The 72,089-nt window shown below is 37.6% G+C and overlaps 4 protein-coding genes across 4 annotated transcripts in view; all 4 read right to left on the bottom strand.

The window, feature by feature from the left end:
• The window catches only part of LOC134570185 (keratin, type II cytoskeletal cochleal-like), a 17,069-nt gene extending 2,001 nt beyond the window's left edge, over positions 1–15,068 (bottom strand). The window contains exons 1-7 of the mRNA XM_063428488.1: positions 14,540–15,068; positions 13,929–14,146; positions 10,466–10,526; positions 6,014–6,109; positions 4,940–5,104; positions 3,981–4,106; positions 240–460 (exon numbers count right to left, since the gene is read on the bottom strand). Of these exons, the coding sequence (XP_063284558.1) occupies positions 240–460; positions 3,981–4,106; positions 4,940–5,104; positions 6,014–6,109; positions 10,466–10,526; positions 13,929–14,146; positions 14,540–14,980 (1,328 nt within the window). The 5' untranslated portion in view covers positions 14,981–15,068. The remainder of the gene's footprint in view (positions 1–239; positions 461–3,980; positions 4,107–4,939; positions 5,105–6,013; positions 6,110–10,465; positions 10,527–13,928; positions 14,147–14,539) is intronic.
• A 3,651-nt stretch (positions 15,069–18,719) lies between these two features.
• Positions 18,720–32,903, bottom strand: LOC134570169 (keratin, type II cytoskeletal 4-like). The gene is made up of 9 exons (XM_063428487.1): positions 32,172–32,903; positions 31,838–32,058; positions 30,664–30,724; positions 29,552–29,647; positions 28,897–29,061; positions 26,479–26,604; positions 22,733–22,953; positions 21,051–21,085; positions 18,720–20,908 (listed from the first exon to the last, which is right to left on the bottom strand). Exons 1-9 carry the CDS (start codon positions 32,823–32,825, stop codon positions 20,490–20,492), a joined length of 1,998 nt encoding a protein of 665 aa, XP_063284557.1. The 5' UTR covers positions 32,826–32,903; the 3' UTR covers positions 18,720–20,489.
• Positions 32,904–47,176: 14,273 nt separating this feature from the next.
• On the bottom strand, positions 47,177–54,067 carry LOC134570137 (keratin, type II cytoskeletal I-like). The gene is made up of 10 exons (XM_063428485.1): positions 53,783–54,067; positions 53,346–53,749; positions 52,817–53,037; positions 52,547–52,607; positions 51,673–51,768; positions 50,241–50,405; positions 49,561–49,686; positions 49,098–49,318; positions 48,245–48,279; positions 47,177–48,155 (listed from the first exon to the last, which is right to left on the bottom strand). The coding sequence occupies exons 1-10, from the start codon at positions 53,985–53,987 to the stop codon at positions 47,779–47,781; spliced, it is 1,911 nt and encodes a 636-aa protein (XP_063284555.1). The 5' UTR covers positions 53,988–54,067; the 3' UTR covers positions 47,177–47,778.
• Positions 54,068–64,347: 10,280 nt separating this feature from the next.
• Positions 64,348–71,039, bottom strand: LOC134570153 (keratin, type II cytoskeletal I-like). The gene is made up of 10 exons (XM_063428486.1): positions 70,731–71,039; positions 70,294–70,697; positions 69,765–69,985; positions 69,497–69,557; positions 68,642–68,737; positions 67,110–67,274; positions 66,451–66,576; positions 66,006–66,226; positions 65,388–65,422; positions 64,348–65,301 (listed from the first exon to the last, which is right to left on the bottom strand). The coding sequence occupies exons 1-10, from the start codon at positions 70,933–70,935 to the stop codon at positions 64,979–64,981; spliced, it is 1,857 nt and encodes a 618-aa protein (XP_063284556.1). The 5' UTR covers positions 70,936–71,039; the 3' UTR covers positions 64,348–64,978.
• Positions 71,040–72,089: the final 1,050 nt, after the last annotated feature.

Raw genomic sequence — 72,089 nt, 5'->3', positions numbered from 1 at the left:
TTATTTTTTTCAAGTTTAGCCAAAATATTTAATCAAGGCCAATGTTAGGATAAAAAAAAAAATATATTTATTAACAGTACCCTGTTATAAATGATGAAGATATATAAAAAAAATAGATATAAATAATCAGAATATTAAAGTCGTCAGATTTATACCAATATTAAACATATTAAAATTAGATTTATGCTCATCAACAAAAACTATGCACATTTGAAAGACTTTTCTGCAAGACCACAAACCTGCTTTCTTCTCCTTCCAGCAGTTTCCTATAGGTGGCGATCTCAATATCCAGAGCCAGTTTCACGTTCAGCAGTTCCTGGTATTCTCGCAGTTGGCGAGCTATTTCTTGCTTGGCATTCTGCAGAGCAGCTTCCAATTCAGCCAACTTTTCTCGGGCATCTTTTAAAGCAAACTCCCCACGTTGTTCAGCATCAACAATAGATGCTTCAAGACTGGCAATCTGAAAATAAGTAACATGATATCTCTATAACAATAATATTTGTATATATACTTTATGCAAATGTAAGCACGGGAATTTGTCTAATTAATCAGCCAATCTATGGTTGTAAGAAATACTTAAAGAAGCACTTATACCGGCGAAACGCATTGTATTTTTTTTACTATTCTATTTTTTAGCATTAAAGTATATTTGGCATCCACTTATTTGTGTGTTTGACCATTTATTTAACTTTTTATGCTTTTGTTATTTTTATTAATTTTATTATTTTCCTGACATACTAGCCTACATCTGCTCAACTAAATGTGAGTAAATTACTATGATTAATATGTAGCATTATATTTTACCACAGTGAGCACTTTTGTTTGTTTTCTTTATATTGTTTCCGGTATATTTATTTGCAAGCTGAGATATCGATCTATAAAGCTATATATCAGGGGGGATTATACCACTATATGCCATTTTACTTAGAGCTGGTTTATAGTTCCATCAAATGTGAGCGCTAGTTTTCATATCTGTGTTGTGAGCCCACACCTAGCACTAATATTGCACTATCATCATCTCTCTGTTTCATTTAATATATTGGATTAGAAACCGAAGTCTGGAGAGCCTTTAACTAAGAAGCACAAAAGCATTCTTTAACTATATTGGACTAAATTATTGGCGCAACCTATTTTTGCTAAATGCACTCATGTTCTGTTTTTTAGGTACTTTAATTTTGAAGTTATGTTCCAAGCATACACAAATATATTGAGCAACATGTAGGAACGTTTACAGTTAGTATTCTGGGTGGATATTTTAAAGATCTTAGTTTTTAATTAATTAGTTACGTAATTAGTTATGCTCACCCATTTTAAGCTCCAAAATATTGCTGTATCATGTCTGAGCATGTTAACCCCTTAACGCCGTTACGGCGTTCTATGCCGTCGCGGCTTTAAAGGGCTTTAAAGCCGTTACGGCGGCATAGAACGCCGTAACGGCTGAAGCCCCCAGGAGGTAAGCTATACTTACCTCCGCCGCGATCCTCTTCTGGGGGGCTGCCTGAGAGCCCAGGCAGCCCCCCTCCGGCAAATGAGGCCCCCGGGGGCCATGTGATCGCTCTCAAAGAGCGATCGCATGGCCCCCTATAGCTGGCTATGGATCTGCCAGCAGGGGGGTGTCTAAAATATTAGACAGTCCCCCTACTGGTAGGAAAGTATAAAAAAAAATTAAATACACATGTTAAAATAAAATAAAAGTATTTATATATATATATATAATATATGTATATATATTATACATATAATATATATACATATTATATATATGTAACGTCATACGTAATGTATTTTAATATTAATATTAGTATATATATTAGTATTAAAATACACTTAGAATGACGTTACATATATATAATATGTATATATATTATATATATAATAGATCTACATATATATATTATATATATATATACGTATAATTACAATAATAAATAAATTAAATAAATAAATAAATAAATAAATAAATAAAATATTGAAACAAAATTTAAAATAAATTATATATTCATATGTAATTTCATTCTAACTGTATTTTGTTATTAATATATATATATATTGGAAACAGAATACACTTAGAATGACATTTTATATATATCTATCTATATATAAAATACAAATAACCGCAAATTTATATATATATATATAGATAAATACATATAATTACATAAAAGATTACATTAGTATACACGTAGAATTTAAATACCTATAAATGCATATATATTAAAATTCTACGTGTATATTTAAGTATTTTTTTAACATAATTATGTCATTTGATTAATTAAAATTTGATTGACATGCCTGACAACACAGGGAGAAAGTGCAGAGAATTTAATTCGCAAGCACTATATTTGACCCTGTAACTCTCCAGGACACCATAAAACCTGTATATAGGGGGTACTGTTTTACTCGGGAGACTTCGCTGAACTCAAATATTAGTGTTTAAAACTGGTAAATTGTATTACAACGATGATATTTTAAGTAACAGTGACGTTTTTGCATTTTTTACAAACAAACGGCACTTTTATGGACTATATTATTGTTGTAATATGTTTTACTGTTTTAAAACACTAATATTTGTGTTTAGTGAAATCTCCCGAGAATAACAGTACCCCCCCATGTACAGGTTTTATGGTGTTTTGGAAAGTTAGAGAGTCACATATAAGGCTTGCATTTCATTTTTTTGACATTGAAATTTGCCAGATTAGTTATGTTGCCTTTGAGACCGTATGGTAGCCCAGGAATAATAATTACCCCCATGATGGCATACCATTTGCAAAAGTAGACAACCCAAGGTATTGCAAATGGGGTATGTCCAGTCATTTTTAGTAGCCACTTAGTCACAAACACTGGCCAAATATTAGTTTTTTTTGCTTTTTTCACACAAAAACAAATATGAACGCTAACTTTGGCCAGTGTTTGTGACTAAGTGGCTACTAAAAAAGACTAAACATACCCCACTTTCAATACCTTGGCTTGTCTACTTTTTCAAATGCTATGCCATTATGGGGGTAATTCTCATTCCTGGGCTACCACACCGTCTCAAAGGTAACATTACTAATCTGGAAAATTTCAATTTGAAAATGGAACGTTCTATATTTGACCCTGTAACTTTCCAAAACACCATAAAACATGTTAATGGGGGGTACTGTTGTACTCGTGAGACATCGCTGATTATAAATATGTGCATTTTGTTGCAGTAAAACCTAACAGTATTATGACATTTACAGCTAAAATGTGAGGCGGAACTACAAATAAAAAAAAAATTCAAATTTCTCACAGTTTTTTTTATTTTATTCATAATAAATTGTTTCATATATAAATATTTTGAAAGCCCTGTTTCTCCTGAACAAAATGATATATAATAAGTGTGGGTGCATTTAATATGAAAGAGGTGAATTACGGTTGAACAGACATATAGCGCAAATTCCAGTTTTTGTTTACGTTTTGTTTTGATCAGAACGTGCACTATTGACTCCGTCCTGAAGGGGTTAAATTAACTACCACATTCAGAAATCTTCTGTAAACAGTGGTCATGAACCTATGTTAAGGGATATGCTTAGCAGTGCTATAGAAAGCTAAGTGAAAATTAGCAGTACTTCTTGATTTGGTGTAAGCATATTGCAGATGCTTCAAAGATTTTGTAGCAAATGCAAGAACTTCAAATGTGAGTATCTTTTTATATTTTATTGTTTAACATATTATTTGTGTATATCTATTTCCAGTCATTAGCTATGCAGTAATAAAACCAGTGGATCAGTTACTGCATGGAATAGTCCTTTACACTCTTTAAAATCCATTATATATCCCTTAAGCACTTACAAGCAATAAGTAAAATATATAATCAGAAAACATATCATATATTGGATGACACACACAAAAAAAGTTGGATTATTTTTTAGTGACAAAAGAAAACCTCTTTTTCATTAGTTGAAATTTTCTAGAACAGTAAACTAAGCTGGAATGATTACGTGTCCTGAGCCTCTTACCTGTTTTTTCACATTCTCAATTTCAGCCTTCAGCTTCTGAATTGCTCGATTAAGTTGTGAAACTTCATTCTTTATATTTTTCAGGTCATCTCCTTGTTGGCCTGCAGCAGCCTCCAGCTGCTTGTACTGTTGTAATAATGAGAGAGAAAGGTTAAAAATAATTTCTTCCAATTTAAATTGACGTTTCATGACTAGTTTTTTTATGTTTTTTTTATTCTTTGAGAAAGTTAAAATATTGGACATTTTGACGCATTAATATTTTCTTTTTTTTACATTGATTTTTAGAAGCAAATGTTATATTCTATGGCATTATAGTATATTTGCACAGTCAGCCTTTATGTTTTTTTGGCATTACATTGTAATCCCATTGTACAGCGCTACGGAATCTGATGGCACTATATAAATAATAAAATAATAATAATTATCAGGGTTCCAAACCTAGCTGTGCTTTATGAATACAAACAATGCATTGCCTAAAGCGCACCATCAGTCATTTGATTTTGACTTAATTTTTTTTTTCCTTTTTTATCCATGTGTTTTCTTAATTATACTCAATAAAATATACACCAGCAAAGAAATGATATTATTTATATTTTATCATCTTTGATTATTTTGGGCACTTGAATTGTAAGAATTATAATTTTAAAGTCTGTCTTGACTTTAATATAGGTCTTCTTAATAATCAAGACATATCCAAAAGAAACACCTTCGAGGTACTTTTTCATTACAGAATACCAAATGAAGATACAATTAGCCTAAAGCTATTTCAGGTTAACTGCCTAGAAAGATTGAATATAGATGTAAGTTCACCAAATTCAAAGATCTAATCAAAAGTATAGCACATTTATTTGAGGGTCTACATATATATTCTGCTTAAATAATAAATATATTCACGTTGCTCTTCAGATAGAATGGGATAACAACACCCTGCATTTGGTTAACGTTCTGTTTTTTCGTACCTTATTTTGGAAATTTTCTTCTGCCTCAAGTCTGCTTTTATTGGCAAGATCTTCATACTGTGCTTTAACTTCAGCAATAATGTCATTGAGGTCCAGTGAACGGTTGTTGTCCATTGAGAGAATGACAGAAGTGTCAGATATTTGATCTTTAAGTTCTGAAAGTTCCTGCAGTTACATAAGGGAAAAATACTGATAACATTGCCTCCATATTTTTTTATTCTGATAAAGAGGGCCCATTTAAGAATCATTTCAATATGTATTTATAATTATAATATTGAGATTTTGAAGGAATGTAGGGAAAATCATTAGATTATGTTGGGAGAGTTCCAATTTTTGGTTCCTGACCCTTCCTCCTGGGTTTGTTGCCAAAAAGCATAGTGTGAGTGCATCACTAGACTCGCTCATGCTACTCTAAGGCTACAAGGACTCTGCAGAGAAAACTGAAACAGTGTTACCTGTGTGGTCTGCCCTCAGTGGGCTTACCTGTGTGATTGGTATGCAGCCTGGCATGCATTCATGCCCAGACTGACCTGCCAGTAATTTGGGTGGATCAGACCCCATTTCAGGTGAGTCCGCCCCCCTTTGGACAGCACCAGTGATGCAATTCGCATCACTAACCATCCTCCCCCTTTTATACGTCCACTCAAATTGATGTGAGATAATAGTACTCTTGCTAGTAGGCCTGTTGCCAATGCATTTTTATTGTCCTTCAAATAGTCCAGACATCTAGAATACTAGTCTCCAATACATGGAACTCAATTATTATTTTTTTTTAACTTAGTAATCAAAGAGCACAACTGATTCAACTCTTTTTCATAAAAAAATAGATATCCTTAAAATATTTAATTTTAATTTGCCTTTCCAAATGTTCTCAAATTCCACATTGACACACATGGTTAGACACAACCATCACAAGCACAAAACATTCTAAATGTTAAATTAGTCATTGGCATCACTTACAAATTATTAAATTAAAATTACTAGAAAAAAAAAGTAGAAATGTCCTATTCAATAATCAGTAGATCAAAAAACATTGATACTGAAACACAAAACTCCTGCAAGATGGATAATTACCTGTTGATAAAGATTTCTTAAGAAATTGAGCTCGTCATTCAGCCCATTCACTTTTGCTTCCAGTTCCACCTTCGCTAAGTATGCAGTGTCTACATCCTAAAGGGATTTTACATAAACAAATTATCACTTCTTGTATGCAAAATAATAAAGCGCAATAATAAAGCACAATACATTTGGTTACTGGTAAAAAAAAAAAATATGCTCCAATGAAATATGCATCCATTGACACTCAGAAATTGCATTTAATGCATGTAATTATTTAAATTTCCAAAGACACAAAAAACTCAAGTCTCTAACTGCATAGAGTAAGGAACAGAAGAGAGGAAATTCTCGTAGCAATTAAAGTACCATTTACTATTACTGGACACAAAATCCAAGTGTGCAATTATTAATGAGAATACCTAATAGGTAAGACACTAGGTGTGAGATAAAATTCCACTGATGTTAAGCCTACATGGTTATGGATATTTCCTTTATAAAGCTAGAGCATCAAAAGTGGTCTATTAACTAGATCTCTAAAAGGAAATGAAATATTCCCTATTGCTGGACATTATGCTAACTACAAATCACCAAACTAAGATACAAATTAAACATTAGTAATGCCCGACGTGCGTTTCGGCGCTAAAAGTAGTGCGCCTTCATCTGACTCTAGCCCCAGATGAAGGTGCACTACTTTTAGCGCCGAAATGGGCATCGGGCTTTACTATTTGTTTGGTCATTGGTAGTTAACATAACGCTAATGACGGTCATTGATTATGGGGACCTAGTGTATGCACCCGCACCGCAAACCCACCTTAATAAACCTAATACATTATATAATTAATTCTGCCACTTTGTACTAGAATGTAAGTACTTTACCCACCACTGTGACATGTTAAAAGAGCTAAACTGGCTGTCGCTGGAATCCCGACGCACTCTTCATCTTTCCAGCCTTGTGCATAAGAACATTTCTGGGAAGCTGATACAGTAAAATCTTCACTCAATCTAAAATCTTTTAAGAGATTTATGGCGAAATACCTCAGCACAGAATGCACCTGTCATGGTTGAATATATTTATTACCTGTTATGTATTAAATTTATATATGTGTGTGTATATATATATATATAGTTTGTATATTGTATTTTTGGAATAATGTATCCTATTGTAACAATGCAATGTTTTGTGGACAAAGACCCAGGACATACTTGAAAACAAAAGAGAACTCTCAATGTATCCATCCTGGTAAAATATTTTATAAATAAATAAGTTAGTCTGATTATTATTATTATTTTTATTTTTCCTTTAATTTTGGGGAGCACAAGGGTATGGGTTTTTGTTTGCTGGAAAGAGGTTCAGAGATCGAGATTGTATCTATGATGCAGGGTTAGGATTGATAGTGAGGAGATTGGAGCCCTATACTTAAATTTTTAGTTATTTATCCTATTTAAGTGGTATGTAAGGATCTTTTATCATAGAAACATAGAAACATAGAAACATAGAATGTGACGGCAGATAAGAACCATCTAGTCTGCCCACTTTTTTTTAAATACTTTCATTAGTCCCTGGCCTTATCTTATACTTAGGATAGCCTTATGCATATCCCATGCATGCTTAAACTCCTTTACTGTTTTAACCTCTACCACTTCAGCTGGAAGGCTATTCCATGCATCCACTACCCTCTCAGTAAAGTTATACTTATTTTTAAGCCTTTGCCCCTCTAATTTAAGACTATGATCTCTTGTTGTGGTAGTTTTTCTTCTTTTAAATACAGTCTCCTCCTTTACTGTGTTGATTCGATTTATGTATTTAAATTTTTCTATCATATCCCCCCTTTCTTGTCTTTCCTCCAAGCTATACATGTTAAGTTCCTTTAACCTTTCCTTGTAAATTTTATCCTGCAATCCATGAACCAGTTTATTAGCCCTTCTCTGAACACTCTCTAAAGTAGCAATATCCTTCTGGAGATACAGTCTCCAGTACTGCGTACAAGTGAGGTCTCACCAGTGTTCTGTTCAATGGAATGAGCACTTCCCTCTTTCTACTGCTAATACCTCTCCCTATACAACCAAGCATTCTGCTAGCATTTCCTGCTGCTCTATTACATTGTCTGCCTACCTTTAAGTCATCAGAAATAATCACCCCTAATCACCCCTAAATCCCTTTCCTCATCTGTTGAGGTTAGAACTCTACTCTGTACTTTGCCCTTTTTACATCCAAGATGTATTATCTTGCACTTATCCACATTACATATCAGTTGCCACAACTCTGATCATTTTTCTAGTTTACCTAAATCATTTGCCATTTGGCTTACCCCTCCTAGAAAATCAACTCTGTTACACATCTTAGTATCATCAACAAAAAGACACACCTAACAATCAAGACCTTCTGTAATATCACTAATAAAAACATTAAAGAGAATGGTCCAAGTACAGATCCCTGAGGTACCCCACTGGTGACAAGCCCATGTTTCGAATATACTCCATTGACTACAACCCTCTGTTGCCTGTCACTCAGCCACTGCCTTACCCATTCAACACTATTGGAATCCAAACTTCAAGATTGCAGTTTATTGATAAACCTTCTTTGTGCAAGAGTGTCAAAAGCCTTACTGAAATCTAGGTAAGCTATGTCTACTGCACCACCATGGTCCATTATTTTAGTTACCCAATCAAAAAAATCAATAGGAATTTTGACAGTTGAAATAGAACCTCTTCCTCTGTAAACTCACATGTAACAAAAGACTAATTTGTCCTTTTTCCTAACTGAGGCCCCTTTCCTTCATTTTCATCTGTAAATACTGAGCAAAAATATTAATTGAGGCAGTCAGCTAGACCTTTATCGTCTTCTACATACGTTCCTTTTTTTGTTTTTAATCTAACTAATCCTTGTTTTACTTTCCTTTTCTCATTTATGTATCTAAAAAATGTTTTGTCCCCTTTTTTACTGACTGTGCTATTTTCTCTTCTGTGTGTGATTTGTAAGCTCTTATAACTTGCTTAGCCTCTTTCTGCCTAATCGTATTGATCATTCTGACTTCCTCACTTTTATAATTACTAAATGCTAACTTTTTGTTTTATACTATTTTGGCCACATCTGCGGAGCACCATAGTGGTTTCTTGAATTTTTTTTTGCTTTTACTGACAAGCCTAATGCAATTTTCTGTTGCCTTCAGCAGTGCAACTTTTAAATAATCCCATTTCTCTTCGACTCCATTTATATTGCTGCAGTCTGATAATGACTCCTTTACACATATTCTTATTTTAGAAAAGTTTGTTTTTCTAAAGTCTAAAACTTTTGTTTTTGTGTGGTGTGACTCAGTCACTGTTCTTATATTAAACCACACTGACTGATGATCACTGGATCCTCAACTTTTACCTACAGTTATATCTGATACCAAATCTCCATTTGTTAAAACTAAATTTAGTATGGCCTCCTTACGAGTTGGCTCCTCAACGACTTGTTTTAGAGACAATCCCAGTAGGGAGTTTAGAATATGTCTGTTATCCCGAGGTATTAGGTGAATACATTTGTATCTAAATTATCCAGTACTTAGTTACCTCGAGGACCTTATTCCTCTAATAACTTTGTCACACTTTTTGTTGCTTCTCTTGTAGATGAGAGAGGAGGAAAAAGGAGGGGGTCTTTTGTATAATATAATATATTTTAACAAAGTTTTTCAGTTTCTTATTACATTGAGGACCTCCGACACTCTAATTACTCCGCTACTCCATTTGCAACATTGTGATAGGCTACCGAGTTTTTTACTTTCCCTGCCATTAACTACTACCCTTTGATGATAAGGGGCTCTCGATCCCCACCCTGTAATATACTCGAATCTTTACTGTCTGCATGTTTCCTATTTCCCTATCCTGTTTTCTCTTAGTAGAGATTTAGTTAATAGACCACTTTTCTGATGCCCATACTCAGAATCCTAGAGGCTTAACATAAGTGGAACTTTATCTTACATCTCTTACCTATTTGGTACTGTCTATCCCAAATTAAACACTTCAGACTTTTGTCCAGCAAAAGGGAATATTTCATTTCATTTTAGAGATTCAGTTAATAGACCACTTTTGATTCCCTAGCCTAATAAAGGAAATATCCATAACCATAGAGGCTTAACATCAGCGGAATTTTATCTCACACCTAATCTCTTACCTATTAGGTATTCTCATTAATAATTGCACACTTGGATTTTGTGTCCAGTAATAATAAATTGTACTTTAATTGCTACGAGAATTTCCTCTCTTTTGTTCCTTATTCTATGCAGTTAGAGACTGGAGTGTTTTGTTTCTTTGGCTATATATATTGGATTATGCCCCAATTTGGAAATTCAAGAGAGACCTTCTTTCCTCTTCTTTTTGCACGTTAATAATAAAAGTTTCAGCAGCTCACCCAACAGGGTGCACATTTGATGTCAGTAATTAACCCCCTTGTTGCATTACTTTGTAATGTTAGTTATAAGATTCTACCTTTTTTAGTACAACAAAGTCATTTTCAGCTCCAGCACGTGCATTTATTTCATCTTCATACCTGTACAAAGATATTGTATATAAAGTGAGAAAATGACACCCTGTTGCAATGTTTATTAAATCATCATTTTATTTTTGCAGTATCACGCTATCATATAGAGAGCAGTTACTAGTGCAATTCTACTGCTATCAGAACAGATACTGCTATCATATTATTATATCACCAACATGTTTTATGTCAGACAAATATTAGGCTATGTCACTTTGTTGCTAATAAAAGTGTTAGCACAGGGATAAATAAAAAAGTATTTTTTCTCATTAGTTTTTGAATACCTTAGTGTTTGCTGCTATGCTATGGGTATGAATAATAAAAAAAATATGGGGAACATGGTCAGCTGAGTTTGCAGTCAATACGGCCCTTCCATCTAAATTTGTTCAATTTCTAGATGCCATTTTGGATATTGTAGAAGCGGACTTCAGGTACAGATTTATTTTAAGTTTTACATTAGCTTAAGATTTTACCAGCATATTGTATAGGTTAAACTAATGCTTACCTGGATGTGGACTTGTTAACCAAATGCCAACATATTAATTTACATCATTTTAATATTACATTTCTCTTAAAATTCTTCTGGATGACTTCATTCAGTTGACCTTTCATCAAACTCTATAAACAGAGAGCTGCAATGTGTAAGTAGCCACTGAGGGCATCAGGAGATAATGATTGGCTAAGGCAGTATTTGGCACCACCCTCACCCTCTCTCCTTGGCTGATATCCTCAGAATTGACAATCTCACCCAGTCCAATGGGAAATTGGCTGAGATTGGCTGAGATAATTAATTCTAATGATGTGAGCCAAGGAGGCGGACCCGTGCAGCACTGGAAAAAAGGTGAGTTTTTAAATTTTTTTAAGGGGAGCATGTGTTTCTAACACTATAGGGTCAGGAATACATGTTTTTATTCCTGACCCTATAGTGTTCCTTTAAATATCTTTAATCTGTTGTGCAATCTGTTACTGTGTTTCTTAAAAATGGTAGAATTGTTTACCCCTGGACAAATGGGGGAAGGCATAGCATAACTAATACCCATGGATTCAGTGCTGGTGTTAAATATTGCAACAATGTTGCAGAAAATGGAGGAGTTTTAAGTAGAGTAGAGGGGAGGGGACTTACCAGTCAGCAGGATCAGTTGAGGGACCCTTACGGAATTTCCAACCCTCCCTCCCTGGATTTGGTGTGTTTGTGTGGTCTTTCTTTGCTTTTCTCTATTATCACAGCTGGTGGGATTCCTGGACAGCACAGTCAAGGGAAGGAGTAAGACAAGTTGTCACCTTGGGGAATCTACAGTGTGCACATGGCTGATGGCTAGTGACAGCTGTGTTGGGCTCTTGGAGAGAAGGTTGGAGAACTGCTCCAACAGCTGATAGGGTTTAAGAATATTGTATTATAGTTTAATAAAGCTGTGTGCCCTTATCCACTTAAAACGATGGGTTTGAGATATGGGTCCGCAGTCAAGTTATACATGTGCTGTTTGAAATTCTACAAGGTGCCATGTTCTGAAGTGTGACTGATAGGTGTTGTTGAAATTACATTCGATAAGATAAAGCCTGAGTTCATACTTGCCTAACAGTTTGTCCTTTTTAGTTTATTTTACATTAATACCAGTTACCTATTATCATTACATTACACTTTGTTTGTTGACAATGATGACAAATAGACACTGAAGCCCATATAATGTTACAACATGCAGACAGTTACTATCTGACTTGCTACCAAACTGGTTATGTCAGTGTTTACGGTCAAAAGATAAAATGATAGTGTATCGGGGAATTTTGCAATTGTTTTGAGAAACCACACCCTGTGCATAAAAATACTAATACCAATGCCACATTAGTACTACTAGTACTACATAGGACTCTTAAAGGTAATCGTTAGTAGTTATGGTGACTGACATGCTTGCATATTATTTGTAATGATCGATTAATACTGTGAATCTTTCTGTAGGATTTTTTATACATTAAATAGGAATTCTTGGCTCTATTTAGTGATTACTTGGACATATCCTTTAGCAGGGCACTTGTATTCAGGTAAGAAACACAGATATGACATAACGAGGGGATTTAATTATAATCCAATTAGTGTAGAACAGAGGTAGGCAACCTTCGGCACTCCAGATGTTTCAGAGTACACCTCGCATGATGCTTTACCAGCATTATGGCTGTACAAGCATTATGGGACATGTAGTCCACAACATCTGGAGTGCTGAAGGTTGCCTACCCGTACGAAGGAGAATCTAAGGCCATGAAAATTCCCCAATTATCATAATACATGGACAAATGTGTAAAATGATCATTATAATGCATTCATCTTTCTAAAATACTCCACAAACTCTTGGGCACATGTAAAATGAATTGAAGTAAAATAATAAAATTGGCTAATATTTCTGTCACTAAGAAAAGGAAGCAATTGATTGGCTTCCAAAATAAACAAATGACAACGAGGAATACACAATCATCATTTGCATGTTAAAGAAAACCACAGTACCACTTAATATACTCAATCACTTAACAATTACCTTATTTTGTTATCAATGCAACCTTAACAAATTACACTACAATTCTAACATTCTATGAACTTGACAATAATCTTGTAAACTGTACTAGGCCCCTAGAAACCATAAGTTGTAAGTTATGGTTTCCAGGGGCCTAAGTTGATAAGTTGTTGACATTAAAGGCAAACTTGTCATCTAGCACAATATGTGGGGCAGTAAGACAATAAACACAACTATATAACAGAGTTGAGCAAAGGTGTAAAAACTGAGCAATTATAACAGAAAACAATAGAATGTTCCCAATGAATGTTCCAATACAAATATAAAATGCTTTTGAGACATGTATTCCAAGTCAGGTGTGTAATGTCATGAGCAGTGTACAACTCTAACTTCTCATAGTGTGATGTGGTGTCTGCTAATATGCATAGTATGGTTCACTGGGGGATCACTGTGCCTAATGAATAAAGGTACACACTTCAGCATATCTTCCCTTTCACGAAATATTTATAGCAAAGTATGATTCAAACTTCAAAGAAGCCAACTCTGGCATATATGTTTACTATATGATAGATTTTTATGTTGATCTACTAGACCACTTAGCAGTTCTTTAATTTATTATCTTGTCCTAAGGGTGAACAAACTATATGATCAGCCTTTTGAACATTGCCATTGAGTATACATGGCTTATGTCAATCACAGCTAACCGTGGCTTTGTGGACGTTTGTAAACTACTTTTCACATGGTACTCAATATAAAACAGGCTGGGCATCATGGGAAATGTAGTTCATAAACATATGCATTACTGGCTTAAGCGTTTTAAATACAGATTCTCCCATGAGAACGTTTTTTCACAGTGAATTCTAGTGCGAGTACAACATACCTATAATATTGATCTATATGTTAATGTACATACTTTGTTTTAAATTCTTCAACGCGATCCTGCATGTTACGCAATTCTCCATCAAGACGACCTTTGCTATTATTTAAGTTGTCCAACTGGCTTCTCAGACTGTTTATGTATGCATTAAAAATACCATCAATGCCACTCTTGACAGTAGCCTGGCCTCCTTGTTGCTGTAGGAGGCTCCATTTAGTCTCGAGCACTTTATTCTGCTGTTCTAAAAATCGGACCTAATCATCAATAAGAAAGCAATTAGCAACTTGAACATGTCATATTATCAATAAAACAAATAATAACAGTATGAGAGATATTTATTTAATGATAAACATCATACTTTTGCCACAAGACATTTTGTAAACATAAATATAGGCCACACAAACACACACACACATGAATATTGATTTATGAAGATAAATATCACAGAGAGACTGGCAGAAACACAGACAAACAGAAAGATAAACAGGGAGAACAACAGAAAGACAAGCAGATGGCAGAAAGATAGATAGATAGACAGACAGACAGACAGACAGACAGACAGACAGACAGACAGACAGACAGATAGATAGATAGATAGATAGATAGATAGATGTTATAATGAAGAATAACAGTTTTGTATAATGTACCTTGTCAATGAAGGATGCAAATTTGTTGTTTAGTGTCTTGATCTGCTCCCTCTCTTCCTTCTTTACCACTGAAATATTTGGATCAATCTCCACATTTTTAATTGAAGCCAGAAGGTTTTGGTTAACACTCACATTAACAATACCAGCAGATTGAAAAGAAGACCCAGAACCTGAATAGCCACCTGAACCACCAGACCCTCCAATTCCAAAACCTGAGCCTTGTCCAAGTCTACCTCCACTTGAACCAGTGGATATTTTTCTACCACCACTTGCATCACCCAACTGAAAGAGGCTTTTGCTTCCAAAACCAGCACGCGCACCCCCAAACTGACTTTGAGTTACAGGGGCCGAAATGCGTCTGTTTATGCTGGTTTGTCCTAAAGAGGATGTGCTAAAACCTCTTCCAGAACTAACTCCATAAACTGATTGACTCCGGCTCATTTTGGCAACAGATGATTCACCAAAAAGACAATAAAAAAAGCAAAGGACCAGTTCAAGAGATGAGCCAGTGTATTCTGAATATTTCAGTTACGCTTTTATCTTTACAAAGCAATGGGCTTGGCTATTTTTAAACAGATCAATTTACATCCATGCCCTGGTCATAGCTTTGAGCACTTTGTTATGTTCAACCTGCTATACATATGAAAATATGTTGTTTCCTTAAAGGCATTCGTGTTTATGTTGTTTTACAAACACATACCTTTGTTTTGTGGGGTTGTTGATTTAAACCTTGTGAGTTATTTATCTGCTGACCACAGATAAAGCTGATGACCCTGCCCACATTCTGAAAGACTTTTCTTCAGAACGGACTGAAATACATGGAATAGAGAGAGGATAGAAAAACATCTCTTATTTCACTATTTCGTTCTCAGTGCACTTCATGGAAAATCTTACTAGTAATAGTTTCCAAGGCACTTATTACCCATTTGTGATAACCTAGTTAAATTTTAATTATCTTTTATAATCGAGTTGTCCCTTGGACAAAGTAGGTTGCTATTTAGCTAAATTTTAGTTTATTCCTGAGTTCTTTTGATTTATGGTTTTAAAATGAGTAATGCGACAACCTTCAGATACCAGTAAACCATCTTTTATCTCTGATAAAGGATTTTAGTCCAACTAGAACGTTCTTTTCTGGTTCATCCTTAAATTCAACAGAATATTTTTCTTGAAGTAGAGTATTTTCAAACTGTATAGAATCAGTAACCATTATTAGAAAGCCATTAATGTTCACTGGTATCAGTTTGAAAGCCCTTATAGCATCTTGTAAGCTCAACATTTTTGAGGGCATGTCCAAGAAAATAATTCAAAGTTTTTCATGAAAATCAGCTTGCTCAAGAAATCTAAGGACATTAATTTAGCATCTATTGTTGGTTGTAACAGAGCTTGCCACCATGAGTTGTAAAAAATCTTTACTCCACATGTGTAAAATTAACACACCAATGATATACAGTGGCGTACCTTCCACGGTCGCAGGGGTCGTAGCTTCTTGCTGAGCATTGCCATGGTAACCACGGCAACGGTCGATTACACGTGGGACCCGCCAGGAAGAGCCTTCACCCGGCAGAGGTGAAGGCAGAGATCCTCTGCAGCACCACCGGACAACCAGGGAATATGCTGCTCCCTCCCTGGATACTGGTAGGACACAGGGAGGGGGGAGATATATAAAATATATATATTTTTAAATTACATTAGAAAATAATGTAGGATAGCCCTCACAGCCCCTATCCTACCGAGCAAACACGCTCTGACACACACAATGCTTACACACATACACACACACACACTGCATCCCTACACACACACACACACATGCACACTGTGCCCCTACACACACAATGCATCCCTGCACATACACACACAGACACACACTGCATCGCTACACACACAATGCTTCCCTACATATACATATACACACACAGACACAATGCATCCCTACATACACACACAATGCACCCTTACATACACACACACACACAATGCATCCCTACATACACACACACACAATGCATCCCTACACGTGCACACACACACACACAATATGCATGCATTACACACACAATGCATCACTTACACACACAGAAACACACAACGCAACCTTTACACACACACAGAAACACACAATGCACACACCACAGAAACACACAATGCAAAGCAATTAATTACTTGAGACATTGGAATGCCTCATATATTTAATAATTGTCCTGTGCACACACACAGAAACAGACACTACTTACTTTACAGTAGTGGGGAGAAAATGACACAAATGGAGGGGCTAAGATGGAGGGAATGACACATTTGTGGGGGCTGTGACGGAGCAAATGACACACTTGGAGGGGCTGGGATAGAAGGAATGACACATATGAAGGGGCTGGGATGGAGGGAATGACACACATGGGGGGACTGGGACTGGGACTGAAGCAATGACACATGGGGAAATGAGATGGATGGAGAGGCTGGGGGAATGATACACATGGGGGGGCAAAGAGGGGGTATTTGACACATGGAGGGGCTGGGGAGGGATTAAATGCTTTGGAGGGGCCAAGGGCAATTTTCACATTGGGGCCCAGTCATTTCTAGTTACACTTCTGGTGATATATAATATATTGAGATTGGTACAGAGAAATTAGAAATATTATTGAGTATGTTTGTGGCCAATTACACCAACCAATCAACTGCAACCTTCTAGTAGTTTGTATGAGTCGTTAACCTCCAAAACATAGCAGAAGACCTTTTAATCTTAATACAGTCATAACCTTATCAGTTTGTTATATACTCACTGAAGCAAACTCTTTCAAATGTGGCTTACCTTCTGAAAAGGTGAAATATTTGCCTTTACACATTGCATTATTTGATAGAAAGGCTTTAGTATTCTAGATAAGGAAACATCTAATGTTAACCATACAATGTCTAAATTATTTTTTAAGATTTTTAGGTGAGTACTTTCAGAAAATACATCCAACTTCTGTGAATATTATCATACATAAGAGGTGGTGCCCTGTGCTTTGGCTATTCGGTACATCAGAGGCCCTAGAATATATTTTTATTAGAGCATACTCCTACGTAGTTTGACCTAAAGCCATCGTATCATTCTCTTGTAAATGGAAATAAGTATACTATTGCACCATGGCAAGAACCTGTTGCATATGGGAAGACACAATTAAAAGCACAATTAAGCTATATTTCTCTTATATAGGCAATGACATTTGTTAAAATGTTGACTTTTTAACATGATTGTGGGTGCATTACATAGTTTTACATAAACAGATATTATATAAAATAGGGTTTTTAGGAATGATGAAGAAGTAAATTCTCTATATAGACTTATGGGTGTATACCTAATATAAGAAAATAAAATCTGCTTTTAGATGCAAATTATTTACTTAATCATTAACAGGGCCGTGTGTAGAGTGCAGCTGCAATAGCAATAGGATTCCCAGTACAAGATGAGTCCTGGTAACATTGTGCCCCAGTTTCGAAGTGTTTAAGTGTTTAAGGGAAAGATGAAACAGAGAAACACAAAGGTGAAGAAAGAGAACAAAAATGCATAGACCAGAAGAGGAACAATGAAACTGAATAAAATGACAAAAAACTATAAAATTAGAGGAGAAGGAAAATAGGACACAATATATAAATATAGTACATGATAGAGTCAAGAGGATAGACAGGAAAATAAAAATGGGAGCAGAGCACGACAAGAGAGAATAATAGAGATAATTAAAAGGCATGGGGAAGATGACGACAAAATGGGAAATAACATGCTCGGTGGTGTAGAGAAATGTTATATGAGCACATGCATACATTTCTTTCATAGTGTTTTATGCACACTTACCATGTGGGCTAAATTAATTACAAGGCACCCTCTACTCACCCTGTGCATTACATTCATTTAAATGGTATACCTAGATTGTACCAGGACAGCCAAGCTTACAATGTAAACTGAAAAAAATAACACCCTATTTTTTTTTTAAATTAAGGGTTCCATTAATTATCAAGTTGTGTAAATGTATCTCATGTGATAGTCCTGCTCTAAGTTGAACTTTGGTTTGAAAATTAATTACTTGAGACATTGGAATGCCTCATATATTTAATAATTGTTTTGCTTTGGCAAGTTGCAAAATGATCTTATCTTTAAATAATTAATATAGACTAACCAAGTGTACAGAACTTCGACAACGAAAAAGGTGTTTAATATGCAGTTTATTAGATAAACAGTCCAGACAGAAATGAATATTGCATAGAAAGAATTCAAAGGTATTGTTTTATCTAGAGATTTGTGAAGGATAATTGACATTGTAAAGCAACTCACTGTTTAATAAACAGTTCGCAAATTGTAAAATATGTCCAAATGATCTGCAAGTTGGGCATGAAAGAGCATTTTTTTTTACTTTCACAAATTTGTTTGTAAATGGTTCAATATAATACCTTACAAATATTTACATATTTATTCGATGTTTGTTTCATATAAGAGTAACTCATAGATGTACGGTATACTTCAGAAAGTTTGAAAGTATTTAAGAGGGCCAAGCAGTATTTCAAAGTTTGAACAGTATACCAATATTTGCACTAATACAGTAGTTCGGATGCAAAGATCTGGAACATGCGAACACATAACATACAACGAAAGATACAAAAAGATGTACATAATGAAAATAGAACATGGAAAAAACATAGCCACAAAGCAATACAAATGGGTTTCATGATTAAACACTGAATTAATAGCCGAGATGTAAAATGTATCACTTGGATAGCCACGTTATCAAATATTTCTAACCCAAGCAAGTTAGAAATTTTGAGAAGTTTTGCAACTCGATAGTTAATCAATAAACCCAAAATGGATAAGTGGTATTTAATGCAGGTATTTTTTAAGAAGTGTATTCCTCAGGGTCAAAGTCTTTACATAATGTTTGTATTTTCCTCCACAGTTTCTGCTCCTGGTTTCTACAATGTTACAACGTTGTACAATTTAGATCTGCATGAATTTGCCAGTCCTGGAATTGTTTACCAGTGTTACAAATCTAAAAGCCATTTTAAGACAATCAATATGATGAACTTACAGGTCAAGAGTCTAAACAAGCCTGTTCTACTAAAACGTCACAATAGCTGATTGGGACTGTAAACCATTTGAAAATAACTATTAAGCCTGTTACATCAGCCTGATATGATAACATATGAGAAGATCTGAAGATTTTTTTCTAACACCTGTTCCGTGTCTGTATGAAAATATTACAAACATTTAAAGCACACAGAGAATGCCTGTAAATTCCTTTACAAAAAAAAAAAAATAAAAAAAAAAAACAATTCAGTGACGATGCAAAATGCTTGTAATACTTTCGATAACTTGACCCTGGAAGAATGTGTAAATACTATGTGCAAATGAATATTTTAAAATATCATTGTGCAAATTAAATTGTATCCAGTTTATAATTTCTTATGAAAGTGTTGCAGGTTATATTTAAAATAATACATTTCCTTTAATATATTTAATATATTTTCTCAAAAAAAAATGCATCAAATAAAAAAACAACTCTTATCATCATTAATTGATTCTGGAAGGACTGGTCGATAAAAGAAGGAGATGGATGGAGGTTGGAAAGGAAGTAAAGCAGAGAGACAAAACTGTCATTAGCAAAGTAAGATATTCTCTCTGCTGGCCTCTAATTGGTTGGATATGTGTAAAAATCTATTTCAGAATGTTGGGAAGTGGATGCTGACAATTCAGGTTCGTATAGCTGTGTAAGTCATTTCTAAAATTTCTATTTAGCTAGATTGGATGGTGTCAGTATGTTAACGTGTTAGAAACCTGGAGGCACTGTAGATTAGACTAAGAAACACTGAAAAATAGATTGCCACAATTAAATTTTCTTAGCAAAGCTAATAGTTTTGCCATCAGCTGTATTTACTGAAGTTTTTAGGTGTTTAAGTAGGCATTAATATAATGAAACTGTTGGTTTTAGTAGGCCTTTCTGGTTGAAGAGGAGGAAGTTGTTTTTGAGACAATGGCCATCCCTTGCCTGCCTCCAGAACTGTAACTGCCACCTTCACCACCAACAGAATATCCACCACTAAACCCACCTCCTCCACCTGATCCAAAGCTACCTCCTGCCCCATATGCATCTTCACCTCCTCCTCCGTATCCACCTCCTCCATATCCACCCCCTCCACCTCCAATACTTCCTCCTCCAGCTCCAAATCCACCACCACCATATCCTCTTCCACCTCCAGCTCCATATCCTCCTCCACCACCAGCCCCATATACTCCTCCGCCTCCAGCCACATATCCTCCTCCAGCTCCATATTCTCCTCCGCCGCCAGTTCCATATCCTCCTCCACCTCCAACAGAGCCGAATGAAGTTGTTCCACTGACAACGGCTGCAAATAGAAACATATAGTGTTACTCAATGCTGTCTAAATGAAGACCAATGAGCAACATGTTACTTGCAACATGCCTAAGAACTTCATAGGATTTATTGGCTTACATCATATATAAACAAATCAATGAGGATATACTTACAGATGCTAACATTGCTTGCGATATCTCCTGACATCCTAAAATAAAAAGCCAAAGATGTTAATCATTCAGGCTTAAGAGCTATCAAAATAAAACATGTATAAGCAATACAAACAGTAAATGTTAACTGATGTTGCAATAAAGAAAAAGTATTTTTTATTGAAAATGGGAAATTATATGAAAAATGAAAATCCTTATGAAAATTGGTCTTTACACAATGAAGTTGGACCACTACTGATGATGGGATCTATATTACATTAAGGGAGAGTATGTTTTAAGTTAATCTACAGTTAAAAAAAAAATCAATAAAAAGTAATGTACAAGAGAGAAAAACTGGGTTTCGTATGAGAAACAATTGTAAATAAAGGAATCAATGTGTCATGATAATTATGAGTCGCCAGTTCACTGTTAAAGGTAAATTACTTTGTGCATGAACGCATATTGCCAATTTCTTACCGACAAAAATAAAAGCAAAATATATAGTAAGTAAAAATAGTATAATAAAAAATAAAAATAATAAGTAAAAAAAAAAAATGGTATTTTCAGCAATTTATCACAGGGGATTTTTCATGCTGTCCTTACTGAATCTTTAAAGTGGCTTTCTAAGATAAGCAACATATTGACTCCATGTCGGTGTAATGGTTGAGTCTCTAATAGTCTGTTGTCATTGAGCAAAATTAATTTCATTTTTGTCAAATCATTTAGGACAAAAATGGGTCTTTCTGCAGTATCTGGAGACTACCCCAGCACTATTGCTGATGTCCGTATTTTATTTACATTAATAATGCAAAAGTATGAATTATGCTTTCCACGTCCCAACAATATACAAGTTTTGTGGGATGATGCTCTTAAAACCATAACTAGTCAGCATTAACTTTTAAGTTATTTTTAAAAATATGAAGAATTTATAAACCTTGAATGTAAAGCTGTAGCGGTACTTACCCTTTCCAGGGGCCGGCTTGGGTCCTCTGTTCAAGCCGCGCGCAGTCCCGCTGCTGCACGAGCCGCGCGCGGCTCATCTGACGGCTGCAACAGGAAGGCGGGCAGTGTCCGCGAGAAGCAGTCACGTGTCCCGCCTGACTCTAAGAGCGCGCCGCGGGTCTCGGGCGCGCTCTTAAAGGGACAGTGGGAGCCTAAATTGGCAAAGGCCTCCCATTGGTCCCTGTCATGCCACATTCCCCATACACTTACCTTTTGGGGGCGTGGATGTGACAGGGACCAATCAAAATAGATGTTAAGATATATATACTCACCTTTTTCCCTTAGTTCCTTGCCCTATCGTGGTTTCTGTTTCAGTTCCCTTTAGCGCTTGTTGTATTCAGTTGTGTTCCTTCGTACTTGACCTTGGCTTTGTTTTCTGACTACGTTATCTCTTTATCCTTATCTGTTCTGTTTGCCGGCTTGCTGTTTACTGTGTACCAGACCCGGGCTAGTCCTAGTTTACGCTGTCTCTTTGTGCCCTTGAGCTCGGATCGCTCCTGACTCTCCACTTCTCCTATATACGTAGAGTGCGTGTTGGGGTATATTTTCGTTACAAAAGCCATTTCTGCAGAGTCCCCAATTTTTTTTTTTTACTGTTATATGCCACCATAAAAATTGTAAAGGGCTAAGCAATATGTTGGCTTAATTTAAAGGACAACAGCAATAATAATACACATACAATAAACTTTTGGCCAAAAACCTACCTGAACTCTTCTCCTTCCAGTAGTTTCCTGTAGGTGGCAATTTCGATATCCAAGGCAAGTTTTACGCTCATTAACTCTTGGTATTCACGAAGTTGTCGCGCCATATCTTCCTTGGCCTTTTGAAAGGCAGCATTAAGTTCATCTAGCTTTTTCTGGGCATCTTTTAGAGCACGGTCACCTCGATCTTCAGCTTCTTTAATAGCATCCTGTAGACTGGCACACTTAAAAAAAAAAAAAAGAAGACAATATTGCAATAGACATTTTGGTAGAATGTGCAGTGTTACTAGACAAGTTCTATAAGAACAAAAACAAAAATAATAATAATAATAATGTACAACAATAAAGTACAATAGAATAATGTCAGGAATCAAGCTAACATTTGCAGTAACATGTTTACTTTGTTGAATTATACCATACAAATATATCACAGGTTTTATCAAAATATATAAGGGACTTGTTTTCTCAAATGATGGTAGCTAAAACAAGAGAACAAACATTATGCATCTCTGCAGAATTCAGAATTAAGCTTGTCTTTGTAAGTTAAATAGTGTCCAAAACTTTTATTATCACTCTTAACCACTTTTGTTTACAGTATGCCAACACCTTTAGGGTTATTCGTTAAAGTGAGAATTCAAAATCAATTTTAAATTGACTCTGGCCTTAAATTAGAAATTTACTTTGAATTCTAATTAAGTAAATAACCATGTTAATGTTTCGGCTGTATATTGATTTTTGGGGGGTTTTTAGGTTAGTAAAAAAAATGGTTAGCTATAAAGTCCATGATAAGTCGGACTCATGATAATATTAAATGTATGCTTACTAATGCAAGGAGCCTAAATAACAAAATGGGGGAACTAGAGGCAATATAATACACTAAACAATATGACATAATAGGCATAACTGAAACATGGTGGGATGAGACACATGACTGGGCAGTTAACTTAAATGGGTACACGATATTTAGGAAGGATAGAAAAAGCAGGAAAGGTGGTGGGGTATGTTTGTATGTCAACTATTAGTTAAAGCCAAATCTTAAGCAAGTGGGAGGTAATGAGGAAAATGTGGAAGCATTATTGGTAAATATCTGCTTGGAGCAAAAGAATGGAAATCAATTATTGGTTAGGATATGTTATAAACCACCTCAAGTTAATATTGATGAGGAACAATAGCAGTTTGCACAAATTGAGAAAGCTGCAAATCTGGGTAAAACGTCAATTATTTGAGATTTTAATTACACGGACATATACTGGAACAGAAGGACTAGTAGTTCAGCAAAGGGAATTAGGTTTTTGAACTTGTTAAATGACACCTTTATGTCATAACTTGTACAAGCACCAACTAAGAAGTATGCTTGTCTGGACCTGGTTCTAACAAACAGCATTGATCTTTTGACCAACATTCATGAAGGTGAGCACTTGGGAAATAGTGATCACAATATAGTGTCCTTTGAAATAAACTCAAAAAAGAAAGAACCTGGGGTATACTAAAACATATAATTTTAAAAAGGTAAATTTTAATAAGTTAAGGGTAGCTTTACAATATATTTATTAGCATAAACTCTTTAGTGAAAAGAACACTGAGGATAAATGGAATATCTTTCAACAAATATTAGAAGGTACAGTTATCAGTATGCACCATTGGGTAATAAATATAAAAGAAACAAATTAAAACCAATGTGGCTTGTTAAAATGAAAATTAAAAATAAGAAAAAGGGCACTCAAAACCTTTTAAATTGGACAATTCAGAGGCATCCTATAAAATATATAAGGAGGCCAATAAAGTGTACAAAAAGGCGATTAGATTTGCTAAACTTCAATATAGTGTTTTTTAAGGACATAAATTCTAAAAATACAAGGTACACTACTTATAAAGACCAGAAAAAGGCAGAAATTTTAAATAACTATTTCTCCTCCGTATATATTAAGGAAGAACCTATGGCAATAGATATGCAAATGATTGCTGCAAAAAAGTGCAAAAAAAAGTACAAAAAAAGTGTGATTGGCTAACTCAAGACAAGGTGCTGCAGCAACTAAAGAAAGTTAATATAAACAAAGCTCCAGGGCCTGACGGTATTCATCCATGAGTTCTTAAGGAACTAAGTGTGGAAATAATTGAACCTCTGTTTTCAATCTTTTAAGATTCTTTTCTTTCAGGTAGTGTTCCAGAGATTTGGAGGAAGGCAGATGTGGTTTGTATATTCAAAGAGGGTTTAAAAACCTTGCCTGGAAATGATAGACCTGCGAGCTTAACTTCTGTGACTGGGAAAGTATTTGAAAGGTTATTAAGGGGTAATATTCAAGAATTCCTTGAGAAGAACGTGGTTATCAGCAGAAATCAGCATGGTTTTATGAAGTACAGGTCATGTCAAACTGATTTGATGGCATTCTACGAAGAAGTAGAAGTATAGATCAGGGTGTTGCAGTGAATGTGATCTATTTGGATTTTGCCAAGGCATTTGATACAGTTCCACACAATAGATTAGTGTTCAAATTCAAAGATATCGGTCTAGATGAAAATTCTTGTTCTTGGGTAGAACATTGGCTTAAAAATAGAGTACAGAGAGTTGTCATTAATGGTACATTTTCAAGCTGGACAGAGGTGGCAAGTGGTGTCCCCCAGGGGTTCATTCTGGGACCCCTTCTATTTAACAGTTTTCTAAATGATCTTGAAAAAAGCATTGAAAGTCATGTTTCAGTGTTTGCAGATGACACAAAATTCTGTAAAGTAATACAATGTGAGCAAGATATTATTTTTCTGCAGAGGGATTTAGATAGACTGGGGGACTGGGCACTCAAATGGCAGATGAAATTTAATGTATAAAAATGCAAAGTTATGAACTTCATAAACAATGCACAAGCAACAATGTGCAATGTTAATCAGCAGTGGCTAAGGTATTGTCATGCATGAAATATGGCATTAATTCTCGGAATGAGAACATCATTTTGCCTCTTTATAAATCACTGGTAAGACCACATCTTGAATATGCTGTGCAATTTTGGGCACCTGTTCTAAAGAAGGATATTATGGCACTAGAAAGAGTGCAGCGGCGGGCTACAAAATGACTAAAAGGAATAAAACATTTTAGCTATGAAGACAGGTTAACAAATTTAAACCTCTTTAGTTTAGAAAAATGTTGCCTCAGAGGGCATATGATAGCATTATACAAATATTTACGGGGTCAATACAACCCATAGTGTGGAAATCTATTCACAAACAGGACTTTTGTTTTTTTTACGTAAGAACAATTAGTTGTTTTTTTTACGTAATAACAATAAGGATATGAGATTCTCTGCCTGAAGAAGTGGTTTTATCAGAGTCCGTACAGATGTTTAAAAATCAACTAGATTAATACTTGCACAAACAGAATATTTAATTATATACTTTTTCAGCTGTAGGGTAATAGCTTCTTGATCCAAGGATGTATCTGAATGCCATTCTGTGGTCAAGAGGGATTTTTTTTCCTTCTTTATTGTGCCTTAAACTGTTTTTTTTTTTTGCCTTCTTTTAGATCAATAGCAAAAAACAAATGTGATGAAGGCTGAACTTGATGGACACATGTCTCTTTTCAGCCTATGTAACTATGTAACTATATTGCTGTTCAAAGCTAGATAAGTGTTTTTTACATCAGTGTGCGTCAAAACATCTCATGTCACTGCATTGACCACGTTTCCTCTCAGTAAAGCATTCCTTGGTCAGAAAAAAGTTGGGAACCATTGACACATGTAAAATACAGAATACATAGTTACCTGTTTCTTGACATTCTCTATTTCAGCCTTTAGCCTTTGGATCATTCGGTTCAGCTCAGCTATCTCATTCTTGCTACTTTTTAGGGTGTCACCATGTTGACCTGCTGCGCTTTGTAAATGTTGCATCTAAAGGGTTGACAAAACATATCATTTTTATAATGCTTTCAGTTGCAACTAATAATAATGTTACGGAGGACTGATAGAAGTAACATTGTGAATGCTGAACCCCTAATGTGTACGTAATAATGTGTACACCCTAATGTGTAGCAATAATGTGTAGGTAATTAAAGTTAAAGTTTAATCTTCATAGTATTCTTTATGGATACCTTTGTACATGAAAAATGCCCATTTTACAGAATGACTGCTGACAAGCCTAAAGCCTTATTCATTAGCCACAGTATCAAATGCAGACATTTAATTATAAAAAAAACTATAGTAATGTCCATTATTAAAAAGCAAAAATGTATTAAGAAGCAACAAATGCGAGAAAAAAATGCTATCTGCTCATACTGTTATGAAGAATATATTTACATATTGCATTCATTTTTTTTTTTAAATCCCTTGATAGTGAATGGGTTAATATTTTTTTTTTACAAATATATCAAACAAGCATTGCTGGCATTTAGTAACTTATTACTACAGCTATTAGTAATACTGCATACATATATCAAGTATGTCAGTCCGTGACTTTATCCTATAGTGAGGTAATATGTCTAATTTCATTAATATTATTGTCTCAAATATGCAACCAAATTGCTAATCAGGCACACTAATTAATATGGATACTTTTACATGTGAGTGTACACTTTGGGTGTAAATCGAAATATGGCCATGCACGCAGGGGCGTATTAGCCGCGAGGCAAACAAGGCATTTGCCTTGGGCGTCATTTTCCAGGGGGCGGCAAAAAAGGCCGCCCCCAAATGCCCAGGGCAAATGCCTTGTTAGCCTTGCGGCTAACAGTCATGCTGGGCGGTCGGGCGGCGCGGCCGGCAAGGGAGCACTTCCAGAGGTGTGTTTCCCTGGTGGTCCAGTGGCTGCTGGGCGGTCGGTCGGGCGGCGCGGCCGGCGAGGGAGCACTTCCTCTGAGCTCTCTGCTCAGCTCCCTCGCGCGCCGCAGAGTGAGGCCGGGAGCCGGAATATGACATCATATTCCGGCTCCGCCTTCCAGCCTCACTCTGCGGGCGGCGCGCGAGGGAGCTGAGCAGAGAGCTCAGAGGAAGTGCTCCCTCGCCGGCCGCGCCGCCCGACCGACCGCCCAGCAGCCAATGGACCACCAGGGAAACACACCTCTGCAGAGACACCCCCCCCCATAAATTTAATGTGGGTGAGTGTGTGTGTCTGTGAGAGTGAGAGTGAGTTTGTGAGAGTGAGTCTGTGAGAGTGAGTCTGTGAGAGTGAGTCTGTGAGAGTGAGTCTGTGAGAGTGAGAGTGAGTCTGTGAGAGTGAGTCTGTGAGAGTGAGTCTGTGAGAGTGAGAGTGAGTTTGTGAGAGTGAGTCTGTGAGAGTGAGTCTGTGAGAGTGAGTCTGTGAGAGTGAGAGTGAGTCTGTGAGAGTGAGTCTGTGAGAGTGAGAGTGTCTGTGAGAGTGTCTGTGAGAGTGACTGTGAGAGTGACTTTGAGAGTGTCTGTGAGAGTGTCGGTATCTGTGAGAGTGTCTGTGTCTGTGAGAGTGTCTCTGTCTGTGAGAGTGTCTGTGAGAGTGTCTGTGTGAGTGTCTGTGTCTGTGTGAGTGTCTGTGTCTGTGTGAGTGTCTGTGTGAGTGTCTGTGTCTGTGTCTGTGAGAGTGCCTGTGTCTGTGAGAGTGTCTGTGAGAGTGTCTGTGTCTGTGAGAGTGTCTGTGTCAGTGTCTGTGAGAGTGTCTGTGAGAGTGTCTGTGTCAGTGAGAGTGTCTGTTAGTCTGTGTGTGTGTCTGACTGTGTGTGTCTGTGTGTGTCTGACTGTGTGTGTGTTTGCCTGTGAGTGTGTGTGTATGTTAGTGAGTGTGTGTGTCTGCTAGTGAGTGAGTGTGTGTCTGTTAGTGTGTCTGTTAGTGAGTGTGTTTGTCTGTTACTGAGTGTGAGTGTGTCTGTTAGTGTGTGTGTTTCTGTTAGCTAGTGTATGCGTATCTGTCAGTGAATGTGTGTGTGTATTTAGAATGCAGGGCGGGGGGAAGGGATGGGTGGGGTGGCGCGGGGGGAAGGGTTGGGTGGGGGTGGCGTGGGGGGGAAGGGGGGCGCCTGAATTTTGTCCTGCCTAGGGCAGCACAAAACCAGAATACACCACTGCATGCACGACTTAGAGGGTGGGACACAACAATATCACTTTAAAATACTCAGCTGATTCTAAATGATTATCTAATCATATATCTAATCGTCTTATGATTATCTGAGAATTTATGAAATAGTTTATAAGCCGACAGGTTTTCAGCAGAACACTAACCTTCATTGAAAATTCCTGTTCTGCCTCGAGCTTGCTTCTGTTTGCAATGTCCTCATATTGAACCCTCACTTCATTGATGATGCTATCAAAGTTCAATGCCCTGTTGTTGTCCATAGATAAAATAACAGAAGTATCGGACATCTGACTCTGCATGTTATCTAATTCCTAAAAAAACAAAAAGACAAATTATGATCATGATGTGCAGTCCTGAATTATAACTTTAGTGACCAAGATTTATCTGTTAAACAATGATATAGTTTATAGATGTTTTGAATACCAGGGTTTGCGAAATAAAATACATTGTTCTTTCCTTTTGTATCCAAAGGAAAAAGGAAACGATCTAATACTCAATATCCATATTGTTCTATTATTCTATCTAATATGTTATCTAATATCTGAGCATATGAATATTAAACAGTTGAGATCTCTTGGCGGAATTTGTATGTGGTTGTATTTTTTACATAATATCTGTGGCACATAATCAAGGCAATCAATTTCAATTAAAAACCTCAGATACTGACAATATTTAATTTTCTGTTTTATGTCAACTGTGTACTAGTAGCTGGTAATGTATTTTTAACTATATAGGAAAAATCTAAATTAAACAGACTTTTACTAATAACTCCGAAAATGAAAGGAAAATGAAAAATTGTACCATTTGAAATAGTGTCTTGTAAAAGTTGATATCGTCAGTCAGTGCATCAACTTTCGCCTCAAGCTCTACTTTGTTCATGTAGGCAGCATCCACATCCTAAAAAACAATTAAACATGTTGAGACATTACTAATGTTCCACTGCTGGGATGTTTAAAAGGTTACATCCAAAGCTATTATCTAGTTGTGATATAAAACAGAGTCATAACTGGTCCATAACTTGTCTTTGCTGGTCTTTTTGCAGGAAGAACATTGAGTATATTATGCCAAACAAAAAATTCTATATTAGGACAACACGTTTAGTAATTAACTTTAGTAACTATTAGTAACTCATTTGTGTATACCAGTCATTATGAAATATGACATTACCTCCGTTTTGCTCAAGGTGAAACTTCATTTTTGTAATTTTGTACATTTACTAGATGGTAACGGCACATGGATAACGTAACTTGAATATTACTCTTGCATATAAAAAGCACAATAATAAAAATGACAAATTTATGGATCAATGGATATACCACACTTTCCCAACTATTTTTATCTTACTAAATTCAGTCTCTTTGCTTCAAGGACCTTTTACACAATATAAGTCATTTAAAGTTATAAGTGACAGGGTTTAGTTTTTTTTTCCAACAGCAATATTTAGTAAAATTACTACATTGTTTTGTTTGTTAACCTTTGCTTAGCAAGTTGGCACAAAAGCAAAACAGAACAGTACAATAACTTGCATGAGGTAAGCATTTGCAGTATCATAACTAGAAAGTCCTAGACAATTTAGCTCTCCTAAGAAATCAATAGCATCAGCATAATACAGTCAATTAGGCCCAATCAGAGGAAATGAATATAAATTAGAGAAATTAGACTTCTATAAAAGGATTCAACTGAGTAAACAGATTCAGGGGTATTTACGAAATTGTGAACTGTTAGGAACTCAAACTGCATTCAAACTAAAATTCAAACTTAAGGCAAAAGTAGCCAAACTGGAAGCACCAGTGACTATTGAATTTTCCATTTCAGCTACTTTGGCCTTAAATGTGAAATTCCCTTTTAATTCCCAGCAATTTTCACTTTAAGGAGTAACTCTGTTAGTCTATCTCCATCATGGCATTACTCACCTTTTTGAGTACCACAAATTCGTTTTCTGCAGATGTGCGTTTATTTATTTCGTCCTCATATCTAGCAGAGATAACCAAAATTACATATTTTTTTCACACATACACAAATTATAACAATCATAGTTTGATAGACTTTTTTTCTATATTTATTAATGGATTGTAAACTTTCCTACATGTTTTTTTTCTGCAATGCGTCTTTAAAGTTAAACAGTAAAACCCAGATTTTCACCACCATTTTCAGATTACATTGTACAGGATTTTTCACTAAAGTGAGTATTCAAAGTAAATTCGAGGGGAATGTCAAATTTAAGGTCACAATAGCAGAAGCTGAAAAATTCTCTAAGTCAGCTATGCTCTTAGTTCAGCTACTCTGGCCTTTAATTTGAAATTGCATGCAATTTACCTTCCATTCTCACATTAGAAAATGACACTGGTAATGGAATGTAGACACAAGCAGCATTAAAACTTACACCATCAGTTTTAAAGGAACCTTCCTGCATTACAAAGAATGCTGGAGAGTTGGGTAATCTCCTTAGACCCCGTTACCTTCTTTAACGGTAAATACAGCATTAACTTATCACTAATCCAGTAGACACAGTGCCTAACCAAAAAACATTAGGAAACGTGTGCAAGGAAAATACCACAATGCACCTTCAATGTTTCACACAGATAAGTATTGGATTTAATGTTTAGCCTCGGCTGACTGATTGACAGCTGGGATGGTGCAACTTAGCACCTTTACAAAGGTGTTGCTTCCTCTTGAAGTCAAACTTTTATCAAGTAACAATGGGGGCACTAGGGAGTGTTTTAGGAGATTGCCGGGTTCTTTTAAAACCATCCAACTCACATTCATGTATTATTCTACAATCTAAACATTGAATTGTATTTTACATGGTCAGATATTTGTCTTGCCTAGGAAAACACAATATATAATAATAGACGTGTCGGTTAATGTTAAATCAATAATAAAATGTTTACAAATTATATACCAACAAACAGTACATAGCAATATATTTTCGAAAGAGAACAATACTGATACCACAGTATTAATACATGAATATAAATGAGTAATTTCGACATATAAAACAATACCATTTTGATGCTTACCACAAAAGGTTTACTATGATCTTAAGTAATATATGTACAAATGTAAAGTAAAATCAGTCAAACATACTTGTTTTTATAATCTTCTACTACATCTTGCATGTTCCTTAGTTCTGTGTCCAAACGGCCTCTATCATTGCTTAGACTATCGAGCGACCTCCTCAGATTGCTTATGTAAGTCTCAAAAAGCGGTTCCAAGTTGTATCTCTTTGAACCGCCCTTTTGTCCATGCTCCTGCAAGAGGCTCCATTTTGTTTTCAAAACTTGATTTTGCTGCTCCAAAAATCTTACCTAGATGCCAAGACATATAAGTGATATAACAGCAAACCAAATACAATTCAAAAATACTATTGTCATTCATAAAACTGGCATGCAAAGTAACACAAAAAAAGTATAATCTTCACCTTATCAATGAAAGTAGCAAATTTGTTGTTGAGGGTCTTGATCTGCTCTTTTTCTTCTGTTTTATTTTTTTGAATAGATGGATCAATTTCCAAGTTTAGTGGTGATAGAAGGCTTTGATTAATGGTTACTGTCTGAATTCCACCAGGTGGGCACACAGGAAAACCAGGACCACCAGGTCCAAAGCCATCAGAAAATCCTACACCAAATCCTCCTCCTCCCGGTCCTCCACCAAATCCAGCTCCTCCACCAAATCCACCACCTCCTGCTCCTCCTCCACCATATCCTCCACCACCAAGTCCTCCACCTCCTGCTCCTCCACCAAATCCACCACCTCCAAAACTACCTCCACCTGTACGAACACTGCCAGTAGGAATTGAAATCTTTTTTGAACCACCAAGGAAAGTGAGACTTCTAGACCCAAATCCACCAGATGAACGTGCAAACCCTCCACCACCGCCACCTCCACCACCTCCACCACCTCCACCACCACCACCTCTGGACATAGAATATGAACTGAAGCTATATCTTGCTCCACCACCACCACCACCACCACCACCTCCACGACTACCACCTCCACCTGCAAGTGAGGAAGAGGTAAAGTTCCTTCCACCTGCCACTGACTGGCTACCAAATGACTGCTGACTCCGTCTCATTTTGACAAAGATAAAGAAATAGTTCTAATCAAGAAATTAACAAACAGAAACACAAAAACAAGTATCAGAGGGAAGAAATGTAAACCCCTCTGTTAGAAGAAGACGATATTGCATCTTTTATATGATTTCTGCAAATGGGTTTGGCTTGCCTTGGTAATCAGAAGATCAATTTACTGTAATCATGGGCTTGGCAACTTTGGCATGCCTGGCAGCACACATTTTTTAGTTGCTTAGTGGATTGATAAATTGGGACACACCTCATTTACAAAATATGGATTGAAATATGACTTCACTTGAAGGCTTTGGTGTTATGAAATTCTTTTTTCTTTTAAATTAGTACAGATATTACAAAAAAGATCTTCAGGCTATATTTTTATCCACAGTTCCAATTCATCCAATGTTCCCTCCTACTTGTTCATCATGATAATCTTCCCGTTTATATTGTTCTCAGCTCAACGTGACTTGGTGCCAACTTATTTATATGTAAATTCAACTATATTTATAAATATGAAAGAAAGGTTACACAACTTTTTGTATATATGGTATGTTAGCTGCAAGGTCTATGAATGAATAAATATTTTGATACCACATTTAACAGACTTAAGCAAACATTTTAGACTTGTGATCAGTCTATTTATTGGAAGAATCAATATGTTATTCCATTTTATTACATGCATCAAACTCTTTTGATAATTTCTATTCATATGTAATGCGAACATGCTAGGGCTACAAGCAATTACATACATTTACTAAACCCAGTTTTGTCCCTTTTCCCTTGACCTTTAACTGGTCATTGAAATCTGGACGATTATTTAAATGTGGGGTGAAGATGTTGTGAGCTACATTGATCCAATCTCTCTGAACTTTCAGATCTGTATTATTCTTTTGTTTTTATTTAATCTGTAATTTGAGTTTTTCTTTGTCCTGAGATATATTATGCAATTTTAATATTGTTTTGTAACTATCAATCAATTTAAACCAAACTTTACAATGTGAAAGAAAAGAACTATGCAACAAAGAAGAATGGCTTGGTGTCATGGATAAAACCCTCAATTATATATGACCTAAAATAAAATGACAATAAAAATGCCTTGTTTTATTGAATAAAAGGACTAACCGTACCATAGCTTTAGCACAACATTTCGATTCTGACAGTTTGTGCCCCAGTTGCACTTACAAGGATGCCAGCTGAAGTACAGAAATTAATTTGTGCATAAAGTAATCTCTGGTGGTCGTTCAGTTGTACAGCCTTTTCAAAAGAAGTAGAAGTGACTCCTCACCACCTGCCCATGGATGCTCGCCCTGGGTTCATCAACCTCTAGTGGTATTGGCATGGGGTAGACCCGATGGGCACTCACATGACCAGAGGTTGTTAGGGTGAATCTCCAACCTCCCTGTTGGCAAGCTGCCCCCTGCTGCTCCCTTGGTTATGGGAACTCTAACCTTGTGAAGTGTGCTGACCCCTTGCTGTCAGGAACAGAGCTGTCCTGTTTTTCTCTCATGTACTCCTGATGGCCTGCTATGATGGCCTATATACTAACATGCTAAATGTTCATATGTATCTACCATATAACCCTGAGTTTAATTACCTCTTAGTTATCCGACCTCACTCTTGCCCAAAATTCTGGCATAACTAGCTCATTGTTACCACGAGACTATTTTTTGGTTGTTTATTTGTATTACAAAAAAATGGTGCTGACGGTGTGACAAGTTACGTTGCACTATACTATATTGTTTTCATACTCTTGAGCACAATGCTATGTCACTGAGATTTAACTGATTCTGTGTTTCTCATGCAATGCAAAAAAAAAGGAATGTAAAAAAAAGTGAGTTTACATGTACAGTGGAAAATATATAAGAATGTCAACTTGCAAAAACCATGCATGTATCATTATGTAAAGAAATAAGGATAATCTGTTAATTCTGTTTTTTATTGGATACATGCACACAGGGTTAATTAGCATGCAACAACTCCTCCAACATCTGCTACCTACATATCTCTCCACCAAATCCTGCAGAAAGGAGCAAGTGTAAGAATTTCAACTTTCAAAACTCATGTAAAGAAACCAGGATAACTTATTGCACAATGCTATTTGTACCTCTGTAGTATGTTGAGAAATAGAAATATCAAAATAAATCAGTCTGGAATTATTAATTCGATACAATATGGACTAAACCTCTTATTATTCAGGAGATTTACAAAAAAACACTGCAACATGCGATAAATAAGCTGATACTTAACTAATCCTTAACCACCATAGTTACAATTTGACTATGAAGGTATAGAACAATAGCACAAAGGATTCTGCTTGGTAAAATACAGATTTGCAAAGATCAGCAAGATTACATAAGCTCAATAAAAGCACAGATCACAATAACTGCAATGATCAGCAGTATCAGTGCTTCTAAAACAGATACCAATGTATTCATAGATGAATCATGTTATGTGCATTGCTACAATGCCAAATAATTAACTCCCAACCCACTTAAATTTAGCATAAAAAGTTACACATTTGCCTTTTGGCAAATTAAAAAAAAGAACAAACCCAGTAATTATTTGGAGGACTACAGGCTGATAAATTAATCAAGATGAAGTGTAACAGTAGGTATACTAAGTGACATTAGGTATTATTTAGTATGTGAACATGGTTGGTTTACCTTACATGCATATATATATATAAAAGAAACCAAGAGTATTTTATATATATATATATATATATATATATATATATATATATATATATATATATATATATATATATCAATTATAAAGTTATGATCAATGAAAGTGCTATGGTTCAGAAGTATTTAACTGTGACAATTGTTATTATTATTATTATTATTTATAAAACGCCAACAAGTTACGTAGCGCTTTACAAGGAACAGATTGATTGAGGACCCTGCTCAATGAGCATACATGCTAGATGGAGTGGGTTATAGTGACACAAAAGGTAAGGGTAGGGTAGAAAAGTAGGTTGCTAGGATAGTGTTCCTTGTGTGTCAATATGTCTGCCAGTATATATTTGTGTGTCAGTGTATGTGTGTGTCAGTATGTATCTGTGAATGTTTTAATATGGCTGTCTGTGTGTATGTGTCAGTATGTCAGTGTGATTGGGGGGTTGGGTGTAATTAGGGGGAGAGGGAGGATAGGGAGGGTCGCAGGGCCCAGGGGGCCCAACAAAATTCTTTGCCCATGGTCCTATTCATATTATAGACGGCCCTGCGTGGGATAGGCATAAGGCTATCCTAATTATAAGATAAGACCAGGGACCTAAGGAGAGTATTTAGAAAATTGGGCAGACTAGATGCGCCGAATGGTTCTTATCTGCCGTCACATTGTATGTTTCGATGTTTCTATGTTTCTAATGAGAATGTAAAGCATTGTAGTCAAACAACAGCTTGTAACCTGAAGACATAGCCAACCCTGCAATTGAGACTCGGGCATTCATTTTCAGACAAACACATTTTTGTCCACATTTTCGGCAACTCGTTCATCCAACCAAAAGATTTATTAAAATTACAAGGAAGTAGCTAACTGCTCTTGTAGCCCAGTTGCTAAACCAGAAAAAGGAGACCTGGCATAGGTCTCTCATGTCCTCATGGTGGGACAACTAATAAAATAGTTAACTGGGGTGGGACATAGTGTCCGCTCCATGCCCCCACCCATGGTCTGTGAGTGGACCTCCAGCCCCCATCTAGGGGGCTATTAAAAAATGAACAAGGTGACAGTAGGGAGCCCTACATTTTATGGGGGTTGGTGGATCTATTGTTCCCCCAGCACCCACCCATTGGCAGCAGGTAAATAATAAAGTGGGGCATGGACTTATTGCCAATCCCAGCCCACCTCCCACCAGTGGATCCACTACACATACACTGTATTCACTACACATTCTGCATCCACTACACACACACACACTCTCTACATCCACTATAAACACACTGCATTATATAGACACACACTCTGAAACCAGTCTATCCATATTACTTCCACTCTACCCACAGGCACTGCATCCTTGTGGGCAGACTCCTGGGTTATATAGAGGGCCCCAGAAATTCTGATGGCAGTACTGAACATGCTACTACTCTCCTCACCGCGAATAGGGACAGGATGAAGGATATAGCATCCCTTATTTACTAATACTACGTATTTTTTACTTAGTATTAATAAAGTTGTCTAAAAGACCAAAATTACGAAAAGGAGGGGCTTTTTGTAATTTTGGTCTTTCAGCTTCTTAGTAGATAGCTTCCTAATTCTTGAGGGATTGCCATAAGGATACCAAAAATAAGCTCTCTACTAAACAGATGCCTAATTTGGTACCCTTAAATATGGCAACTCCAAAACAGTAACAAGTTAGGGAGTTATCTACCAAACAGTTGCAAGGTGCAGCCGCAGCATGGATCGGAATTTCAATCTATTTTAGAAAAGGTCCAAGGTGCATTTTCATACCATTTGATTCATCATTCAAGTGAAAAGAATCAATAGAGGGGAAAAAGGAGGAACATTTAAAAGGAAATATATAGTTATATATTATAAATACATAGAATAGAAACAAAGAATTGTTTTTTTCACCACTCCTCTGTTTTTTCCTCTACTGGTCACTTCTCAATTGATCTGTGAAAAAAATTGACGCTTAGTGACTGACCCGTGACTATGTCCCCTAACCATCAATCATCTCTTTTTCCCATCACTCATCTCTTTTTTGAACTCGAATTAAATAACATGGCTTGTCCATTGCCATTTGGTTTGTTTCGTGATTCACCCATATGAAGATTCAAAATTATGAAATTCAGAAATCTGTTAAACTCTCTCGTTAAGGATGCTAAAATAATTCTCTGTGAATCTCATACAGATTGTAATGAGAATGCACCATTTAGAATTAAGAGGTTGGAGAAAAATCTACCTCACTTATTTGAAACACTTTGCCTCCATTGTTTTTATCTATAAATGACTGTCAACTGTGCTTTCCTGACAAAAAAATAATCACCAACAATCTTGACAGTTGAAATATCAATATAGCCTGCTTTATTTATGTGTATTATGCATAATAGTCTTAGTACATTGGAAAATAAATAATTTTTCTGACACTTTTTTTTAAATGCACTTTATTAAAGATTCGATTTTACAAATTGTAGCATATTTCTGCAGACACATCAGATGGATTAAAAAACAAAGAGAAACAATCTAGAACATTTTAATTACAATTAAAAAAATAACACAGTCCACAACCCATGGTATTATACAAAAGATTTAGCATTCAAATATAAGATTATTTAAGGTTAGCATTTATGTTCAGACATTTGTGAACTGAATAGATTCTTCACAGTGAAATACATTCAATTTGTCATATGTTGTCAGATACACGAAAAGTTTTTAAAAGAGCTTAGTGGTGTACTTGCAAAACCATCAATGGATTATTTAGCCAATCATTGTTAACCCCTTGAGGACGGTGGTGTCATACCTCCTCACGGCCTGTGCCGCTACGGTTCCGCCGTCCTGAGCGGTGGGTGGGGGCCGGGGGGGACAGTAGGTCCCCCCCTTATTGTTAATTTTAGGGCCCCGACCCACCGCTCAGGGGTGGGGGCCGGGGGGGACAGTAAGTCCCCCTTATTGTTAATTTTAGGGCCCCCACCCACCGCTCAGGGGTGGGGGCTGCGGGGGACAGTAGGTCCCCCCCTTATTGTTATTTTTAGGGCCCCCACCCACCGCTCAGGGGTGGGGGCCGGGGGGGACAGTAGGCACCCCCTTTATTGTCATTTTTAGGGCCCCCACCCACCTCTCAGGGGTGGGGGTTGGGAAGAACAGTAGGTCCCCCCCTTATTGTTATTTTTAGGTCCCCCACCCACCGCTCAGGGGTGGGGGCCAGGGGGAGGACAATAGGTCCCCCCCTCCTATTGGTATTTAGGGCCCCCACCCGGTCAAGTTAGTTCACGAAGCCGGACTTTTTTTCAAAGTTCATCCGAACCCGCCGGACCCGAACATCCAGGTGTCAGTGACTCTGCACCAGACTTCCCTCCAATTGATCAGAGTTAAAGGATTTCAAGTGGACTCATTACAATTACAGAGCCTCTAAAGAGTCCTGTATTGTTATTTGTTGTCACTACCTCCCCGCGTCGGGGGTCATTTGCGCGCCTGCTGCCTTCCTTGCATGTGGTAGCCATTTGTCAAAGTCTCTGTATGGAATCGAACCCTGATTCCCCGTTACCCGTGGTCACCATGGTAGGCACAGTCAATGGCATCGAAAGTTGATACGGATTGACATACGAATGCGTTGTCGCCTTCTTGTTGAGGAGCACATTGAAAAAGTGCTCTAGCATAACGAGCTGGGTGATCTCCTCTGGGAACTGGGAGTTAAGCCAGTTCTGGGTGGCCCTTGTGATGCCACAGTGTATACTCAGACATATCAGAGCTGCTGCAGAAAGTGCGGATCGTCTGTGCGCGCTTTTGGCGTTCTCACCCTGCTGCTGCTTGCCTGTCTGTGCTGCAGCGTAACTTCGGCCTTCCCGCTCACCGCCTCATGAGACTGTGCGAGCAGCAGCAGACAATGTGGAGTTTTAGATGCAGCACGCACGGGTCAGTCGCTCTGCGAACAGTTTTCTTTTTTTATATGTCCCAATATTTTGGGGGCTACCCCAATTAAAATAAAAAATATATATATATATATATAAAAACAGTGTTGGCTACCTCCTCCTCCTCCACCGTCGCTTCCACCTACACCGCCACGGTCACCGCTTCCTCAACCTATGGGTGACTTAGTATAAACTATGTACACAATAGCAGAGGCTTGTGAAGGCATTTTCTCCATGCATCAGGAGTTGAGCATTTCTCCATGCATTGGGACTGCAAGAAATGCACCGCAGGCCGCAAATGTTTCTTTTTTTGTATGTCCCAATATTTTGGGGGCTACCCCAATTAAAATAAAAAATATATATATATATAAACAGTGTTGGCTACCTCCTCCTCCTCCACCGCCGCTTACACCTACACTGCCACGGTCACCGCCTCCTCCTTAGTATAAACTATGTACATAATAGCAGAGAGGCCTTTTCTCCATGCATCAGGAGTTGAGCTCAGTTTAAATAATGAAAGAGAATACCCTGAATGTTATTTTAAGTGATTTCCCTATCCACATTGTTTGCAGGGCACTTGTCCTACGCTTACCCCCATTTTACTTCCTTTTGCAGCCCTTTAGCCCTTTCCAGGATGTTTCTAGAGGCATTTTTGTGGCCAAAAGTTCAGGTCCCCTTTGACTTCAATGGGGTTCGGGGTCAAGTTCAATCACGAACCTTGATTTTTTTTCAAAGTTTGTCCGAACCCGCTGGACCCGAACATCCAGGTGTCCGCTCAACTCTATTAGTGTCTCTTAAGTATTTCTTTCTTTTTACTTATATGACTTCTCTTTCTACTCTTTCTACTCTCTTGTTGATTTCTTTGATAGTTTCATTAAAATTATCTGGACTAGTGGTGTTACTTAATTTATCCGTCCATTTTTTAATATCTGTATCAATATTTTGTAAATGTTCCTCTCGTCTAGACACAATGTATCCCATTGCACTAAACGAGAATCCATCTAGCATTTTATTCCACCCTTCCATGAAATAAGGGCCTTCTCTATCAAAAACAAGGTCTTTATAAAACCTCATTCTACTGTTCCAATAGCCGTCCATATTTGGTGTTTTTTTTTCTGGAATTGCCCTGAGAGACACTCAAGGTTCATTCAAATGGTATTGGCATTTGGCTGGTAATCCATTCTTCATACTTGAATTTCATCTGACCAGCCAACCATAGCACTATGCAAAACTAAATTATCACATATTGAAAAAGAAGGGTTAGAAGCTTCCAAGTTCAGGGAATGTAGGGTTTCAAAATTATTTCTATATTTCTATATTGGGAGCCCTACATACAATATTTAGATACACCTACTGAAGCTCTTGTTCGACATATGTTTCTATTTCTAAATGGTATTCTTTAAGACTATTCCTTGTGAGACATCTGGTTTATTTAGATAATGAGGAATGATGGTAAATTTGTTAACACTTTTATTTGGCAACAGTTTAATTTTTATTTCTGAACTGGGGGTACTCTGTCACATGTAATAGCTTTTTTTTTTTGTATTGCTCCAAATATATTTATTTTGAATATGTTTATTTTTATCACATAAAGACATAGCAAACCTGCGATTAAGCGTGATGTTGCCTGCGCAGAGGCTCTTTATAAGATTAATTGCAGTGTTGCCTGCGCAGAGGCTCATTGTGCTGAAAAGTAATTAATTAATAAGCTGGTGCCTACGCAGAGGTCCAGTATGATTTTACAGGATGTCAATCATCGGCACTACCTAAGCATTTAAGTTCAGTGCTGTGTTCATGCGCTGCTGGTCACTTCTTGAGCCAATTTTTAGCCACATGTAATCAATTTTTCTTGCGTATTGAACGCAAACCTTAAATAACATTCATTAAGATCAAATAATATAAACTTAGCGATATCTAATGTAGTCACCACGTATACACTTCTTTTATCATATTCAGTTTTAGGCCAAGGTGCACCCATGTAAATATTCAGTATATAATGCCTCAATCAGGCGTATACCATTGCTAAATATACTGTAAATGTGAAAAGTTACTAAAAACAAAACAAAAAACAGACTATATATGTTTCACACGGGCTCAAATAATTGCTTAATCGTATGGTGCGGTAAGCATATATGGCTTATGAGGTAGTGCACCAGTCAGGCAATAGTAAATCATGTCTATTAGCATTATTACAATGTCTTATTAATTGCACCATAGGCATGCTATGAAATAAATGTATATAAATAAAAAAAATTAAAAAAATGTCAAACTTTTAACATAAGGGGCATATTCGTTTTTAAGCTGTGGTGAATTAATATTTAATGTAACAATCCGGTTATTAAGTATTAAGTATAGTATGCCTATTATGCAGCACTCAATTATTATGTATCAGCAATAAGTAGTATCAATCTTTGGCCCCTAGGGGCATTATAGCATGGACGGTGTATTCCTTTTGCATTGTAAGCTAACATGGTAATAAGGAACCAACATCAAATGTTCGAAATAAGTAAAAACTTAACATGCATAAAGAGTGTTTCTGAGATGAATTACCAGGGAACATCCCCTTCGTCTCGTCTGTCCTTTGTTGTATTCTCTGTTCTTTTCTTGGTACAGCTTTTAGGTGAAGTAAAACTTGTTACCAGAATTACTTAGGCAGGCTTATAACGTAGATATATAGGGCAATCAAAATGAACGTCAAAAAAGGAAAAAAGAGAAAGAAAAAGGGAGTGAATTCATAAAACCAAGGATTCTGTGGTAATCAGATTAGGGCTGTCCATGGCACAGCTACCGTGTGACCCCAGTGCGCCGGGTCTCCATCTGTCCTCCCCGTTCTGAATCAGTCCACCGCCAAGGCTTTTCGTGGCCCTGTGGGCAGTCAGAGGCAGAGACTGTTCACAAGACCCCCACACCTAGAGTCCGAGAACCATCCGCCCCTTGCACCTCCCCAGCACCTCTCAAGCCTCAGCGGAGTGTGTGCTCCCCTGTCCCTTCTGGGGTCAGCCACATACTTGGGGGGGGGTGCGCCTCCCCCAGCCACTGGTCCGCCAGAAAGGCCCACACCCCCCCGGTGCACCAGGCTCACAGCACCTGGGGCAGGGCCCACCGAGGATCACCACAGACTCGGCAGGTCAGGGCTTCCGCTCCTCCAGTGGGCAGGCAGTTGGGGGAATCAATCCGGGTGCCGGCAGCAACTCTAGCCACCCGTGCTGTCCAGGGCAACACCTCATCTTCCCCCGGGATCAGGCAAATGTGCGGTTGTGGTGAGTTTGGAGTGCAGCCGCACCTACGTCCTTATCCTCTGTAACTCCAGTGATTGCCCATGTCACCTTAGCAGGGCCGGACTGGCCCACCGGGATACCGGGAAATTTCCCGGTGGGCAGCGGCACCTGGGGCTGGGCTGACAGCCCCATTCAGTGATCAGGCTCCTGTGATCCCAGCCGGCCATGTGCGAGCTGTGCGGACGCACAGGACCCCATGGGAGCAGGGGGAGCCAGGCGGCTGGCACAGCTCACACATGGCCGGAGTCTAGTGTGCGGCGGGGGCGTGGCCTAGCGTGCGGCGGGGCGGGGCTTGCGGTGCGGCGGGGGCCTGGCTGACTGCAGCATGGGAAGCAGGAAGGAGTCCCTGCTTCCCCAACAACCAGCCTCCATGAGCTCCAAGGGATGTGGAGGTAAGAAGCAGGTCAGTGTGTCTGTGTGTGACTGCCTGTGTGTGTGACTGTGTGTGTGACTTTCTGCCGGTGTGTGTGACTGTCTGACTCTGTGTGTGACTGTGTGTGTGTGACTGTCTGTGTGACTGTCTGTGTGACTGTCTGCCTGTGTGTGTGACTGTGTGTGTGACTGTCTGCCTGTGTGTGTGACTGTCTGCCTGTGTGTGTGACTGTCTGTGTGACTGTCTGACTGTGTGTGTGACTGTGTGTGTGTGACTGTCTGTGTGACTGTCTGTGTGACTGTCTGCCTGTGTGTGTTACTGTCTGTGTGACTGTGTGTGTGTGTGACTGTCTGTGTGACTGTCTGACTGTGTGTGTGACTGTGTGTGTGACTGTCTGTGTGACTGTCTGCCTGTGTGTGTGACAGTCTGACTGCTGTCTGACTGTGTGTGTGTGACTGTGTGTTTGACTGTGTGTGTGACTGTCTGTGTGTGTGACTGTCTGCGTGTGTGACTGTCTGCGTGTGTGTGTGACTTTCTGTGTGTGACTGCCTGTGTGTGTGTGTCTGTCTGTGTGTGACTGTCTGCGTGTGTGTGTCTGTCTGCCTGTGTGTGTGTGACTGTCTGCCTGTGTGTGACTGTCTGCCTGTGTGTGTTACTGTCTGCGTGCGTGTGACTGTCTACCTGTGTGTGTGACGGTCTGCCTGTGTGTGTGACGGTCTGCCTGTCTCTGTATGTGTGGATGTTTGCCTCGGTGTCAGTGACTGTCTGCCTGTATCTGTATGTGTGGATGTTTGCCTCAGTGTCAGTGACTGTCTGCCTTTGTGTGTGTGCATCTGCTAGTGAGTGAGCAAGCGAGCATCTGTGTGTGTGTGCGCGCGCATCTGCTAGTGAGGGAACCTCTGTGTGTGTGCACCTGCTAGTGAGTTTGTGTGTGTCAGTGAGCTTGTCTGTAGGGAATCTGTGTGTTAGTGAGCTCTTCTGTAGGGTGCATGTGTGTGTCAATGGGCTTGTTTGTAGGGAGACTGTGTGTGCATCAGTGAGCTTGTCTGTAGTGAGCGTGTGTGTGTGACAGTGAGCTTGTCTGTAGTAAGCTTGTGTGTGTATCAGAGTTTGTCTGTACTAAATTTGTGTGTGTGCCAGTAACCTTGTCTGTGTGTGTCAATGAGATTGTCTGTCAATGAGCCTATTTGTGTGCATCAGTAAGATTGTCTGTGTCTGCATGTGCGTATTCTTTACTGTAGAATTTAATTACCCTGAAAGAACTAATATTTGGAATTAGAAGACGAAATGTATCAATATATATATATATATATATATATATATATGTAACGGATCACCTGGCACCCCGACTTGGTACCTCCGTTAATGGATGCTCCTAGTGCTTCCTGAGGACTCCAAGCACTCTGGCAGACACCACAATCACCGAATCCGAGAAACCTTTAAATTCTCCCAAGCATATGAATGCTGTAGACCATTGAATAGGAACCATACGAATAGGCTTGTACTCCTAGCAGTCAACTGGAACAGCATGCAATAAATCCTTCCCCCCAATAATGAGACGACACATCACTTTGAGGGTAAAACAGGAACTCTCGACTGGCTCATCCAGCCTGGCTTTTATTACAATAATCCACATACAGGCCACACCCAGGGGGAGGCATAAAATAACCAATCACATACATGGTTCAGCCCACACATCCCCTCCCCTCAGATAACATTAAACCCAATTATCCGGTACACTTTTCCAGCCAAGTTCTGGATGTACCCCAAAAACAGGGGGTACGCCTTTAAATCCAGCATTGCTGGATAGCCCTTATTCAGGGGGACAACATATCCAAAATTCAAGTCATTCGGATGAACAGTTCGGGAGATATGAGGTTCCAAAGATTTGACCGACCGCATGGGTAAAGTATCCGAAAACAGTTCCATGCATTTTGGCCCTGCGGTCGGTCACAAACAAGGGAATGAAAACAGACGAATTGCCTGTGTTATAGAGCCTGGAGAGGGTTTGAATGAATTCCCTTGTTTGTGGGGTTCTTTCTACCGAACGGCGGGTCATTCGGTAGTTTCTATACGAATTTCTGGAAGTATGGAGGTCTCAGCGGTGTTTGCCTAGTCAAGTGTCCGATTTTAGTTCCAGACACTCGACGGCAAAACACCGCTGTTCGGTAGTTTAAGATGGCCGCCGCCACGTGTTTGTTTCCCGAATGGCGGCCACCCAGAGGACAAAGAATACATTACACTGATTGCCAATTACCCGTTTGCAACATTGTGGCAAACTGTAATAGGAGGCACACTTATTCCTGGGTGGTCTGGTTGTTCGGTAGAATCACTCAATATAATGAATGGAGTGATTCTACCGAACAACCAGCTGAATGCTGCATACATATCCCAGGTTAAACTCAACACATAAATACATATGTAATATTAAAGGCAGTATACTGGAATATGCTCCACAGTCTTAAAGGGACAGTAGTCCCAAAAGTCCCAATATGTCCATCGCTGATTTTAAAGATCAACGTTTCAGTCCCTCTTGTGGACTTTCATCATGATCCTGATGAAAGTCCACAAAAGGGGATGAAACGTTGATCTTCTCTTAAATATTTCAATAAAAGTTACGTTTTAAGGAAATCTGAGAGTGCAGCCAACTATTTCAATTGCCTATATATATATATATATATATGTATATATATATATATATATACACACACACACACCCGACATAGCACATTGACTTATGGGGCTGGCATAGATTTTTTTCCAGGGCTGCTTCGTATCCCCAGTCCGGCCCTGCACCTTAGTCCCTGTCTGGGGGCCTCCTCACGTCTCTTCAGCCCCGTTTGCTGGCGGGCTCCTTTTCAGCAGCCTTTGCCAGTCCAGGAGGATGGCCTGGGCCCAGCACAGAGCTTTCGTCTCGGCCTGTGTCTCCTCCATGAGGCCGGGATTATCCCCACCTCCCTGGGGGGGGGGAGCGGGGCCGTGCCCCGAGCCAGCAGCATCTGCCACTGTTTCCTGGCGTGGGGGATCAGCATGTATACTGACCAACTCGTGGTCGTCCGAGTCTGGTCTTGCGGCCGTGGGTAGGCCGTGAAAGTCATTTGTGGTGCTTCCAGACTGCTTTTGGGTTCCGTTTGGCAGCATCTTAAAGCTGGCGGTATCCTCCACCTTGTTTCAGCGGGTAATCAGGTCTTTGTGCCTTCTGTGGTCATTTCAAAGCCTTGTTTTGTTTGTTTAGGCCTGCAGTCACATTAGTTTGCTGCCCGGCCCTGCCCCCCCCCCCATGTAATAGCTTTTGATTATTATATATAATTGAATGTTAAATTGATCAGTTCCATTTAGTTGTTTTTGTTTGTTTCTTTCTTTCTTTCTTTAAATGACTTTGACCTTGGCAAAAATTCCTCGATTGTTTGATTATGTAACACTGGCATCAGATGTTTTCTCTAATTTGTTTAGAATCCAATAACATGTCTGAATTAAAATACTTATCACGAATACCCTTCATTGTTACATAGGTTAATAATAATATAGGAAGAAAAAAAGACTAACGTGCATCAAGCTCAGCCTTTCATTTATCTATATTACTGCTGGTGATCCAAAAGAAGAGGAACAACCCAATTTGAAGCAATTTCCAATGCTGTCACAAATTGTGGGGAAAATCCTTCTTGACTGCACTCATATTTCACCTTGGTTTAGCAAGTATTTACCCCACATGTCAAAGGGACACTATAGGGACCCAAACCACTTCAGCTCATTGAAGTGGTCTGGGTGAAATGTCCCAGGCACCTTATTCTTGCAATTGTAAGTATTGCAGTTTTTTACAAACTGCAATAATTACTTTACAGGGTTAACTTCAACTCTAGTGGCTGTCTACCAAACAGCCACTAGAGGGACTTCTGTGTGTTTTTATTTCTTTAATGCATTTTATTCAGCCTATAGTATTATTTTATGCATTCAGTTTCTTTCCTTTAAAATGAAAATTATGGGAATTACTTTATTTTTTAAATGCAATGCTGAAAATAGTTTGATCTCATGGTCATTCAAGAAGTCAAACTTCACTCACACCTACAAACTGTATATTATCTAGGCAACATAAAACACATCAACACATTATCAAAAAATGTATCAACACCAAATAAGATCCACATGCTCTTTATTAAAGTTTTACAGAAAAGTCAAGAATTTGTAGCCTGGAGCTGAAAGACCCCAAAATGCATCAGAAGTGTTTTATATACATAACACCAAGGATCCCTCCCTCCCAAAAATTCAAAAAATAAAGACAAGCAGGGAAAATAAGACACATGGCTGTTAACACCCGCAGAACATTCACTGCATAAAGGGCACCACTTTCCAGTGGTGCATTATTAAGACAATTTATCAGAGTTGAAGAGCTTTATTTCTCTGGCATTAAAGCTACCTAGTCCATGATGTCTTTACACAAATCCCCCAGTATGTTGTCGGAATATCATAGTTCATTCATACACAGTGCATACACTAGGCTATTGCTGTTACTTACAGAATAGATATAACAATATGAATCTTGGTATTATTTCTAATCTTTGACATGTCATTTGCAGTGTCACGGTGTACTGTAAAATGGTATTACTGCATTCTAACCAAGGGTTTACTGGTAAAATATAAACAGGATGATATATTTAAATGGAATAGTCAAACTTGACCAATTTGGGGCTTAATGAAAAAGGTATAGTGAGGTTAGACTTTGACGACTATAGCTGTGTTAATAGGTCTTCTTTGTTGTGGATGTTGTATGTGCAACTGCTACTGAGCTTCTGCTTCCTGAGCTATACCCTCCTCCACCTGAGTTATACCCTCCTCCTCCTCCTCCACCTGAGCTATACCCTCCTCCTCCTGAGCTGTATCCTCCTCCACCTGAGCTATTTCCACCGCCGCCTGAATATCCTCCTCCACCTGAATGTCCACCTCCTCCCCCAGAGATATACCCTCCTCCTGAGCCATATCCTCCAATTCCTCCTCCTCCTCCACCGCCACCAAATCCATATCCTCCTCCACCACCAGATCCATAGCTTCCTCCGCCACCAGCTCCTCCTCCTCCTGCTCCACCAGCAAAAGTGGATGAACTTCCGCTGACCACAGCTAAAATGAAGAAAACACTTATTAGCTTCAATTACACATAAGTTTAGATCAACTATACATGTTTATTCTCATTATATATGTTAACTTACAGACGCTGACATTGCTGACAATCTGTCCAGACATTCTGTAAAAGAATAATAAGAAAATATCAGGAATACTTCAACAACAAGCCAAACTGCATTATTCAAATGTAAAGAAGGTTTTTCTTTTATTTAGATACAATTTCACACATAGCATCAGGTGAACCCTTGGGTAATGTGCACCCTGGTCCTTTAAAGATTCTATATCTTTTTTGAGCTTCCTCCATTTGTTTTCTGTGAAGTCCTATTGTGTGACAGCTGTTAGTTCGGACAATATTTGTCAATGTGTTTTTATTATATGGTGATATTGTGGTTTTTCCAGAAAATGGATTTTAAATTTGAAGGCCAACTGGTCAGACTTCCGTGCATGGTATAAAGGCTGCCTTTCTCTAAATAAAAGTAATCTATAGTTCAAGTAAAATGCTTAAACTGAATTAATGTAAGACTTTATATTATGCGTTGCTAAGTCCATGATCTTTCTAACACTACTGAAAAGCAAAAATCTCATTGGTCTTGATGGACATTCCTATAAAATTAAGGCCTCGATTTAAGATTGTTGGATACATTTTCCAAATCAGTTAACATTTTTTTGAAATGTTTATTAAAAAAATGATTTAATTTTAAAAAAATATTCTGATAGTTATTTATATCCCTTTTTTTATGTATAGTACATATCAAAAGTGTATCCAAAAATATGTAATCACTTGAAAAGCTTGTCCAACAATATTAAATGTAGGCTCAAATCAACATTTTTTTCAGTAGACAATGTGACATGGATTGCAAGGGTAGTTATTGTAATATTTCTTTAAATTATAGGAAAAATAATTGAAAACTATGTATTTGATCGTTTCCCTTTACTCACCTCCCCTCCTCTCCTTCCAGTAGTTTCCTGTAGGTAGCAATTTCAATATCAAGAGCCAGTTTAACGGCCATGAGTTCCTGGCATTCACGTAGCTGGCGAGCCAATTCTTCCTTGGCCTTCTGCAGAGCAGCTTCCAAGTCAGTCAATTTCTTACTAGCATCTTTCAGAGCACTTTCCCCACGTTTCTCTGCGTCAGCAATTTCCTTCTGGATAGCTGCAATCTGTGTATAGACAATTGTTGGTTTTTTTTTTTATTTATTTCTTTACAGACATCAAAACATGTCTATCAGAATCTGTGACTTTTTCTGTACAAGTCTGGAACGGACAATATATTTCTTTCAATTCTCAAAGTTATGCAATTTTTTTTATGCCCATTAGAAATTACTGTGGTTATAACCATAAAAAAAAAAAAACAACTATCCTTATGTATATTGTACATGCAAGAGATGGATTGAATACCTACCTGTTTCCTTACAGCCTCGATTTCCGCTTTTAGTCTCTGGATTGCGCGGTTCAATTCTGCAGTCTCGTTCTTAGAGCTCTTTAGATTATCACCATATCGTCCTGCTTCTACTTGAAGCTGTTGGTACTACAAAGCAGATAGAATGTTCAACATTTTCTGTATAATGCTGCACAAATAAAATCACTAGTGAATGTGAAGCAAATCATAAGAATATTAGGTGCTTCTGCCTTTCTATCTTTGGTTTGATCAAGATAGGTGAAAATAAACACAGTATCTAATTAAATAAACACAGTATCTAATTAAATAAACACATTATCTAATTGTGCTAAAGGTTTCTAAAATATAGTTATATTTATAAACCTATAGGTATACTGTATATGTACCAATTTGCATACATTTCATATACTTGTCTATACTCTATTAGTGGCCTCAATAGGTTTTGTACACCACTGCTTTCTTGAATGTAATCAGCTGTATCTTTTGTAAAAGTTAAAATCAATTTCTTGTCTCAGATAAAGTGTTTGTACTGAAAGATACACTAATTGACCTTGGCCGTACCTCTTTATGCTCATAAACTCTTTTTAGGTTTCAACATGTATTATGAATAAATTATTAGAGATTAAAGGGTGTTGCCTATTTGTACATTTTAATGAGATTACAGGTGTAACAATTGTGCTTACCTTGTAATCAAACGCTGCCTCTGCCTCTGCCTTACTCCTATCTGCAAGCTCTTGGAATTGGGCTTTCAGTTGCCTGATAAGATCATCTGTGTTGAAATCGCGGTTGTTGTCCATAGACAGGATGACTGAAGTATCTGTGGTTTGTCCTTGAGTTCCTGACAATTCCTGTAAATAAGAATTATCGTTATTAATTCACTACAAAAAATTACTATCTAAATTAAAATGTTGTTTGTCAGTGGAAAACATTTACTTAGTGATCTAATAAGCCCATTAAAAAAAAATATGTTGTTTAAACAAATTTGTTTTCCTATTAGTTTTGAATCTTGAAAACCTAATACGATCTTTTTAATTATAACAGCATTTAAAATGAACCTATCATGACAGATAAAAGCTTGCAATTTTTTAACCATCTGACTTGAGTCATGTTATATGATTAAGCTTTTCTTCCCTTCATTTGGTTAAAACTCATATTTTAACTTATTTCCAATACCCCTGTCTCCTGCTGAAAGCATCATTCATGTTAGTGGCTGTTACACTTGCAATAAGACATGCATTTCCTGTATACCGCTGTTTGGGAAGCACACACTTGAGTCCCATAACAAGTCCCAAACAATTTATGTTTGCTGTGTGTAAGTAAAACAGATATTTTCTCTCTCCATTATCACGCTGCCTGCCCAAAGCAGTTTCATTAAGTTATTATGGCTGTTTTTCTCCTCTCTCCACTCTTGCTTCTTGTGCTGCTCTGACACAGAGCTCCCTCTCCCCTTTACAGGCAGTACTTTACGTTAGGTTGAATTCAACCAGAAGGCATGCCCAGAGGAAGGTTTCCCTGGTAACAGACATGCAATGCACAACCTTCTTATCTCTGTGTCGATTGGCACAGACTTTACTGACTGAGTGTAGGGAGAAGGGCTGGTTTTTAACCTCTGCTTTTAGAGAAATCTGGACATTTGCTAGCAATTTGCTAGTCCAATGTAGAGATGAAATTTGATTCTCTGTCATTTCAGATTAAGTTTTGTTGTCACAACAGGTACCCTTTAATCCAGCAAAGTAAATGGAATATAATTTTTAACCCTTGTATCAATATCAGGCTTTCATGAATTTGAGTAAAGGAATAACAATTTACAATGTATCAGTTAGTAATATGTCTAGTTGAAAGGAATATTCACCAAAACCACTATAGTTGTTGTGGTTATGGTGCTTATAATGTTCTATTAAAGTACTATAACTATTACAGCTCAAATAATTGATACAAAAAATAATCAAATCACACATTACTATTAAATCTGTGTTTTCTGTTTAAAAATTTACATGGAATTAATAAAGGCCTGTGAAACATGACATGGGAAACAGTATCACAAACACACACTTTTTTTTGTTTCCTATTTCTCCCCAAATAATACATGCCCATATTGATTACACTAATTCTTACAGCATCATATAGTCTCCTCAGGAATTCAATTTCACTGTTTAAAAGATCCACATTGGTCTCCAGCTGTACCTTTTTCATGTATGCACCATCTACATCCTGTAAGAACAATAGAAATGGAAATCATGATTAGTATAGTGGTTTTCACAGTATTGCAAATTGCTATTAAGTGTAATAAATTATTAAGTATTTTTTTCATTGTTGCTAATCAGAGGTCTAGGGCAGGAAAAGGCAAGTACCTCAAATATATTTATTTATATGGTTAGGAGAGCAAATTCATCTTTTTGGTAGTTACAGGAATCATATAAGGAACATGTAGCCAATCCAAGGCATCCCCATAGCGAAGCATTGGATGTTACCATGCATGTGCAGAAACTGTGAAAATCAGCATCTCCTCATAAAGATGCATAGACTCAATGAATATTTAAGGTGGAATGTATGGCAACTCCATGCAGAGCATGGAGGCATCAAATGTCAGTCATTCAAATATTGCAGGATTGGAACCAGGAAGCCCCTCTAGTGGCTGCCACTTGAAGTGGCATTAGGCTAATCTAAAAACTACTTTTTCTCAGAAAAGCCAGTATTTACACTGCAGAGGCAGCCTATTTGCATAGAAGACCACTACATTAAGCTGTATAGGTTCTGGTGCATGGAGTGTCCCTTTAAGTGCCCGATGCATTAGGTCCATCACTTATCACTAAGGTACATTTTAATTTTGATATAACAGGCACATCATCCATCATAAAGATATACAACACAATAAGCTGCAATATGTAACAGTAATAATTGTTAATTACAGATTTATATCTTGATCGATTTATATATACATGTACTATTGGTTTCCTACTTGTTCAAATGTAATTGTACAGTGTCTCACCTTCTTAAGCACCACAAAATCATTTTCTGCTTTAGTTCGTTTATTAATTTCATCTTCATATCTGTATAGAGAAAAAACATGATTTTACAATGCAGATTTGTTGATGGTGTTTGGGTTACATACATTTCTAAAACAAAATAGAACTGATGATGTATGTACATAAGAACATATGGGATCAAACTGGCATATCATAATTAAAACACAGATAAGATTTATAAATATATATATATATATTTTTCAACGGATTAGTGAGTTTCATAAAACACATACTTTTTCTTGAAGTCTTCTACTTGGTCTTGCATATTCTTTAATTCATTGCTTAAACGCCCCTTGTCGCCTAGTATGCTGTCAAGCCGCCTCCGCAGATTGCTTATGTAGGCTTCAAAAATTGGCTCTAGGTTGAGTTTCTGTGAGCCACCTTTCTGCCCTTGCTCTTGTAAAAGGCTCCATTTTGTCTCTAGCACTTTGTTCTGCTGTTCCAGGAATCTAACCTGTAATGAGTCATGACATATTTTACTAAAACAGACAGAAAAGCACTACAAAAATGTGATCATAAAATACATTTAAAAGTGAAATAGATTTGGCTCTTACTAATTCAGTACTATAGTATATGTGTTTTATTTACATAAATGTTCAAGACTGGACAAGCTATAAAGCACATTATCAAACATGAAAGAAGTTCAGCAGACTTCCCTATGGTAAATAAGATCAAAATCAAACTACCAATTCTTTGTCTTGAAAAAATATAAGATAATCCCATACATTATTTTTCCAACAAATGTATTATGTCCAGTCTTACCTTGTCAATGAAAGTAGCAAATTTGTTGTTGAGTACTTTGATTTGTTCTTTTTCTTCTGTTTTATTCTTTGAGATGGCTGGGTCGAGGTCAACATTCAATGGTTGTAAAAGACTTTGGTTAATTGTGACCTCCTGAATTCCACCAGGTGGGCAAACTGGAAAGCCAGGGTCACCTCCAGGGCCGCCCCATCCACCTTGCCCACCAAAACCACCACCACCAAATCCTTCTGCTCCTCCACCACTTCCAATACCTCCACCAAATCCCCCTGCACCACCACCATATCCTCCTGCTCCTCCACCACCTCCACCATATCCCCCTGCTCCTCCACCACCTCCACCATATCCTCCACCACCTCCACCATATCCACCTCCACCATATCCCCCTGCTACTCCACCACCATATCCTCCTCCATGTTGTCCTCCTCCACAACGAATACCTCCCCCAACTCGAACACTGGTTGCACTAATTGAGGTTTTCATCCTCCCACCAAAATTGTGTAGACTTTGTCCTCCAAAGTTGCCACCCGATTTAGACCCTACACTTATCCTTCCACCTCCACCTCCACCAACTGAGAGGGAGCTAAAGCCTTTGCCACCTCCCCTGACACCACCACCACCAAAACTTCTCCTACTATATGCCATGGTGTTCTCTGAAAACTAGTTTAAAGGGGAATAATGAAAGCTTTGTAAAGGAACAGAAGCGACGAAGGAATCTGTGCCCCTTTGCTCAGAGGCAGAAGAAAGTCTCCCTTTTTATCTGATTGAAAACATGGGCTTGGTTGCATGGGTGTCAGAAGACCAGCTTACTGCAATAGTGGGTTTGGCAAAGCTGGCAGCTACCCATAAATTTGCTAAACCGATCACACCTATGGGAAATTATTGCTTTGTTTGCAGTACTCAACTTCTAAATGTTTTTCAATGAGCCAAAGTGATGAAGCAAAATGATCACTGCATCTAAATGAGATATTCTTTCGATTTATTTCAAAATACTACACCTAAAATGAACCCTTTAGGCTTTCTCACTAAAATATTTTCATGATCATTAGGGTACTGTCAAATTTGAGAAACAATCTCTACTTTCAAGTGCATGTAATGATGATATTAATATGTAAACTGCATGTGCTTGAGATGTTTTGATAAGCAGAGATTTAGTGTTTGCAGTTTACCTTGACTGATATAATCAATGACAAGACATCTTTATACAATTTGTACTAGAATTCCATCATACTCTGGTATAAAGCCATAATAAATACTAAACTAAAAAAATGTAGCTATTAGCTATGATAACAATGTAAAATAAATATCAAGCAATCTCAAAGAAAAACTATATACTTTTTTTTGTACAGGGATAGGCAACCTACAGCACTCCAGATGTTGTGAACTACATCTCCCCTGATAATTTGCCAGCATTATGACTGTACTGACATTATGGTAGATTTTATCCACAACATCTGGAGTAACAAAGGATGCCGATCCCAGGTTAACGGAAGTTGCACTTAAGAGAAACAGTGACAAAACCCTTCAAAATAGAGTAATGATTGAATATAAGGTAGTCTTATATAAAAGAGTTGATTGATACATACATACATACATATATATATATATATATATATATATATATATATATATATATATATATATATATATATATACATATATCTTAAGAATATCTTAACCATGCTTTAACTTGTTTGCTCCGTTTAATTATGGCAAAAACATTTCTGATCACTCACTAAGACTCAAATCTCATATGTATTCTGGAAACACCAATCAGCTCTTATATATTTCCCTTCCTTTATAATGAAGCACCCTGACAAGGGTAACATTTGTGGATATGGTGTAAAAGGGACACTCAATACCCCTAAAGCACTTTAGCTTCTTGTGAAACCTTATGTGTGAAGAGTGTTTTCCTCTTTTTTTCTTTTTGGAAAAAAATTCAGGTCTCAATAGAAACTGACACATCTTTGTGAACTAATCTGGTTACACCTCCCTGGTTGCCAATCTGACAACCAGTCCTTTTACTTCCAGATTTTGATTGATCAGTTGAAAAAAAAAAACCCCAAAAGGCAGCAAGTGCCCAGAGCACCTGCCTAGCAGAGACTTCTCATTGACCTGCATTGGGAAGTCTGTGATTGGACAGCCACAGAAAGTCTGGACTGGGAAAGAAGAGGAGGGCTTGCAAAGACTACAGACAAGATAAATGCATGTTTTGCAAGTGGTATCCCCAACGATAAAATGCATAAATAAGTGCGTGCATGTTTTCATTGGGGTATATCTATTAAACAGTTATTTTTATTTTGTATTTGGGCACTGGTATGTCCCTTTAATCTAGTGTGCCATTTCATATAAAAACGTGAATAGCTAAGTATAGACTTCCTTATCTCTTTAAGTGGAGAACTATCTTATCTTTTTTATTCTCTCTGGTTATTCTTGTCCATTTTGATTTATGCTCACACAAATAGTTTGTAGCAAGTCCCATCCAGGGCTTATCTAATCTTCCCCATAATACTTTGCTTTAAGGGCAGTTTGCAGGACATGTTGGGTGAAATACATGCAGACACTGACATTATTTTAGGCTGATTTACATCCTTGGATCATGACTGGATGTGAGGCAACCTTTTTATCTTAAAACCTTTTTCAGTTTCTTTTTGACATGTAGGCTATACTCTTGATGAGTACACAGTGAGGAAAAAAGGATTTGACCCCTGCTGATTTTGAACGTTTCCCTCTGACAAAGAAATGATCAGTCTATAATTTTAATGGTAGGTGTATTTTAACAGAGAGAGACAGAATAACAAAAAAAAATCCAGAAAAACACGTCAAAAAAATTATAAATTGATTTGCATGTCAATGAGTGAAAGAAGTATTTGACCCCTTCGACTTAGTACTTGGTGGAAAAACCCTTGTTGGCAATCACAGAGGTCAGACATTTCTTGTAGTTGGCCACCAGGTTTGCACACATCTCAGGAGGGATTTTGTCCCACTCCTCATTGCAGATCCTCTCCAAGTCTTTAAAGTTTTGAGGCAGAGGTTTGGCAAATCAAACCTTCAGCTCCCTCCACAGATTTTCTATGGGATTAAGGTCTGGAGACTGGCTAAGCCACTCCAGGACCTTAATGTGCTTCTTCTTGAGCCACTTCTTTGTTGCCTTGGCTTGGTGTTTTGGGTCATTATCATGTTGGAATACCCATCCACGACCCATTTTCAATGCCCTGGCTGAGGGAAGGAGGTTCTCATCAAGTACATCGTCCCTTTGATGCGGTGCAGTTGCCTTGTCCCCATAGCAGAAAAACACCCCCAAAGCATAATGTTTCCACCTACATGTTTGACAGTAATGATGGTGTTCTTGGGGTCATAGGCAGCATTCCTTCTCCTCCAAACAGGGCAAGTTGAGTTGATGCCAAAGAGCTCCATTTTGGTCTCATCTGACTACAACACTTTCATCCAGATCTCCTCTGAATCATTCAGATGCGGGCGCTGCAGGATTTCAGTCCTTCACGGCGTAATGTGTTATCTTTTCTTGGTGACTATGTTCCCAGTTGCCTTGAGATTATTAACAAGATCCTCCCATGTAGTTCTGGACTAATTCCTCACCGTTCTCATGATCATTGAACTCCATGAGGTGAGATCTTGCATGGAGCACTAGACCAAGGGAGACTGACAGTTATTTTGTGTTTCATCCTTTTGCAAATAATCACACCAACTGTTGTCACCTCCTCATCAAGCTGCTTGGTGATGGTCTTGTAGCCCATTATAGCCTTGTATAGGTTTACAGTCTTGTCGCTGACATCCTTGGACAGCCCTTTGGTCTTGGCCATGGTGGAGAGTTTGGAATCTGATTGATTGCTTCTGTGGACAGGTGTCTTTTATACAGGTAACAAGCTGAGATTAGGAGCACTCCCTTTAAGAGAATGCTCCTAATCTCAGCTCATTACCTGTATAAAAGACACCTGGGAGCCAAAAATCTTGCTGATTGATAGGGGATCAAATACGTATTTCACTCATTGACGTACAAATCAATTTGTAACCTTTTTGACATGTATTTTTCTGGATAGTTTTTTTTTTTCCTATCTTTCACTGTTAAAATACACCTACAATTAAAATTATAGATAAAATAATTGTATCTGGTACACCTAATGTGTTAACTAGGGGTGAGGGAGTAGGTCTGGCACTGGGCCGCTCAAAAACTGGAAAAATAGGAATCCACTAAAACCTATAGAACAAATACTATGGATAAACACCGATAGTGTGTGCAGATACCAGGAGCTGGCCTAGAATATGGCTGAGATAGGGTGAATATCTGGATATGAAAGTGAGTAGGTGTGCAATTGTACTGTGCCTTTAAGACGGAACTGATGTTGATAAAAGGTAAAAGCAAGATAAATAGATAGATATACTTAAAAAGCATAAATGGGATATATCTAGATAAGCAGTCAAGAAACTGCTATGTTTACACTGAGGGTTAATCCAGCCTCTAGAGCCTCTAGTGGCTGTCTCATTGACAGCCGCTAGAGGCGCTTGCGTGCTTCTCACTGTGAAAATCACAGTGAGAAGACGCCAGCGTCCATAGATTGATAATGCTTTCCTATGAGACCGGCTGAATGCGCACGCGGCTCAAGCCTCGCATGCGCATTCAGCCGATGACGTCACTAGGAAGGAGGAGAGGAGGAGGAAAGTTCCCCGCCCGGCGCTGGAGAAAGGTAAGATTTTAACCCTTTCCTCTCTCCAGAGCCCGGCGGGAGGGGGACCCTGAGGGTGGGGCACCCTCAGGGCACTATAGTGGTCCTTTAAGTACCTCTTGGCTATTGATTACTGGTTTAAATAAAGCAGCTTGTTATCTGGTAGTTTCTAGTGTAGAAAATATCTATCTGTTTTCTATCACTCAGATATGTTTAACAAGTGTTGTAGGTGTGAAAAAATATTACAAGTGACCAATGTAGTAAATTCGAATCAAAGTTCCATTTGCAAAAAAATATTCTCGCCCATCTCCTGTGGGTTATTGCATTTTTAAGATGTAGACTTATTGTATCACACTAGCCATGCACAGGTAGATTGTCTGGCACGTTGTTTTGGTGTTTGGTTTTTAACTTTGTAGTTGTGTCTTTACACAATATAGAAATGTATATTAATGCTTCTGTATATGAAGCGATCACAATAACACTTATTTTTCACTTTAAAAAAAAAAAATCAGGCTAAACAAAAATTGGTAATAACAATATGACAGCTGAAAAGCACATAAAAGGATGCTGTATGATTTAAAAAAAAAAGAACACACTACATGAATGTCCTGTTCACTAGAGCGTGTAGTCATGAATGTAACCAGCAAAACTATGTTTTTACAGCCACTGGTTGGCCCATACATATTTTAAAACTTGTTTAATTTTTTTATAGCATGACTTGTAGTCATGTTTTTAACTTGTATATAATACATATTTTTGTATGACAGTGTGTTTTTTTCATTGATTATTGAATTTTAATGGTCTAAGGTAATTAACATGTCAACAGGCAAACGTAACCCGAATGATTTGTCTCAGTCTTGCCTTCTATACTACATGCACCATAGGCAACATTTACCGTATATACTCGAGTATAAGTCGAGTTTTTCAGCACATTTATTGTGCTGAAAAACCCCAACTCGACTTATACTCGAGTCACTGCCTGTATTATGGCAATTTACATTGCCATAAAACAGACTGGGGGCTGGCAGAGAGCGCTTACCTCTCCTGCAGCTCTTGTCAGCTCTCTCCTCCTCCGCGCCGGTCCGTGCAGCACATCTGTCAGCTCCCAGTGTAAGTCTCGCAAGAGCCGCGGGGTCATAGTGCGGCTCTCGCGAGACTTACACTGGGACTTGCAGAGGGAACTGACCGAATCGGCGCAGAGGCGAAGGGAGCTGACAGGAGCTGCAGGAGAGGTAAGAGCTTCCTGCCAGCCCCCTCCACTGAACTGCCAATGCCACTGGACCACCAGGGAGTGAGAGCCCCCCTCCCTGCCATGTATCAAGCAGGGAGGGGAGACGAAAAAAAATAAATAATAATAATAAAATAAAATTTTACAATAAAAAAAATTAATAAGAAAAAATATATATATATTAAAAATAAAACAAACACATTAATATTAAAAAATAATAATAAAAAAGGCCCACCCCCCACCAAGGCTCTGCATCACACTCTGCATCACACACATACACACTGCACTCATACACACACTGCATTCATACACACACTGCATTCATACACACACACTGCATTCATACACACACTGTTTTCATACACACACACTGAACTCATACACACTGCGCTCATACACACACACTGCGCTCATACACACACACTGCGCTCATACACACACACACACACTGCGCTCATACACACACTGTAAATAAATATTCAACTAATATAATTTTTTTAGGATCTAATTTTATTTAGAAATTTACCAGTAGCTTCTGCATCTCCCACCCTAGTCTTATACTCGAGTCAATAAGTTTTCCCAGTTTTTTGGGGTAAAATTAGGGGCCTCGGCTTATATTCGGGTCAGCTTATACTCGATTATATACGGTATTTGTCTTTATACTTTCTTGAGAAGCGGTAACTAGCCAGTGTTGCACACATACACCAGATATGAAGTGTACACCCCAAATGTACTATTTAGCACCCAAAAAAAATAGAATTTTTAAAACTGCGATGTAACCACAGTATTTGACGCTTCTATTTGACTCTCAGATATGAAGAGCACCCCACTAATGTACTACTTAGCAGATTAGCACCCAGAAAATAATAATGTTTACAATTTCGCTGTAAGTGCACTATTTGACGCTTCTATTTGACTCTCAGACATGAAGAGCAGGCCCCAAAATTTAATATTTAGCAGTTTAGCACCCAGAAAATAAGAATTTTTATAATTGCGCTGTAAGCGCACTATTTAACGCTTCTATTTGACTCTCAGATATGAAGAGCTGGCCCCAAAATGTACTATTTAACAGCAAAACAGTTAGAATTTTTACAACTGCGCTGTAAGTGCACTATTAGACGCTTCTATTTGACTCTCAGATATGAAGAGCAGGCCCCAAAATGTACTATTTAGCAGATCAGCAGCAAAACAATTAGAATGTTTACAACTGCGCTGTAAGCGCACTATTAGACGCTTCGATTTGACTCTAAGATATGAAGAGCAGGCCCCAAAATGTCCTTTTTAGCAGATTAGCACCCAGAAAATAAGAATATTTCAAACTGCGCTATCAGCGCACTATTTGACGCTTCTATTTGACTCTCAGATATGAAGAGCACCCCACTAATGTACTACTTAGCAGATTAGCACCCAGAAAATAAGAATGTTTACAATTTCGCTGTAAGTGAACTATTTGACACTTCTATTTGACTCTCAGACATGAAGCGCAGGCCCCAAAATGTACTATTTAGCAGTTTAGCACCCAGAAAATAAGAATTTTTATAATTGCGCTGTAAGCGCACTATTTGACGCTTCTATTTGACTCTCAGATATGAAGAGCAGGCCCCAAAATTTACTATTTAGCAGCAAAACAGTTAGAATTTTTAAAACTGCGCTGTAAGTGCACTATTAGACGCTTCTGTTTGACTCTCAGATATGAAGAGCAGGCCCCAAAATGTACTATTTAGCAGATCAGCAGCAAAACAATTAGAATGTTTACAACTGCGCTGTAGGCGCACTATTAGACGCTTCTATTTGACTCTAAGACATGAAGAGCAGGCCCCAAAATGTACTATTTAGCAGATTAGAAGCAAAACAATTAGAATGTTTATAACTGTGCTAAGCGCACTACTAGACGCTTCTATTTGACTCTCAGATATGAAGAGCACCCCACTAATGTACTATCTAGCAGGTTAGCACCCAGAAAATAAGAATGTTTACAATTGCGATGTAAGCGCGCTATTTGATGCTTCTATTTGACTCTCAGATATGAAGAACAGGCCCCAAAATGTACTCTTTAACAGATTAACAGCAAAACAATTAGAATGTTTACAACTGCGCTGTAAGTGCACTATTAGACGCTTCTATTTGACTCTCAGATATGAAGAGCAGGCCCCAAAATGTACTATTTAGCAGTTTAGCACCCAGAAAATAAGAATTGTTATAATTGCGCTGTAAGCGCACTATTTGACGCTTCTATTTGTCTCTCAGATATGAAGAGCAGGCCCCAAAATGTACTATTTAGCAGATTAGCAGCAAAATAGTTAGAATGTTTACAACTGCGCTGTAAGTGCACTATTAGACGCTTCTATTTGACTCTCAGATATGAAGAGCAGGCCCCAAAATGTACTATTTAGCAGATTAGCAGCAAAACAATTAGAATGTTTACAACTGCGCTGTAAGCGCACTATTAGACGCTTCTATTTGACTCTCAGATATGAAGAACAAGCCCCAAAATGTACTATTTAACAGATTATCAGCAAAACAATTAGAATGTTTACAACTGCATTGTAAGCACACTATTTGACGCTTCTATTTGACTCTCAGATATGAAGAGCACCCCACTAATGTACTATTTAGCAGTTTAGCACCCAGAAAATAAGAATGTTTCAAACTGCGCTGTAAGCACACTATTTGACGCTTCTATTTGACTCTCAGATATGAAGAGCACCCCACTAACTTACTATTTAGCAGATTAGCACCCAGAAAATCATAATGTTTCAAACTGCGCTATAAGCGCACTATTTGACGCTTCTATTTGACTCTCAGATATGAAGAGCACCCCACTAACTTACTATTTAGCAGATTAGCACCCAGAAAATAAGAATGTTTCAAACAGCGCTGTAAGCACACTATTTGACGCTTCTATTTGACTCTCAGATATGAAGAGCACGCCCAAAATGTACTATTTAGCAGATTAGCATCCAGAAAATAAGAATGTTTCAAACTGCGCTATAAGCGCACTATTTGACGCTTCGATTTGACTCTCAGATATGAAGAGCACCCCACTAACTTACTATTTAGCAGATTAGCACCCAGAAAATAAGAATGTTTATAATTGCGCTGTAACCGCAGTATTTGACGCTTCTATTTGACTCTCAGATATGAAGTGCACTCCACTAATGTACTAGTTTGCAGAATTCTTTCCTAAGCTGTCCCTCACAGCGGCAGCATCCTCTCCCTACACTAAGAAGACCACATGTGCGTATGGCGTTACGCGACTCCAGCTTATACATAGAGGCTGGGTCACATGCTGCACTGGCCAATCACAGCCATGCCATTAGTAGGCATGGCTGTGATGGCTTCTAAGGGCACACAAGTCAAACGCTTGTTGATTGGCTGCCCTGCAGCCTTCGAAAACGCGCCATTAAATCGCCGAACACCGAACTCCAACCTAAACATACAGTGATATGTCCGTGTTCATGTCCGGGGTCCAAAAAAACTTAATGTTTAGTACAAACCCGAACTTTACAGTCCGGGTTCGCTCAACTCTAATTGTAACTTCTTTGCAAACAAACATAATTAATCTTATGTGCTTTAAAATTGAAATTTTGGCACTGTTCACATTAACATAAGATGTTTTTCTTTTGATATATAGTTTGTTTACTAGCTGTTTACTGTTGTTTTATTTGCATAGGTAACGATATGAGTGATAGATGATGTTTCATGTTTGTTTTATTTGTTTTTGGTAATTTTCCATTTTTGGCTCTAAACAAAGCTGGAAATTTCTCAAAGTTTTCAGCCCTGATTAATTAAGAATAATTACTATAATTCCTGAATCTAATTAGCATTTAATAAAATACTGATGGTATTTATATATCTAAGAAATAAATTCTATGGGAACCTGCTGTAAAGATGCTTAGGGCAGAAATGTGTTGTGATATGTTTATTCAAACAAGGAATGCATCATTAACAATACCGAAATTATAGTAGGAGCAAGTACCACAAGAAGCTCAATTCTCACTCTTAAAACATTTTAAAATTGTTTATTTTTGAGCCTCTATCAAAACAGGGATATCCACTAAAACATGAACTGTAAGGAATCAAAAGCAACTTCAAATTATTACTTATTCCAGAAATACCATTAGTTTCTGTTTGACTTATTAAAATACTAACGTTTCAATGAATTTAGACATAAGTATTTTAAAAGGTTACTCCAAGGATCATAAGCACTTTAACACTCCACATACAGCGATATTGCAACTAGATACCGGATGTGTAGCTCCAGCTCCGGCAGATTTCCTTATCCAGCCCCGAACGAGAGTTCTAGTCTTGCTAATGTTAGGTATTTGCATAGTCTATGCAAAGATGCTCATTCATTGGCCGAGAACACGAAGCTGATGTTTTTTAGCCAATGAATGAAATGCAGTAGAAGCATCCATATTCTGTAGCTCTGCAGAAGCCAGATGTCATTCGGCTGCCATTAATTACGTCACGGTGCATGGCAAGGTAACCTCTCGGTGGTTCTTAAAGCTGAGTCATTGACTTTAACATTTTCCATTAACAGTTACTTTTTAATATCTATCTTTACGTCAATGTGAAATCCAAAAATTCTAATTCTAGTCAAATAATATTTTAACATTTCGAATGTGTATGTTGAGAACATAAAACATAAAGGCATATATTATTGATGTCCCAATAAAAGATTGCAATGTTATAATATAATAGTATAATTCTCATGATATTAAATAAGACTCCGTGTCTTAGGGACTGGTAGAATTGGCTGAAAATTGGCTAGAAGATAATATGTCTGGCTTAGGTTGCTTTTCACATCTGTTTTATTTACTCTTCTGTGTCTTTTTTTTTTATTCAGCATTTTTTAGAGCATTATTTGCTGCATTCAGTTTAATTCCTACAAAATGTAAATTTGGGAATTTTCTTTCATGTTTTTTGTTTGTTTGTTTTTCAATTAAATGTTTGAAATAGTTAGATCTTGTGGTCATTGAAGAACTCAAATTTCAGTTACCGTGATTGCATATTATCTATGTTACCGTGATTGCATATTATCTAGACGATATCAAACATATACATGTAAGCAAAAAAATGGCTCAACATCACATAAAATCCACATGCTCTTTATTAAAGTTTTACAGAAAAGTCAAGAATTTTTAGCCTGGAGCTGGAAGATCCAAAAATGCACCAGGAGAGTTTTATATACAAAACGCCCAGGATCCCTCTCTCCAACACATTACGAAAATAAAGACAAGCAGGAAAAATAAGACACATGGCTGTCAACACCCGCAGAACATTCACTGTAGAAAGAACAACCTCCCCAGTGCATTAGGAAGACAATGTATCAAAGAGAATACATTCTAAAAGTCATCACAAGAGTTAGAGAGCTTTATTTTTTATGGTATTTAAGCTACCTAGTCCATGATATCTTTACACAAATCCAACAATATGTTGTCAGAATATCTCAGTTCCTTCATACACAGTTCATGCACAAGGCTCAATAATCTGCTATTGCTGCTCTTCCCAGAATATATCGAATTCATCTACTCTTGGTATTATTTATAATCTAGGATTTGCAGTAGCACAGTTTACCGTAAATGGTATTACTGCATTCTAACCAAGGGTTTATTGGTAAAATAAAAACAGGATAATACATTTAAATGGACTAGTCAAACTTGATGAAATTGGGTATCGATGAAAAAGTATAGTGAGGTTAGACTTTGAAGACTATAGCTGCTCTAATAGGGTTTTTTTGTTGAGGATGTTGTATTTCCGATGGCCACTGAGCTTCTGCTTCCTGAGCTATACCCTCCTCCACCTGAGTTATACCCTCCTCCTCCTCCACCTGAGCTATGCCCTCCTCCTCCACCGGAGCTATATCCTCCTCCTCCACTTGAATATCCTCTTCCTCCAGAACTATAGCCTCCTCCTGAGCCATATCCTCCACCTACTCCTCCTCCACCACCAGATCCATAGCCTCCTGTGCCACCGGCTCCTCCTCCTCCTCCTCCTCCTCCTCCTGCTCCACCACCAAAAGTGGATGAACTTCCACTGACCACAGCTAAAATTAAAAAAATATGTATTAGCTTCAATTACACATACATTTAGAACTGTACACGTTGATTCTCATTATACATGTTTACTTACAAACGCTGACATTGCTGACAGTGTATCCAGACATTCTGTGAAAGAATAATAAAAAACATATTAAGAATAATTCAACAAGTTGCGTTTTATAGTTACAATGCCTAGTTTCTTTGGTAAATGAATATAGGAGTTTACTGGCAAGATGGCGCAAAGAGGAAAATCCACTGAATTACTCAACTATTACTCAAACCTTGGGTAATGAGCATCCTGGTCCTTTAATAATGCTATATCCTTTTTGAGCTTCCTCCAGTTGTGTGACTGTTGTTATTTTGGGAAATATTTTTTAATGTTTTTTTATTATATCGTGATATTGTGGTTTATCAGGAAAATTACTTTTATATTATTAGGCCAACCATGCTAAAGGCTGCCAATCTGTAGTTCATGTCAAACGCTTAAGTTGAATTAATGTAAGACTAGATTTATATTATGTGTTCATAGGTCAAGGATCATTCTCACACTTGATAGAAAATCTCCTCTTGGGCCTGATGGACATTGGTATGAAATTAATTTCACTATTTTGTCCAGTAGATAATGTAGATTGCAAGCATAGATATTGCAATAGTTCTTTAAATGATATAAAAAAGAAAAAAATGTGTTTTAGAGTTTACTTTTACTCACCTGTCCTCCTCTCCTTCCAGTAGTTTCCTGTAGGTAGCAATTTCAATATCTAGAGCCAGTTTAACGCCCATAAGTTCCTGACATTCAAGAATCTGGCGAGCCAATTCTTCCTTGGCCTTCTGTAGAGCCGCTTCCAAGTCAGCCAATTTCTTACCAGCATCTTTCAGTGCCAGTTCCCCACGTCCCTCTGCCTCAGCAATTTGCTGTTGAAATCCTGCAATCTGCATTGAGAAAATATATATATATATATTTTTTTTCTTTACAGACCTTAACACATTTCTTCTATAGGAATCTGTGACTTTTTCTGTACTAATCTAGAATGGACAATATGTTTCTCATTAGAAATTAATTAATTGGAACCATATAACTATACATTTCAATTAAAAGACTATCCTGATCTATATAGCCATCATTTGTACGTGCAAGAGATGGATTGATTACCTACCTGTTTCTTTACAGTCTCGATTTCCGCTTTTAGTCTCTGGATTGCGCGGTTCAATTCTGATATCTCGTTCTTAGAGCTGTTTAGATTATCACCATGTTGTCCTGCCACTGCTTGAAGCTGTTGGTACTACAAAGCAGATAGAATGTTCAACATTTTCTGTATAATGCTGCACAAATCAAGTCACTAGTGAATGTGAAGCAGGTCATAAGAATATTAGGTGCTTCTGCCTTTCTATCTTTGGTTTGATCAAGATAGGTGAAAATAAACACAGTATCTAATTAAAAAAACACAGTATCTAATTGTGCTAAAGGTTTCTAAAATATAGTTATATTTATAAACCTATAGGTATACTGTATATGTACCAATTTGCATACATTTCATATACTTGTCTATACTCTATTAGTGGCCTCAATAGGTTTTGTACACCACTGCTTTCTTGAATGTAATCAGCTGTATCTTTTGTAAAAGTTAAAATCAATTTCTTGTCTCAGATAAAGTGTTTGTACTGAAAGATACACTAATTGACCTTGGCCGTACCTCTTTATGCTCATAAACTCTTTTTAGGTTTCAACATGTATTATGAATAAATTATTAGAGATTAAAGGGTGTTGCCTATTTGTACATTTTAATGAGATTGCAGGTGTAACAATAGTGCTTACCTTGTAATCAAACGCTGCCTCTGCCTCTGCCTTACTCCTATCTGCAAGCTCTTGGAATTGGGCTTTCAGTTGCCTGATAAGATCATCTGTGTTGAAATCGCGGTTGTTGTCCATAGACAGGATGACTGAAGTATCTGTGGTCTGTCCTTGAGTTCCTGACAATTCCTGTAAATAACAATTATCGTTATTAATTCACTACAAAAAAATTACTATCTAAATTAAAATGTTCTTTGACAGTGGAAAACATTTACTTAGCGATCTAATAAGCCCATTAAAAAAAAATCTGTTGTTTTGGTTTTGAATATTGAAAACCTGATACGATCAGAAACCTTTCTTTGCTGCCATGGCAAAATATTCATTCAAGCTACCACTATGCTCTATTTTGTGTCACATGGCTACAGACTAGAATTAATAAGACTGTGAAAAAAAATAATAATAATTATCTTTTTAATTATAACAGAATTTAAATTGAAGCTATCATGACAGATAAAAGCTTGGAATTTTTTAACCATCTGACTTGAGTCATGTTATATGATTAAGCTTTTCTTCCCTTAATTTGGTTAAAAACTCATATTTTAACTTATTTCCAATACCCCTGTCTCCTGCTGAAAGCATCATTCATGTTAGTGGCTGTTACACTTGCAATAAGACATGCATTTCCTGTATACCGCTGTTTGGGAAGCACACACTTGAGTCCCATAACAAGTCCCAGACAATTTATGTTTGCTGTGTGTAAGTAAAACAGATATTTTCTCTCTCCATTATCACACTGCCTGCCCAAAGCAGTTTCATTAAGTTATTTTGGCTGTTTCTCTCCTCTCTCCACTCTTGCTGCTTGTGCTGCTCTGACACAGAGCTCCCTCTCCCCTTTACAGGCAGTACTTTCCGTTAGGTTGAATTCAACCAGAAGGCATGCCCAGAGGAGGGGTTTCCCTGGTAACAGACATGCAATGCACAACCTTCTTATCTCTGTGTCGATTGGCACAGACTTTACTGACTGAGTGTAGGGAGAAGGGCTGGTTTTTAACCTCTGCTTTTAGAGAAATCTGGACATGTACAATGGACTAGTACAATGTAGAGATGAAATTTGATTCTCTGTCATTTCAGATTAAGTTTTGTTGTCACAACAGGTACCCTTTAATCCAGCAAGTAAATGGAATATAATTTTTAACCCTTGTATCAATATCAGGCTTTCATGAATTTGAGTAACGTAATAACAATTTACAATGTATCAGTTAGTAATATGTCTAGTTGAAAGGAATATTCACCAAAACCACTATAGTTGTTGTGGTTATGGTGCTTAAAATGTTCTATTAAAGTACTATAACTATTACAGCTCAAATAATTGATACAAAAAAATAATCAAATCACACATTACTATTAAATCTGTGTTTTCTGTTTAAAAATTTACATGGAATTAATAAAGGCCTGTGAAACATGACATGGGAAACAGTATCACAAACACACACTTTTTTTTGTTTCCTATTTCTCCCCAAATAATACATGCCCATATTGATTACACTAATTCTTACAGCATCATATAGTCTCCTCAGGAATTCAATTTCACTGTTTAAAAGATCCACATTGGTCTCCAGCTGTACCTTTTTCATGTATGCACCATCTACATCCTGTAAGAACAATAGAAATGGAAATCATGATTAGTATAGTGGTTTTCACAGTATTGCAAATTGCTATTAAGTGTAATAAATTATTAAGTATTTTTTTCATTGTTGCTAATCAGAGGTCTAGGGCAGGAAAAGGCAAGTACCTCAAATATATTTATTTATATGGTTAGGAGAGCAAATTCATCTTTTTGGTAGTTACAGGAATCATATAAGGAACATGTAGCCAATCCAAGGCATCCCCATAGCGAAGCATTGGATGTTACCATGCATGTGCAGAAACTGTGAAAATCAGCATCTCCTCATAAAGATGCATAGACTCAATGAATATTTAAGGTGGAACGTATGGCAACTCCATGCATAGCATGGAGGCATCAAATGTCAGTCATTCAAATATTGCAGGATTGGAACCAGGAAGCCCCTCTAGTGGCTGCCACTTGAAGTGGCATTAGGCTAATCTAAAAACTACTTTTTCTCAGAAAAGCCAGTATTTACACTGCAGAGGTCCACTACATTAAGCTGTATAGGTTCTGGTGCATGGAGTGTCCCTTTACGTGCCCGATGCATTAGGTCCATCACTTATCACTAAGGTACATTTTAATTTTGATATAACAGGCACATCATCCATCATAAAGATATACAACACAATAAGCTGCAATATGTAACAGTAATAATTGTTAATTACAGATTTATATCTTGATCGATTTATATATACATGTACTATTGGTTTCCTACTTGTTGAAATGTAATTGTACAGTGTCTCACCTTCTTAAGCACCACAAAATCATTTTCTGCTTTAGTTCGTTTATTAATTTCATCTTCATATCTGTATAGAGAAAAAACATGATTTTACAATGCAGATTTGTTGATGGTGTTTGGGTTACATACATTTCTAAAACAAAATAGAACTGATGATGTATGTACATAAGAACATATGGGATCAAACTGGCATATCATAATTAAAACACAGATAGGATTTATAAATATATATATATATATTTCAACGGATTAGTGAGTTTCATAAAACACATACTTTTTCTTGAAGTCTTCTACTTGGTCTTGCATATTCTTTAATTCATTGCTTAAACGCCCCTTGTCGCCTAGTAGGCTGTCAAGCCGCCTCCGCAGATTGCTTATGTAGGCTTCAAAAATTGGCTCTAGGTTGAGTTTCTGTGAGCCACCTTTCTGCCCTTGCTCTTGTAAAAGGCTCCATTTTGTCTCTAGCACTTTGTTCTGCTGTTCCAGGAATCTAACCTGTAATGAGTCATGACATATTTTACTAAAACAGACAGAAAAGCACTACAAAAATGTGATCATAAAATACATTTAAAAGTGAAATAGATTTGGCTCTTACTAATTCAGTACTATAGTATATGTGTTTTATTTACATAAATGTTCAAGACTGGACAAGCTATAAAGCACATTATCAAACATGAAAGAAGTTCAGCAGACTTTCCTATGGTAAATAAGATCAAAATCAAACTACCAATTCTTTGTCTTGAAAAAATATAAGATAATCCCATACATTATTTTTCCAACAAATGTATTATGTCCAGTCTTACCTTGTCAATGAAAGTAGCAAATTTGTTGTTGAGTACTTTGATTTGTTCTTTTTCTTCTGTTTTATTCTTTGAGATGGCTGGGTCGAGGTCAACATTCAATGGTTGTAAAAGACTTTGGTTAATTGTGACCTCCTGAATTCCACCAGGTGGGCAAACTGGAAAGCCAGGGTCACCTCCAGGGCCGCCCCATCCACCTTGCCAACCAAAACCACCACCACCAAATCCTTCTGCTCCTCCACCACTTCCAATACCTCCACCAAATCCCCCTGCACCACCACCATATCCTCCTGCTCCTCCACCACCTCCACCATATCCCCCTGCTCCTCCACCACCTCCACCATATCCTCCACCACCTCCACCATATCCACCTCCACCATATCCCCCTGCTACTCCACCACCATATCCTCCTCCATGTTGTCCTCCTCCACAACGAATACCTCCCCCAACTCGAACACTGGTTGCACTAATTGAGGTTTTCATCCTCCCACCAAAATTGTGTAGACTTTGTCCTCCAAAGTTGCCACCCGATTTAGACCCTACACTTATCCTTCCACCTCCACCTCCACCAACTGAGAGGGAGCTAAAGCCTTTGCCACCTCCCCTAACACCACCACCACCAAAACTTCTCCTACTATATGCCATGGTGTTCTCTGAAAACTAGTTTAAGGGGGAATAATGAAAGCTTTGTAAAGGAACAGAAGCGACGAAGGAGTCTGTGCCCCTTTGCTCAGAGGCAGAAGAAAGTCTCCCTTTTTATCTGATTGAAAACATGGGCTTGGTTGCATGGGTGTCAGAAGACCAGCTTACTGCAATAGTGGGTTTGGCAAAGCTGGCAGCTACCCATAAATTTGCTAAACCGATCACACCTATGGGAAATTATTGCTTTGTTTGCAGTACTCAACTTCTAAATGTTTTTCAATGTGCCGAAGTGATGAAGCAAAATGATCACTGCATCTAAATGAGATATTCTTTCGATTTATTTCAAAATACTACACCTAAAATGAACCCTTTAGGCTTTCTCACTAAAATATTTTCATGATCATTAGGGTACTGTCACATTTGAGAAACAATTTCTACTTTCAAGTGCATGTAATGATGATATTAATATGTAAACTGCATGTGCTTGAGATGTTTTGATAAGCAGAGATTTAGTGTTTGCAATTTACCTTGACTGATATAATCAATGACAATACATCTTTATACAATTTGTACTAGAATTCCATCATACCCTGGTATAAAGCCATAATAAATACTAAACTAAAAAAAGTTTTGCTATTAGCTATGATAACAATGTAAAATAAATATCAAGCAATCTCAAAGAAAAACTATATACTTTTTTTGTACATGGATAGCCAACCTACAGCACTCCAGATGTTGTGGACTACATCGCCCCTGATAATTTGCCAGCATTATGGCTGTACTGACATTATGGTAGATTTTATCCACAACATCTGGAGTAACAAAGGATGCCCATCCCAGTTTAACGGAAGTTGCACTTAAGAGAAACAGTGACAAAACCCTTCAAAATAGAGTAATGATTGAATATAAGACAGTCTTATATAAAAGAGTTGATTGATACATACATACATATATATACAGGTAGTGCAGAATTATTAGGCAAGTTGTATTTTTGAGGATTAATTTTATTATTGAACAACAACCATGTTCTCAATGAACCCAAAAAACTCATTAATATCAAAGCTGAATATTTTTGAAAGTAGTTTTTAGTTTGTTTTTAGTTTTAGCAATTTTGGGGGATATCTGTGTGTGCAGGTGACTATTACTGTGCATAATTA

This window comes from Pelobates fuscus, chromosome 1, assembly GCF_036172605.1.
Source record: "Pelobates fuscus isolate aPelFus1 chromosome 1, aPelFus1.pri, whole genome shotgun sequence".
NCBI lineage: Eukaryota > Metazoa > Chordata > Amphibia > Anura > Pelobatidae > Pelobates > Pelobates fuscus.
This window is presented reverse-complemented; position numbering and strand designations above follow the sequence as displayed.

Excerpts from the sequence above, each read along its gene's own strand:
- LOC134570153 (XM_063428486.1), bottom strand. The coding sequence starts at position 70,935 with ATGGCATATAGTAGGAGAAGTTTTGGTGGTGGTGGTGTTAGGGGAGGT. Across the intron at positions 69,986-70,293 it reads TTGCTACTTTCATTGACAAG|GTTAGATTCCTGGAACAGCA; the intron begins GTAAGACTGGAC and ends GACTCATTACAG. Across the intron at positions 66,577-67,109 it reads AGGCAGCGTTTGATTACAAG|TACCAACAGCTTCAAGCAGT; the intron begins GTAAGCACTATT and ends TCTGCTTTGTAG.
- LOC134570137 (XM_063428485.1), bottom strand. The coding sequence starts at position 53,987 with ATGGCATATAGTAGGAGAAGTTTTGGTGGTGGTGGTGTCAGGGGAGGT. Across the intron at positions 53,750-53,782 it reads CAGTGTTCGAGTTGGGGGAG|GATATGGTGGTGGAGTAGCA; the intron begins GTATTCGTTGTG and ends AACATGGAGGAG. Across the intron at positions 49,687-50,240 it reads AGGCAGCGTTTGATTACAAG|TACCAACAGCTTCAAGTAGA; the intron begins GTAAGCACAATT and ends TCTGCTTTGTAG.
- LOC134570169 (XM_063428487.1), bottom strand. The coding sequence starts at position 32,825 with ATGAGACGGAGTCAGCAGTCATTTGGTAGCCAGTCAGTGGCAGGTGGA. Across the intron at positions 30,725-31,837 it reads GTAGAAGATTATAAAAACAA|ATATGAGGACGAAATAAATA; the intron begins GTATGTTTGACT and ends TATCTCTGCTAG. Across the intron at positions 26,605-28,896 it reads AACAGGAATTTTCAATGAAG|ATGCAACATTTACAAAGCGC; the intron begins GTTAGTGTTCTG and ends TCAACCCTTTAG.